Genomic DNA, 72,089 nt, shown 5'->3' on the forward strand with positions numbered 1-72,089 from the left:
ACAAGATAAAGCAGTTCACTCACTAGGAAATGGATCCCTGTTTCTAATGATCCATTTGGAAATAAGTGCACAAATCCTGGTTTCCAGTACAGCAAACCTGGGAGACAGGAACAGCAGCAGCAGGTCCTGCTTCCAACAACAGGAAGAGAGTGACACAGTAACATGACAGAAGCCCAGCCCATGCCAGGGATGCCGTGATTCACAATGTCTTTAAGGATGAGATACTTGGAGTTTTATTCAACTCTACCACATTCTCCCTGTCAACCAAATAATCTAATCAGGTTGGACACCAAGACGCAGCCAAAGATAATCCAAGAAGAATCCCCATCAGAGCCTTGGGCACCCTTAGTAAGGATAAGTGGCCCATGAGGGACCACCACCCTAAGGGGAAGGCCAGGAGATGGGGCAGCTGGTGCGACTAGTTTGTGTTTTAAAAAGAAAAATTAAGGCAATGAAAGTCTCTCATGCCAGAGTTACTGAATCAGAGTCAGTCTTTTAACAAGATCCCAGGTGATTCATCTGCAAATTAAATTTTGAGAAGCATGGATCTATGATTCATTGGCAATTACCAGTTGTACTCTCGGAAGAACAAAGTAAAGAGAATAATACTCTTGGCTTTGTAATGGAGAAATGTATTTCTAGTCACTGGAGAGAATCCTCTGAAAAATAAATACAGATATATGCCAAGGGTGTGGGAAGCCGACCGATATATTTTTAATAAAATCAACGCTGGACTGAGGATCCTGCTGTATGGAAGAGTCATGTCAAGATTATCAGCCTGACATCTTATAGTTTAATAGCCTTGAAATGTGTCCTGTGAGGGAGGAACAGATTATGCTATGAGGCAATTCAGATATAGTTTAATTAAGTAACATGCAAGGTCATGGAGCGTGACTGGCAGAGTGATTTAGAACGGAGTTAACTACTCCTTTCATTGTGGCCATTTCTGTTTGTCATCTGACACTGCAGCCTATAAACTCAAAGAAAGGTTCTGGCACTGCAGACTTATCCCTGCAGGCAGGGGAACTGAATTCTCTCTCTTTCTCATAGAAACCCATCCTATTTCTCTGTTTTTAATCCTCTGCTGATTCCAGAGGCTTTCTACCAAGTAATTTGTTGCCAAACAGTTGCTCCCCTTGCAGCTGCCAAGCAGACTGGCATTTGCAGCCTCGGGTTGTATCCCACGTTGGATCTCTCCCAAATGTCATTTCCTCAGAGGCTTTCTTTCAGCTGATGCATTAGGGTCTTGAATGACTACATGAAATTAAATGGAAACTGACATGCATGAGAAAAGATGGTCCTTTCCAATGCTGAGACTCTCCACCCATCTATCACTGCTTCCTTCTCTGTCAGCCTCCTGGTTTTCCACAAATTCCAAGCAGCTTGATACAAATGTGATCATCAGAGGGTTTTTGTACATTAATGTAAAATATGCTCTGCAACACTTAGGATATTCGGCCCAGACGAGACTAGTTGATGTCTTCCCTGATACAGAAGACTGTATCAAGCGAGTGTGAAACCAAGCCACGTTTCTTTGAATTAGCTCACCACTAAAATTATTATAAAACATTTCCAATAAAATTATCTGAAAAATGCAAGATCCTTTAATTTTGATTACTTTTGTCAATTATAAAGTTAAATTACAGCAAAAATGTATCACCTGCTAATATGAGAAAACGAGACAAGAATAAATGATTGATAGATGGATAATGTATAAATAGATGCAATAAACACTGAGATCCCAAAAGAGAGCCAAGAGGCATTAACAGTGCTAGGCCCAACAGGAAACCCAGAAAAAGCAGCAATGCTATTTTCAAGGAAAATTAAATTAGTTTTAGGAATAAACATTTAAGCTCCATAAAAAATAAGTTTATATACAGTAGAAAATATGTGGTAAGAATTGGAGATAAGGATTCACACAGGTATGAATTGTTAAGACATAGTTAAAGATTAAGGAGGAATATTTGCTTTGCAGTGGAAAGAAGCAAGATGAATATTTAAAGCAAGCCACACAAAAGAAACCAAGGTGGTGAAGCAGAAAATAAGACCAGTGTTTTTAGTCATTCATTACTTCAGTCAGTAACGATCATTAATCCCCTTCTCCTGGAAGAAAGACCAAGACAGATCCAGGTCACCCCACCCCAGCTCTGTAGCCACTTACATTATTTCTGCTGGGAGAAATAAACTCATGAACTGATGAATGAAATGAAGGCACAATTCCACTGACTACCCTCTCAGGCTATTTTAAGTAGGAGGCCATAGATAAAATGCTGGCAAGTTAGTTTAAAGCTGGATCCAACAAGCTCTTTAAAAGTTAGGACGATTATTCATTTTGTCATTGAACTTTTCCTTTTACCAAATGATGTACCTTAAATTTACATTAAATATCTAGTTTCAGCAGTGGACTCAAAGTACATGATTAAAAATATGGCCTGTGCAGCTAAATATTTTCAAATTTTAATTTATTTAAATGGACAAAGGCAAACATTATTTATAAAAAGAGCTTATCAAATAGGCCAGAAGTATTGTGGGAGGCTGAATAACAATCCCCTTCCCCCACCACAAAGATATTTATGCCCTAATCTCAGAAACTGAATCTGTTACTTTATGTGATAAAGGGACTCTGTAGATATTCTCTAACATAAAAGAGAATAAATTTTTAAAAATATTTTCAATATGACATAGTTGCAAAGTCTGATAATAGGTACTAGACCAAAAGTCTAAATAGGATGAATTTTACTTCACTCTCTATGTAGTAAACAGTTTTTAAAACATTTTTCTACTCTGGTAGAATTCTATACAATCAAGTTTTAGTATTAGAGAAATATCTACATGATGTTTGTAATTCATAAGGTCTTGCAAGATATGGAGAAAAGCCTGGCAAGAAACAAAATTTACCCATATACCAAAATCTGGGGATTCTACCATGAACTAAATGACATCATATTCAGCAATCTTGTTCTCTCTCAGCATCTAAAAAATGCTGCCTCAAAAAAAAAAGAATTACAGGGTGCCACTATGCTGCTGCTGCTAAGTCGTGTCAGTCGTGTCCAACTCTGTGCAACCCCATAGACGGCAGCCCACCGGGCTCCTCCGTCCCTGGAATTCTGCAGGCAAGAACACTGGAGTGGGTTGCCGTTTCCTTTTTCAATGCATGAAAGTGAAAAGTGAAGTCGCTCAGTCTAATCTTCTGTAATTTGACATAAAAATTTTATGTTCTCACTCATCCTGTACCAAGTTTCAATGTAACTGTTAGCCAGGGAACATAACCCCATGTCTTTCTGTGTGAAAAACTGGCCATGTCTCCGTATAATGCATTCCAGAGCGTGCCCATCTAAGCATTATCTCTTTATTATTAATTCTGAGTCTCTGGGTACAGGTGAGGCAGTGAGAATGGGATAATAAGCCCGTGTGTCCTCTTGCCCTGAATACCTTTTAAGTGGCTCACTGTATTCTTCCTTGCACTCTTTTCCACCCCGCCCCACTCTGGAGGATGCCACATCATAAAACAGAAAATATCTATTGCTTGCGTTATACCTCCTCTAGTTTCCAGGCTCCTCTACTAGCTCCCAAAAGTTTTTGAGGCAGCTCAGAAAACAAGAAAAGTGAGAGGAAAAGCCAGTGGAAAAGAGACAATATGACTCAGCTCCTGTCATATTGGGTGCTAAGCTAGACTACCCTGTAATGTGTTTTCTTTAGCTCATGTTCTCTAGTTTTAAGAGGATTATTATTTTATTGCCACTTTATAGCTGAGTCGATTGTGACTCCGAATTTAAGTAATTTCTGCAGTTCACAGAGCTAGCAAACGGCAAAGCTAGGATGGACATCCTAGACCACTGGCTCCCAGGCGTCAGCCTTGCCCGCCGCCCCATGGGTCTCACTCTCCTCAGTCTGCCTCTTCCCTGTTGTCCCCCAGGGGCACCAGTGAAGGGAGCCAATGTCCTTGTCCAGTTTGCCATTTATTATTACTGTTACTGAAGATGAACTGAAATCCATTTGATGCACAGTTTTGAACAACCATCTCCAAGCTCTGTGTCTCAGAAACTCAGTATATCTAACTGTGATCAGAAAGAAAACTTTATACCTTAGGAAAAAATCAAAACATGATTATTTTGAATTTGCTGATTTCATTTCCCTAGAGGGCTTTTAGATAAATAATTACAAAGCCATAACCAGGTGATATTTATTAGTTTATAAATGCAGGGCTCTCGGAACCACACAAAACAATGACAGTATTCACTGCCATTCATCTTCTCCTGCTTTCATGTAACAATAAAGATGGAATGTTCTGGATTACATTTCATTTTCCTCTTCCTCCTTTCTGCTCTGCCCTATGCCCTGCAAGACTGAAATCTATAGATGGGCTCCCTACCTTCAGTCCCCCATTGGATTAAGTCAGAGAGAGGCACAGACTATGAACTGCAGGAGGCGGTGGACGTCAAGATGCTTCTCTCCTCCTGCCCCCTGCCCACCCCCGCCCCCAGCAGCCGTGCTTTCTCTGCAGCCTCAGCCCGTCATGTGGTCTGTGAACAGCTCCCATTTCATTTCATCCCAGCTTTCTCTCCAAGGCCCTTCAGGCTGGACAGAAGCGACAGCTTTGAGCTGTGAGCACTCCCTTGTTGATTCAACAGCACGTCATTAAACTCTTCTCTGTTGACTCTGGTCGTGACAACGATCTTCTGCAGGAGCCCCTGACTGTGAGAGTCACGACCACCAGATATACTCTCCGAGCATACCTTTGAAACAGGAGAACGGGATAGGATTGCTCGTGAATTCCTTGAAGGCAGAGAACGCCTCCCTGACGGGGAAACAGACCTTGGAGCTCTGCAGCCTGCACTGGCATCACTGTCACTCAAACACTCCTGGCAGCTCGGGGCAAAGGTCAGGGGGAGGGTTAGACTGGCACTTAGTTACCAAAGCAACAATACTGTTTATCAAGATGTGAGGAGGGACAGCTATTCCTGACTGCCTTGGGGAATGTAACCAAGGAGAATGTAATATTTAAAGTGTTCATTCAATTCAAAGGACTGGGGATTGCAACCGTGTCTGCTCTACAGAGTTAATCACACATGCAACTTGCAGGTCTCCCAGACTAAAGTACAACCTTGGTTGAGAAGCAGTGGGACCCTATGGACTGTAGCTTGCCAGGCTCAACTGTCCATGGGATTCTCCAAGCAAGAATACTAGAGTGGGTTGCTGTGCCCTCCTCCAGGGGATCTTCCCGACCCAGGGATGGAACACGCGTCTCTTATGTCTCCTGCATTGGCAGGCGGTTCTTTACCACTAGCCAGGAAGCCCTGGCTGATGTACACATACATCAGACTGAAAAATCAGACTCTCCAAAGTCCTCTGTCACCACTGGGAGAATACAAATGAAGAAAAAAATAATATTAAATCTGGGCTAAATTCATTTATATGCATCCATTCTTTTGGGAATTGAGGTTTAATACATTTAAGTACCTAGAAATGGTATTAGCACTCTGCATGATGGATCAATTCTTCAATTCTTTCATCAATAGGCATTTATAGTTAAAGGGGAAAAAAAGTTTAAAATGATAACTCCTTAAGGTAAATCATGAGTGAGTGAGGTCACTGACTTAGAGAATGAACCTAATCTGTGCAAACTGCTCAGCTACCCCTACCCAGACCCTGGGGTGGGGGTGAGGGCACAGGATACTACATTCACAAAACATTCGATGTGTCGTGGGGTTGATGCCACTCTCAAGAGCTTTTCAGAGGATGCCCTCAATAGCTGTCTAGAGGACCCACTCCTGTGGATCCAAGGCACCCCATTTTACCAGCTACCCTGGTGCTTGTTCCATGGCTCCACCTACAAAGCAGCCACGGGAGCAAGAAAGGAGGCTGTGTGTGCGCTCTGGGCAGGAACTCTCCACGTCTGACCTGCCTGCTGCCAGAGCTAGTCCAATCTGCCAGCAGCAGAAGCCAACATCAAGGCCTGATACGGCATCATCCCCATTGTGGCTGGGCGAGGGAAAAACAAAGATAAAGGCCTGCTACCTGCAGAGGACACGGCCACCAGCTGCTAAACAGCCCCAGGCTAAAGTGTGCACACACTGTCAGTCAGTGGTGTCCCCCAGCTTTTCAGTATCTTCACATTACATAAGGTCTCATCTTTATGCTATATATGTATTTTTGTAAGCTGTCTTAAATAATATTGCGAGAGTATAAACAAGTACAGAAAGAGATCCCCCAAACTCCAAAACTATCCCAGGTTCAAATAATGTGTCTACTTTTTTCCACCAGGTTTTACAGAACTGGAATCCCAATTCTGAAGTGGAAAAGAACCACTATAATCATTATTCATGCTGGACACCAATTCCAATGTTTGAGTCTGATCTGACTCACTGAGACACAGTCCAATGGTTATCAGCCATAGTTTATTCTGATAATTTAATTTAGACCACTGCAAAAGATAAATGAATTCAGAAGCATCAGCTGTGCTTTCTGTTTTGACCATCTTGAATGTGCTCCTCTGTAATTTTTCTATTATTTATTTTTACAGAGTCCATGGGGTTGGCAGAGTCTATGGAGAAAGCCTTCCAGACAGTCATTAAATGTTCTTTAACATAATCCCTTCCTTAACTGTGGACATAATCTCCCTAATAACTATTAGGCTTCAAAACTTGTGGCTGCCTTTTTGTGGTTGGTGACAGTCAAACATGTAGGGTTTTTAATAGTAAAAAAAAGAAACAAGCAGCAAGTTCTTTGAACTCTAGTCTTGGGAGCTTGAAAAACCTCCCTGATTTGGTTCAAGATCACCTTTTCAAAAATATCAAAAAAAAAAGTATAATCTGCAATAGGAAGTTTCACCATAATTGATTCTGAAGCAACACCCATAGTCTTAAGAGCGTGACTTCAATTATTTTGTGGTTCTGTTTCTCCTTTCTTTACTTTTCTCCTTGTTTTTGTACCTGACTAACTCCAGGAAGGGTATTTTGTTATTAGTCTGCAGTGACTCAAGCCTTCTCAAGTTTATTATAAATCCAATATGGTTGTGCAACTGCATTGTGGGTATCTGATTTATGGATTTCAGCTAAAGAAATATACAAAATAAGTATTTTCACCTGTATAGTACAGTAAAAATTGGATAAGGCACAGTTTAAATCAGGTTTGGTAGAAAAAGAGCTATGAACACATTAGAACGGTTTTAAACAAACTATTCCAAAATATATGAAAGCCCTATAAATGCTAAGTTATAGCACTGCTCAACATATTTTGCAGTTAAGAGCCTGTGGGTCTTGTCATTAAAAATCCTATTTTCAGTGCTGTTTAGCACCCGTATAAATATTCCATCTGAACCAAGATTAAGGATATAATGGCTCAGTGAAAGAACAAGATACTTGGCTTCTTAAAAGCTTTGGGGTTTTTTAAAATTGTCATTCAGTTAATATAAACCAACAACCTGCAAATTATATTCACTTTGATTTTGTCCTTTTATTTGTGAAAATACAAAAAACATGTTTTGTTGATGCAAACTGACAAGATTCTAAATTATATAAAAAGTGACTTTTTCAACTGCTATTATTTCTTAGTCCAAATAACTAGCTGTGAATTGGTTTGTCGCTAATTAAAAGAAGACACTACTTTTCGGGACTTCCCTGGGGCCCAGTGGTTAAAGAACTTGCTTCCCAGTGCAACTAAGCCCATGTGCCACAACTACGGATGCCCTCGTGCCCTTGAGCCCACGCTCTGCAACAAGAGTAGCCCCTGCTCATCGCCAACCAGAGAAAGCCCACGTCAGCAACGAAGACCCAGAACAGCCAATAAATAAACAAATAGATTAACGTATACATGGCTCCCAACAGTATCATCCCCAGCGTTCAAAATATTTACAACACATCCATTTAAGTAAACAGATAATGGGTAATTCACACAATAAATGCATGCTCCTACTTTTCATTTTCCTAGGCAAATAATAAATATCTCTGATCATTCATGTTCTGCTGCCAAATGGCAAAGCTCTTAAAAGCCTACTGGGTAAGAGCATGTGCATGCTTAGATTGTTAATTTGTCCATATAATCCATAACATTTTTCTCTGACTCACTAAGTGGTAATGGTGGTGAATGGAAAGACTTTGCCTGAGGCCCCTATAGAGAGGTTACACTGGCCAGTCCCCTATTATCTGTGAGCAGCCACGTCAGACCACACTAGGCTTCCAGTAGTTGATGTCCTGTAACAATTGGTGTCCTTCAATTTGTTGATAATGGCATTTCTCCTCTCTTATGGATTTTAATCAATTATTCTCTTAGTGTTTGCATTATTATATATTTAAATCATGTATAATATTCTAACATTTAAAAACTGTAGAAGAGTAGTAAGGAAGTCACTATGAGACATACCAAGCAGGTGAGAGGCTTCTAGATTACTCAAGAATCCTCTAGAATGTCTCTTTGGACCAGAGCCGGAAAGAAGGACAGTGCAGTCAGTGCAGGAGCCCTGGTAGAGACCGAGGGGCAGCACCAGATGGTATTCAGTCCAGGGAGAAATGTTCTGGGCATTCAGGAAAAACCCGATGACCCTGGAGACCCCTAGGGTATGGACCATAAATGCTCACTCTCTTCCCGTGTCTGACCAGAGACTCACTTCGTACACTAAGCTAGCCCAAGATCAAGACTTGCAAACTCTTCCTCCTCCCAAGTGAGCAAGATGGTGTTTGCTCCTGCCAAACCAAATATCAACGCTTTGTCTCAACCAAGAACTGGACTTGCCCTGCCCTCACCCACTCCCACCCATGCATGACTTTTAATTCCTTCACAGAATGACCAGCACCAGCACAAAAGACTGGAAGAAGACCCTCCTGACAAGGCATGGGCAGGACAGTTTCCATTCTTGAGGAATGTGTCGACCTTTAAGAGGTAGGTCATATTTGGTCCTCATAGAATTGCCTGAGCCTCTGATTCTCTTTCCAAAAGTCTAGATGCTGCTGCCAAACTTCTTGAGCAAACCAAAAGAGTGATGGAGTGGACACAGAATGAACCAAGAGACAGAGGAGCAGCCCCACTGAGTCATCTAGTTCTTTAAGAGGAGCCTCAGGGGACTGCGTGAGGCTTGGAGAGACCATGAGAGCAAAGACAGGTTCTGTCACTGCCCTCGAAGACAGAGACATCAACACTGCACAGTGAAGTCTGCACTAGGGCATTGCAAAATGCTATGGAAGATCAAATCAAGGACACCTAATGGAAACTCATGGAGGTGGGCAGATGGGAGGGAAAGGAATGCTTGTAGGTGAAGCCAGGAAGTCAGTCTAGAGACAGACAGGTACTGAGGTGAAGACTAGGACCGTCATCTGCTTTGAAGCCTCCCCACCAAAAATAATTAGAAATACATTTTTGAGGGTGGAATGATTTGAGAGAAGAGCATTGAAACATATACATTACCACATGTAAAACAGAGAGCCAGTGGGAATTTGCTATATGATGTGGGGAACCCAAAGTCAATGCTTTGTGACAATCTAGAGGGGTGGGATGGAGCAGGAGATTTAAGAGGAAGGGACACTTATGTACCTATGGCCAATTCATGTTGACGTTTGGCAGAAACCATCACAACACTGTAAAGTAATTATTCTCTAATTAAAAATAAAAATTAAAAAAGAGAACACTTTCAGATCAGGAAAAAAAAATATTCAATGGGGAAAAGACAGTCTTTTCAAGAAATGATGTTGGAAAAAAAATACATTTTCACTTCTAGCCAAATCCCATCACTTGACTTGACTGACTTCCCTGGTTACTATGAAAAGTTGACTATAATTAATTAGTGCCCTAAACTGTTCTCAACCTTTTTTCTGGGTAAAAACACTGTCTCCATGATTAATTGCTATCTCCTTGAGGGCAATCACTGTCCTGGACATTGTTTGCAGTCCCGTGTTTACCAATGCCGAAAACAGTGAATTTAATTAATAAACTCTTGTTACATGAGTGACTGGTTCACATATTTTAAAAAATCATGTTGGCCAGTATTTTATAAGTGTCAACTGGTGTACCCTGTCATCTTGAGATGAGGGGATCTCTTGAAATGAGTTTAACTTGTATACTGCTTTTTAGGTCTATTTATCACTTTTATCTTTTCTTTAAAAGTATTTGAATTATTGATATAATATCAGACACATAATTCTACATTATGACCTTAACCTACCAGAAATATTCTTTTTCATTATGGAGATTTTCAGAGAACTGGATTTTCCACACAGCTACTATTAACGAGGAATCATCATGATTAATGTTAAAACGATAACGCGCGCAAAAGATGTCCCTGGTGGTCCAGTGACTAGGACTCTGGCCCCTCAACGCAGGGCCCAGGTGTGACCCCCAGTCAGGGAACTGGATCCAGCACGCAGCATCTAAGCGTTTGCATGCCGCGACTAAAACTGAATTCTGCAACGAAGACCGAAGACCCTGCATGCTGGAACTGAAACACAGTGCAGCCAAATAAATAAATAAATATTTTTTAAAGATAAAATACACAAACCCTAGCTTGCATTACCAATGTACCTGAAGAACCATCTTCTCAAGTTCTTGGACAAACTGCCACTGAACATTATTCTCTTTTAATATCCCTCATTTCCAAACTAGCAAATATTTTTCAACAGAAGATGTTAGTCAACGGCATAGTCTAAAAAGAGTCCTAAAAATGGCCAAAGAGATATAAACAAAATTTATCTAGTAGCAGAAAATTGCTTCTGTGCAATTATCTCGTACACTCTATTTCAACTTAAAGGAGATATTTTACAATGATAAGCACCTGGTGACAGATTCATGGCTCTGTCAGTGACAACACATCTCTGGCTCCTAAATTACTGTCCTCTTTTGAGTTCAATACTTTTCTTAAGCAAAGTAATTATAACTGTCTTAAAATGTGGTTCTAAAATAAAATACAGATTCCTATGAATAAGCATAATTCTGAAAATACAAAATGAAATATAAAATAAAAAGCATGTAAAATTATTTTATAAGCAGAATTATTTGATTTGTTATTTCTTCCAAGAAAATTACTTTTCTGACTCAGTGTGGGCAAGAGGTAAAAAAAAATCTTTCAAAACATATAAGGAAAAATATTTTTCTTAGCTTTACAAAGATGCCTGAAAATGCTTCCTATAGTTAATGTGTATATCTATAATACACAATATTATGATAAAACAAATGTAATACTAATAACATCTTCATGCTCACCCCCATAATATGACTTACTGGGAAATGGCAGTGATTTGGCCTCTTACCCTCCTGCCCTCACACCTGTGTGAGCCTGGAAAACAAGGAACATGGGAAAGCCGCTTCATTTCTCACTGCCCTAGCTTAAATCTTACCTGTCAAACAAGCCATGACACTTCACTGGGCTGGGCCTGGGCCCTGTGAACCTTTTCCTTCAGCCCGCTCCTCTCTGCTGGGCTTTACCAACAGGAGGCTGCAGGTGGAGGAGAAAAGGGAGACATACTCTTCCTGCTTGCCTCCTGTCACTCCCTCTGGCCAGCCTGTGTCCTGCCTGCTTCCTCCCCCACCACCCTGCAGTAGCAGTTTATTCCTTTAAAGCATATAAGCACAGCTTGAACTTGTTCCAGGGCCACAGGACAGGCATCATCACATCTCTCCCCATCGCAGGTACCTGCACAGAAGTGACACTGACCTCAAAGCCCAGAATCCCAGTCTCCTGCAGCTCCTCCTCTGACCTCAGACATACCAGCATCAGCCAAGCGCTGCCTCCTCGTCAAGGGGCTGAGGATCAGCCTCATGAGGCTGCCCTCCAAGCTCCTAGCTGTCATTATTCCAAGCTCAGTCTGAGTGCTGACTGCTTTCTGAAATTGCTACCTATGACAGCTCAGTTTTTCTCTGTTGGCTTTTTCAGTTGCCTAACAAACAACTTGTTAGACCAAATTAACAAGTCTTTAAACCAACTTTCTTTCTCCATTAAAATAACTTATGTGACTCCTGGCTCCATACTAGACCAGGCCTGACCTAACACCTCTCTCTGTACCACCTCCCTGGCATGAAGATCACATTCACTCCTTCACTCTTTGGCATTATTTAGCACCTTTAGAACAGAAACCTGTCTGGTACTGCCCTAGGAAGTGGATGCAGAATGTTGATCAACACATACAACATTCAGTTCAGTTCAGTCACTCAGTCATGTCCGACTCTTTACGACCCCATGGACTGCACCACACCAGGCTTCCCTGTCCATCATGAATTCCCGGACCTTGCTCAGACTTATGTCCATCGAGTTGGTGAGGCCATCCAGCCATCTCATCCTTTGTCATCTCCTTCTCCAGGAGCCTTCAGTCTTTCCCAGCATCAGAGTCTCTTCTAATGAGTCGATTCTTCATATCAGGTAGCCAAAGGATTGGAGCTTCAGCTTCAGCATCAGTCCTTCCAATGAATATTCAGGACTGATTTCCTTTAGGATTGCCTGGTTGAATCTCCTTGCAGTCCAAGGGACTCTCAAGAGTCTTCTCCAACACTGAAGTTCAAAAGCATCAATTCTTTGGCATTCAGCTTTCTTTATGGTCCAAATCTCACATCCATGCATGACTACTGGAAAAACCATAGCTTTAACAGTGTTGGACACCACAGAGAGCCCAGAAACTTAGAGAAACTTCTGGTTCTAACTCCAGTTAGACATTCCAGTGGTTGGGACTTTGCCTTACAATGCAGAGGAGTGTGGGTTCAATCCCTGGTCAGGAGACTGGGATCCCACATGCCTTGTGACCAAAAAAACCAAAACATAAAATAGAAGTGATACTGTGGCAAATATAATAGACACTTTGGGACTACATCCAAAAAATCTTTTAAGAAAAAAAAACAACTCCAGTTAGAACACTTATAGTCAAGCCTACTGAAAATAAAGCATGGTGGTATAGCCAGATTTAAAGAAATACAGTATAAGTGAAGAATTTTTCTAACAAATACGCGCCATCAAGAAGTGCTGCTGTGAACCAGCCCTTTTTTTCAAGGCAAGGAAGTTTTGCCTTTATTTGCACAGGCTGACCCTGGTTTTTAGTTTAGCTCTCTGAAATGACACAGAGGAGAAGACAAATTGAAAGGAGTTCCAAGAAGTTCACACACACACTAAAAAATGATTCAGAGCAGTGGAAGGGCAGAGTAATGAGGCAAGATTGCAACGACTAAATGTATTTTTATCTAGTATTCAACTAAGTGCAATTGTGACATCTAAAAATAAGTGAGGCAGAAAAAGAAAAAAATAATTATAGGGAAGATAATATATAATAATTAACTACTGAAAAAGAGTATGCTTTAAATAATGGAATACAAGTAAAGCAGGAATAACTTGAGCTGATTATACAGACTCAATTTCTCACATTGAGGTGAGAGGAGTGTTATCGTTTGAAATTCACAGCCCTTAAAAAAAGAACAGACAAAACATGTAATTATTATCTGCCAACGGCACAGTCCAAATGAGGCAGTGGTGTTTGTCCGTTTCTAATTTATAAAGTTCTACATGCTTCTCAAGTCATCCAACCCATTCATTTCTCTTTAATTAAAGGACTCAGGAAATTCTTGTAAACCTGAGAAATGCCTGTAATGTTCTCTTTCTAAAAGGCACTGCTAAGGGCCACAAAAAATAATGCAGTCACAAAAAATTAAGGTCAGAGATCTCTGCAGATAAGGCTTTCACTGTGTATCATGTAACAAAACAAATCTCAAGAGATATAAAGGTATTTTATGTATGAAGTGTAATCTCTTCTTTTCAAAACTAAACTTTATGGTGTTACGAAAATTAATATGGGTCTGCTTACCACTGGGTAGCAAAAGTGAACAGGTTATTTTGTGGTAATGATCAACATTAGAAGTGAGCAGAAAAGATATTTTACCCAGATAATCTCATCAACAAATCAGCTCTAAAATATTCTCCAATGCTCCTCTTTAGCCAACTCTTCTCTCATGTTTAAGGGTCTATATTAAGTTACTCATCCTTATTGGCCCTCACGATAGACATTGATAGTCTTTATCTGTGAAATAACCTTTGAGAAATATGTCTTCAGAGCTCCCTGTCACGTTCAACACACACTGTTCTCTTGGTTACCAAGAGAAAGGAGTTGAGGGCTGGTTTGAATTAAATATCAGGTTACTGATATTTAAATATGAAAGTTAAATATCAGGTAACTGACTGACAATATAACTTTTTAGAGGCTTGGGAGAATTTTGTTGTTGTTGTTCGTGGAACCTCTGCTGTATTTTATCCATTCTTTGAAAGGTCTCAAAGCTGACACGGTTTGTATCTTCCTTCATTACTGGAAACTGAAAAAGAAACTTTTCTAGAGACATAATAAAATACAAATATGATGTCATTTTGATGTTCAAGTTTTATACTTGATATTTTTTTAAAAATTCTCTGCATAATTTATAAATTGGTTGAGAAAATGCATTTTAAATACAGAACTACCATGTAGAGCAAAAGCTAATCAAAGCTGACTCTAGATTTACAGTCTCATCAGAATGACTCATCTAAACATATCTCAGAGATTTTGAGGGTAATTTATTTTTGTCCGGTTAGCCAGATGGCCCTCTGGCCCTGCTCAGACCATAAATCCTTAATCTCATAAAGAAGAAAAGCCTACTGTCTGAGGGCTGACTCGTTTGCTCTAAGGGCGACTCTGGATGCTGTGGTTGAGTCAGCTCTCTTCTTGCATGAGCTGAGGTCACTTTTCTCTCTGCTTGCTCCATACCAACCTCAGGAAGCTCATTACAGCACTGGGGACCTCGTGTGGACTCAAGGGATCTGAAGGTTACAGAAGTATTGGGTTGGCCCAAAATTTCATTTGGGTTTTTCCATAAGCTGTTATCCAAAAACCCGAATGAACCTTTTGGCCAACCCAAATATAAGGGAACTTTTACTAAGCTAACTCATCCACTATGTCAGAGAGGAAATGAGCCTGGTGTCCTTCAAGTAATGATTAAAACCCTACCACATGTTACAAATGGCGTGTAATAAAAACAAAAGCATGCACTGCAGATTTTATATAGTTTGGTCCCTGGTTAAGGGTTGTGTGCATGCTGCTGCTGCTGTGTGCACGCTAAGGTGCTTCATTTGCGTCCAACTCTGTGCGACCCTATGGACTGCAGCCCGCCAGGCTCCTCTGTCCATGGGATTCTCCAGGCAAGAATACTGGAGTGGGTTGCCATGCCCTCCTCAGGGGATCTTCCTGACCCAGGGATCAAATCTGTCTCTCTTGTGTCTCCTGCGTTGGCAGGTGGCTTCTTTACCACAGCGTCACCTGGTGGCTCACACGGTAAAGAATCTGCCTGCAATGCAGGAGACCTCAGTTTGATCCCTGGGTTGGGAAGATCCCCTGGAGAAGGGAAAGGCTACCCACTCCGGTATTCTGGCCTGGAGAACTCCATGGTAAAGTCGATGGGGTCGCAAAGAGTTGTACACAACTGAGTAACTTTCACTTTCACTTTTCAGCACCACCTGGGAAGGGCTACCATATATTATGAGAAATTGAATCTTTAACAGAGAAATATTATCATTAGACACTTCCCAGGTGCCTCAGTGGTACCTGGGTAAAGGTAAAGGATCTCAGTGGTAAAGAATCTGCCTGCCAAGCAGGAGGAACGGGTTTGATCCCTGGGTTGGGAAGATCCCCTGGAGAAGGGAACAGCTACCCATTCCAGTATCCTGGCCTGGAGAATTCCATGGATGTATAGTCCACGGAGTAGCAAAGAGTTGGACATGACTGAGCAACTTTCACTTTCAACATAAAATCACAGTGGGTTTTTTAAACCATCTGGTTAAAATAATTGTTCCACATATCATAAACTCTGATTTAAGTTACCTTCATTTTAAGCTCAGCACTGTCTTGATGTTTAGGTCGTGGCAGGGACGAAGACAGCATTGCTGAAAACAATGCAAAATCAATTAGATATAACCATTTTCACAACAGGATTCCCAACCCCAGGTTGGGAAACCAGAAACAGGTTATTAATCATTCTGAAAAGATCCTTCTTCTCTCTTAGGGCAGGTATAGTGATTTGAGGGGAAAACTCTCCTTTTTAGTCTATTAAAACGTGAATACACTGGTTGATTTTTTTAACGGTAAGTCAAATTTGCATTCTGGAGATAAATTCTACTTTTCATCATGCATTATCCTTTTGATATATTCCTAGAACCAAACTGTTAATATTTCATCAAGAATGTTTCCAGCTATGTTTATAAGAGATAATAGTCTGTAATTTTCTTTTCTTGTAATATCTTTGCTATCAGAGTACCGCTGGCCCTGTGAATCAAGTTGGGAACTCTTCCCTCCTCCACTAATTTATGGAGGAGAATTTATACAATTGGTATTTCTTGCTTCAGTATTCCAACAGAATTTAACCAGTGAAACAATCTCTGTTTGGAGTGTGTATATATGTACTTCAAGGTATTTTAGGATCAAATTCAATTGTGTGTGTGTGTTCAGTTTTCTATTTCATTTTCTGCCAACTGTATAAATTCTGGCTTTTATGATGAATGTGTCTATTTAAACTAGGTTTTCAGATTTATTGACATTAAAATGTAATATTCACTTATCTTTTTAATATCTATAGACTCTATAGAAATAGCTCTTCTTTTATCCCCAATATTGATAGTTTATGGTCTTCCTTTTGTGTGCAATCTTTCTCAAATGAGTTTCCATGAGACAATTATGCTCAAAATATCCAATGAATGTAATGAACTATCTTATCTATTGAGCTAGAATGTCAGCAACTATGAACCATTTGGGGAGCAATTGGGAAAATAGCCCGTACATTCATTTTCTGTATTTCTATATTTTCCCATGTGTTTACAATTTCTGGTACTTTCTATTCTTTCCTGAGCTTTTACCTTTCATTGTCTGTTGTTTTCCCTTACCCAGAAGAAACTGAATACTGCTTGGTGTGCTAATTTAACTGCAACAAATGCTCTCAGTTTTATTTACCTGAAAAATGTCTTTATTTCACCTTGATTTTTTAAGTAGATTGTTGATACATGTAAAATTTAAACTATTACTTTCTCCAAGCACTTGAAAATTTTCACATTGCCTTCTGCCTTGTTTTGGTGAGAAATCAGTTATCACTTGTAGTCTTCTTCCCTTCATCTAATGTGTAACTTTCTTTTGCCTCTTTTAACATTTCCTCTACATCTCTGGTTTTTAACAATTTGAGTACATTTGCTCTTCTCTGCATTCACCCTATTTGGTATTTGCTAAGGTTGATAGATCTACCCGTTTGTCTTTTTTGCCAAATTTTGGAAATTAAGTCATTATTTCCTCAATTTTTTGTTGCCTTCTCTAGGGCTCAAATGACAGATTATATGTCCTATGAGTCACTTAGGTGCTGTCCATTTCTTTGATGTTACTTCTCTGAGTTCCTTAGAAAAGAGAATTTCCTTGTAAGATCTACAAATTCACTAACCCATTCTTCAGCTATCTTCAGGATGCTGTCAAATCTCTCCAGTTAGCTTCCCATTCCACATAGTTACTTCTAAGTTCTAAAATTATTTGATTCTATTTTATAGTTTGCAATTCTCTGCTTAAGTTTTTCTAGTCCCTCATTATGGCCATTATTCCCTTTCCATTCTTGAAAATATATTTATGACACATATTTTAAAGTTCTTCTATGTTGGAACTTCCTTGGTAGTTCAGAGGTTAAGAATCCATCTGCCAATGGGTTTGACCCCTGGTCCAGGTAGATCCCACATGCCATGGGGCAGCTAAGACTGTGCACCAAAGAGCACCTGAGCTGCGACTGCTGAGAGCACGAGCCACACCTGCTGAACCCCGTGCACCCTAGAGCCCACGCTCCGCAATGAGAGGACACTGCAGTAAGTCCATGCACCACAAACAGAGAGTAGCCCTGCTTGCTGCAACCAAAGCCCAAGTGCAGCCACGAAGACCCACCACAGTCAAACACAGATAAGTAATACAAAAACAAACAGAAATGTAAAAAAGAAACAAGCATTCTTTAAAAAATTAAAAGTAAATAAAAATTTAAATTTAAAACGTAAGGTTCTTGTATGTTGATCACAATATCTGAGTTATCCTGAGTTGAGTCTTTATGCACAATAGGTTCCTCCCACTACCCAAAAGTAGACCATTCCTATGAAACATTTCACAAACTTAAAAGGCACAAAGCAAAAAAGCAATTACCTTAGAATACATCTTACTAATGGGTGCACAGAAAAAATTGAGATAAAGCACAGATACAGACACAGTTCAAAGCTACAGCAGTTATGTGCTTTGTCATCACTCTTAACAATTTTTTTTTTTTTTTGGACACATCTCTTCAGACAAGGGAAATAAAAGCAAAAATTAACAAATGGGACTACATTTGCACAGAGAAGGACACTACCAACCAAATGAAAAGGCAGACGACTGAATGGAAGAAAACATTTGCAAACGATACATCCTACAAAGGGTTAATATACAAATACACAAATAACACAGCACCAACAAAAATGGGCAGAGAACATGAAACAGACATTATTCCAAAGATGACATACAGATGGCCAACAGGTACACGGAAAGATGCTCACTCAACCTGACCAGCTGCCAGGGAAACACAAATCACAGCCACTATGAGAAGTCACTTCACACGTGTCAGAATGGCTATTATCAAAAAGACAACAGAAAAATTATTGACAAGAACATGGGGAAAAGGAACCTTCTTGCACTGTTGTTGGGAATGCAAACAGGTGCAACCACCATTGAAAACACTATGGAGATTCCTCAAAAACTTAAAAATGGAACTACCATACGATCTGGCAATTCTACTTCTCAGTATTTTTCCAAAGAAAATGAAAACACTAATCAGAAAACAATATATGCTCTATGTTTATTGCAGCATCATTTATAATAGCCAAGATATGGAAGCAAAATAAGTGTCCCTAAGTATATGAATGGATGAATAAAATGTGGTTTACCCACACACTGGACTACTACTCATCCAATAAAAAGAATGAAATCTTGCCATTTTGACAACATGGATAGACTTAAAAGGCATTATGTCAAGTGAAATAAGTCACACAGAAAGATAAACACCATATGATTTCACTTACACGTGAAATCTAAAAACACATGAATAAACATAACGACACAGAAACAGACACAGAGAACAAACAGGCGATTGCCAGAGAGGAGGGGCTTTGGAGGAGGAAATAGGTGAGGCAGATCAAAACGTACAAAATAAATGAGTCTTGGGCATAAAACGCACAGTGTGGGGAATATAGTCAGTAACTATGTAATGTCTCTGTAAGATGACACACTGTAGCTGAACTTATCCTGGTACTCACTTTGAAATGTACAGAAATACTGAATCACCATGTTGTACTACAGGAACTAAAACCATGCTGTAGGTCAATTATACTTCAGTAGCAAACAACCTCATAGAAAAGGAGATCAGGTTGGAGGTTACTAAGGACAGAGGGCGGAGGGAGGGATGGCTGGATGAAGGTGGTCGAAGGGTACGAACTTCCAGTTATAAGATAACAAAGTACTAAGGATGTAATGTGCAACATGATGAATATAATTAACGCTGCTTCATGCTACGTACGGAAGTTGTTAAGACAGTAAATTCTAAGAGCTCTCAAGAAAAAATATTATATTTCTTTAATTTTATATTTATATAAGATGACAGAGGTTCACAAAATTTATTCCAGTAATCATTTCATGACATATGTAGGTCAAATCATAACACTGGACACCTTAAACTTAAACTGTGCTATATGTCGAGTGAATCTGAATAAAACGGAAAGAGAAAAACCCTAAATCCCACTGTGTGAAGTTCCTGGGGGAGGAATCGGTGGCGCCACTCTTCCTGCTTAGGGAGGGCTGCCTCTAAAACAGCTCACTGCAAAACCAACAAATCAACGCTGAACGCTATTTTCCTAGTTTCGCTTTTGTTCTTTTTTCTTAAAAATAGAAATCCTTCCCGGATTTCCTCCTGTGAGTGAATACGGGTGTTAACGTAGGTCTTTGATAAAAGTCAAGTGGCATAAAGCGAACTTTCAAAAACCGAGGGATGCTGTGTTTTTCCTTTTGATTTTGGGTCACATTATCAAAGGAGAAAAGGAAAGATATATCCATCTGACTACAGAGTTCCAAAGAATAGTAAAGAGAAATAAGAAAGCCTTCCTCAGAGATCAATGCAAAGAAATAGAGGAAAATAATAGAAAGGGAAAAACTAGAGATCTCTTCCAGAAAATTAGAGATAACAAGGGAACATTTCATGCAAAGATGGGCACAATAAAGGGCAGAAATAGTATGGACCTAACAGAAGCAGAAGATATTAAGAAGAGGTGTCAAGAATACACAGAAGAACTATACAAGAAAGATCTTCATGACCCAGATAACTACGATGCTATAATCACTCACCCAGAGCCTGACATCCTGGAGTGAGAAGTTAAGCGGCACTTAGGGAGCATCACTACGAACAAAGCTAGTGGAGGTGATGGAATTCCAGCTGAGCTATTTCAAATCCTAAAAGATGTTGCTGTGAAAGTGCTGCTCTCAATATGCGAGCAAATTTGGAAAACTCAGCAGTGGCCACAGGACTGGAAAAGGTCAGTTTTTATTCGAATCCCAAAGAAAGGCAATGCCAAACGATGCTCAGACTACTGCACAGTTGCAGTCATCTCACACACTAGTAAAGTAATGCTCAAAATTCTTCAAGTCAGGCTTCAACAATACATGAACCGTGAACTTCAGATGTTCAAGCTGGTTTTAGAAAAGGCACAGGAACCAGAGATCAAACTGCCAACATTTGTTGGATCATCGAAAAAGCAAGAGACTTCCAGAAAAACATCTACTTCATTCACTATGCTAAAGCCTTTTACTGCACCCATCACAACAGACTGTGGAAAATTCTTAGAGATGTGAATACCAGACCACTTTACCTACCTCCTGAGAAATCTGTATGCAGGTCAACAAGCAACAGTTAAAACTGGACATGGAACAATGAACTGGTTCCAAATTGAGAAAGGAGTACATCAAGGCTGTATGTTTTCACCCTACTTATTTAACCCATTTGCAAAGTACATCATGAAAAATGCTGGGCTGGATCAAGCACAAGCTGGAATCAAGACTGCTAGGAGAAATATCAATAACCTCAGATATGCAGATGACACCAACCTTACGGCAGAAAGCAAAGAAGAAATAAAAAGTCTCTTAATGAGGGAGAAAGAGGTGAGTGAAAAAATTGGCTTAAAACTCAACGTTCAGGATGGGGAGCACATGTATACCTGTGATGGATTCATTTTGATATTTGGCAAAACTAATACAATTTTGTAAAGTTTAAAAATAAAATAAAATTAAAAAAAAAAAACTCAACATTCAAAAAACGAAGATCATGGCATCTGATCCCATCACTTAATGGCAAACAGATGGGGAAACAATAGAAACAGTGACAGAGCTTAAGTTTTTGAGCTTCAAAATTACTGCAGACTTCATGCAGCTATGAAATTAAAAGACACTTGCTCCTTGGAGGAAAAGCTATGACCAACCTAGACAGCATATTAAAAAGCAGAGACATTACTTTGCCAACAAAGGTCCATCTAGTCAAAGCTATAGTTTTTCTAGTAGTCATGTATGCATGTGAGAGTTGGACCATAAATAAAGCTGAGCACCAAAGAATTAATGCTTTTGAACTGCAGTATTGAAGACTCTTGAGAGTCTCCTGGACTGCAAGGAGATCCAACCAGTCCATCCTAAAGAAAATCAATCCTTAATATTCACGGGAAGGACTGATGCTGAAGCTGAAGCTCCAATACCTTGGCCATATACCCTCCACCTTCTGACTATCTTTGGTCCTTCTCCAGTGCACGCATGTATGACTTCCTCATGTTGTCCAGAGTTGTAACTGCAATTTGACAGCGTGTTAGGTTAATGGAGGCTGCTCCATCATTATTGGAATTCATTCTATACTTTTTAATCCCCATGTGGAAAAGTTAAACACATAAGTCTCATTTTTAAGGCTAATAACATTAAGCCTTGCACATAGTAAGAATCTGGACAATATTCTGTTGAGTGGACCTAAGACTTTGTTCAGTTCAGCTCAGTCTCTCAGTCGTGTACGACTCTGTGACCCCATGGACTGCAGCACGCCAGGCCTCGCTGTCCGTCACCAACTCCCGGAGTTTACTCAAACTCATGTCCATTGAGTCGGTGATGCTATGCAACCATCTCAACCTCTGTCATTCCCTTCTCCTCCTGCCTTCAATCTTTCCCAATATCAGGGTCTTTTCAAATGAGTCAGTTCTTCACATCAGATGGCCAAAGTATTGGAGTTTCAGTTTCAGCATCAGTCCCTCCAATGAATATTCAGGACTGATTTCCTTTAGGATGGACTGGCTGGATCTCCTTCCAGTTCAGGAGACTCTCAAGCGTCTTCTCCAACACCACAGTTGAAAAGCATCAATTCTTCAGCGCTCAGCTTTCTTTCTAGTCCAACTATCACATCCTTACATGACCACTGGAAAAACCATGCTTTGCCTAGTTGGACATTTGTTTGCAAAGTAATGTGTCTACTTTTTAATATGCTGTCTAGGTTTGTCATAACTTTTCTTCCATGGTGCAAGCATCTTTTAATTTCATGGCTGCAGTCACCATCTGTAGTGATTTTGGAGACCCAAAAAATAAAGCCTGCCACTGTTTCCCCATCTATTTGCCATCAAGTGATGGGACTGGATGCCATGATCTTAGTTTTCTGAACGTTGAGTTTTAAGCCAACTTTTTCACTATCCTCTTTCACTTTCATCAAGAGGCTCTTTAGTCTTCTTCACTTTCTGCCATAAAGGTGGTGTCATTTGCATGTCATTTGCATGTCATTGATATTTCCTCCAGCAATCTTGATTTCAGTTTGTGCTTTATCCAGCCCAGCATTTCTCATGATGTACTCTGCAGAGAAGTTAAATAAGCAGGGTGACCATATACAGTCTTGACATACTCCTTTCCCTATTTGGAACCAGTCTGTTGTTTCATGTCCAGTTTTAACTGTTGCTTCCTGACCTGCATACAGATTTCTCAAGAGGCAGGTCAGGTGGTCTGGTATTCCAATCTCTTTCAGAATTTTCCAGTTTCTTGTGGTTCACACAGTTAAAGGCTTTGGCATAGTCAATAAAGCAGAAGTAGACATTTTTCTGGAACTTTCTTGCTTTTTCGATGATCCAACAAACGTTGGCAATTTGATCTCTGGTTCCTATGCATTTTCTAAAACCAGCTTGAACATCTGAAGTTCACGGTTCACATACTGTTGAAGCCTGACTTGGAGAATTTTGAGCATTACTTTACTAGTGTGTGAGATGACTGCAACTGTGCAGTAGTCTGAGCATCGTTTGGCATTGCCTTTCTTTGGGATTCGAATAAAAACTGACCTTTTCCAGTCCTGTGGCCACTGCTGAGTTTTCCAAATTTGCTCGCATATTGAGAGCAGCACTTTCACAGCAACATCTTTTAGGATTTGAAATAGCTCAGCTGGAATTCCATCACCTCCACTAGCTTTGTTCGTAGTGATGCTCCCTAAGTGCCACTTACTTCTCACTCCAGGATGTCAGGCTCTGGGTGAGTGATTATAGCATCGTAGTTATCTGGGTCATGAAGATCTTTCTTGTATGGTTCTTCTGTGTATTCTTGCCACCTCTTCTTAGTATCTTCTGCTTCTGTTAGGTCCATACCATTTATTCCCTTTATTGTGCTCATCTTTGCATGAAATGTTCCCTTGGTATCTCAAATTTTCTGGAAGAGATCTCTAGACTTTCCCATTCTATTGTTTTCCTCTATTTCTTTGCATTGGTCACTGAGGAAGTCTTTCTTATCTCTCCTTGCTATTCTTTGGAACTCTGCATTCAAATGGGTATATCTTTCCTTTTCTCCTTTGCTTTTCATTTCTCTTCTTTTCTCAGCTATTTGTAAGGCCTCCTCAACCATTTTGCCTTTTTCGCATTTTTTTTCCCCTTGGGGATGGTCCTGAACCCTGCCTCCTGTACAATGTCAAGAACCTCTGTCCATAGTTCTTCAGGCACTCTATCAAATCTAATCCCTTAAATCTATTTGTCACTTCTACTATATAATCATAAGGGATTTGATTTAGGTCATATCTGAATGGTGTAGTGGTTTTCCTTACTTTCTTCAATTTAAGTCTGAGTTTGGCAATAAGGAGTTCATGATCTGAGCCACGGTCAGCTCCCAGTCTTGTTTATGCTGATTGTATAGAGGTCTCCATCTTTGGCTGCAAAGACTATAATCAATCTGACTTTGGTGTTGACCGTCTGGTGATGTCCATGTGTAGAGTCTTCTCTGGCGTTGTTGGAAGAGGGTGTTTGCTGTGACAGTGCGTTCTCTTGGCAGAACTCTATTAGCCTTTGCCCTGCTTCATTCTGTACTCCAAGGCCAAATTTTCCTGTTACTCCAAGGTATTTTTTGACTTCTTACGTTTGCATTCCAGTCCCCTATAATGAAAAGGACATCTTTTCTGGGTACTAATTCTAGAAGGTCTTGTCGGTCTTCATAGAACCGTTCAACTTCAACTTCTTCAGCATTACTGGTCGGGGCATAGACTTGGATCACTGTGGTACTGAATGGCTTGCCTTGGAAACGAACAGAGATCATTGTTGTTTTTGAGACTGCTTCCATGTAGTGCATTTTGGACTCTTTTGTTCACTATGTCTTTTTATTTTCAATTTTATGATTTATAATATGAGGTTTCTACCTGAAACTCCAGTTATATTCCTCACCCTCGTCTGTCCTGTTTCTCTTGCCTGTATTATTTTTAACAATCTCCACCTGTCATTCTTCCTCTAAACTCTCAGCTCTTCCACTGTGTTTTTTTCACTATGACTAATTTAGGTTTCTGAAATCCACACTGATCATGATTTCTAACTTCATCTCAAATAATAAAATTTTTGATAACTATCAATGCCAGAAGAAAAACCTGACTTTTAAAGTTAGCAAGTCATTTGTTATCTCCCAAATTCTGATTCCAAATTATCTTTTCTTTTTATTCCCCCTGAATTCAAGCTACAGCATTGTACTTCATTTAATAGATCTTGTGTCCTCCCCAGCCACACCTTCCCTCATATTTTCTACTTGCCAAATATGCTAATTGTCTCCAGTTAAAAATAACATTTCCCCTGTAAAGCCTCCGAATTAATCACACTAGGGACTGAATAAGCACTATTGAGCCATTATAATGCTCCTTTATCATATTCGTCTTCTGTCTTGTAGTTCAGCAAAATTATCCTCCCACATTTATTAAGTATTTTGTAGGAAGAAAGTACAGTTTATTAACTTGTGTCAAATACAAAGCTAAATGTGGGATACTGATCATTCTCTGATGCAACTTCAAAGCAACACCACTCCCACAGCTGGACTCTATCTACAGAACATCTACAGGACTCCATCTGTAGGTAGAATCATCTATAGGACAAAATATAAATTCCCCTTTCCATTCTAGGGTGAGAACTCATCTGGCTTTTCACACTATATGCTCAGCAAACGCCTGCAGGATACAATGAAATTGTAGGTTTAACCTATTTAGGTTCTACTTTAATAAAGCTGAAAGGACATATAACCTTTCTCCATGTCCCTCATCTGTCATATCCTCGATCCTACATACCTAATAGATATCCTATGAATTATCACTGTGCTCTTTCCCATATCCTAGTTATCAAATTCATGGTTTGAAATATGAAAGATCAAACAGCCAAGTGTCACTGCTGGTTTGTCTCACTTTCTTGCCAAACATCAGCCTGGTTAGAGGGGGGGGCTATGTTTCCCCTCTGGATCTTATCCTACCTATACACATAATTTCTCATATTTTCTCAGCTGAAAATCACTTCACATTAGAAGAAATTTTGTTTAACTTAAAATGTGGCCTTGCTGTGTGGCATGTGGGATCTTAGGTCCCTGACCAGGGGTTGAACCCACGCCCTCTGCAGTGCAAGCATGGACTGTCAATCACTGGACCACCAGGGAAGCCCCAGAAGGAATTTTAAAAGAAGAAAAGGTGTGACTGTGGAAGAAACTGATGCTATGCTGACCAAAAAAAAAAAAAAGACATCACCAATCCCTTTCATCCTTCTGCCTAAACAATAGAGAGTGGAAAAATATAAAGCATCAGAATGCATTTTCTCCCTAGCAGCAAGCAGCAGACAGGGACATAGTTCTTTCACGTGGGATAAAGACCAATGGCCCATTTTCCTGATAAGAGGGAAAGATGAAGTTGGTGGCCTTCTCCCCTATTCTTTCATCTCTGAAGGCAGATCTAATAGCTGCAGTAGCAGCACCTACTTCGCAAATGTAATAACAAACAAATCACACAAAAGTCAGCTTCTACATGACTGAACCATGATTGCTTTTCTCTGAACCTTTTGTTTAATAAGACAAGTAAAGCTCTACTTAGGGGGGCTTCCCCAGTGGCTCAGCAGTAAAGAACTGACTTTCAATGGAGGAGATGAGGGTTTGATCCCCGGGTCGGGAAGATTCCCTGGAGAAGGAAATGACAACCCACTCCACTATTCTTGCCTAGGAAATCCCATGGTCAAAGGAGCCTGGCAGGCTGCAGTCCATGGGGTTGCAAAAGAGTCAGACATGACTTAGTGACTATAAACAACAGCAACAAAACTTCCATTTGCTAAATGGGATCACATTCATGTTTCCTGTCACTTAGAGAAATATCCATTTTTATGGCCATCATCAAAAAGACAAAGAGATACAGATGCTGGTGTGGATGTGGAGAAAAGAAAACACTTGTGCACTGGGAGTGTGACTATAAACTGGTCCAGCCAATATCGAAAACTGTGTAAAGGATGCTCAAAAAATTAAGAATAGAACTACCATACAATCCAGCAATTCCATTTCTGGGAATATAATTGACCCTTGATCAATGTGGGGTTAGGGGTGCCAACCTGCATGCAGTTGCTTATCTGCATTTGTTTTAACTCCCCCTACACTGAGTGACCAATAGACTACTATTGACTAGAGGCCTTTACCGATAAACAGTCTACTGACACATACTTGTCTTGTTATATGTGTTACTTACTACAGTTTTACACTCAAGTAAGCTAGAGAAAATATTATTGAGAAAATCAGAAAGAAAAGACATTTACAGTCATGCACTATTATTTACCAATATGAATTTATATCATCTGTTTATAAAATAAATCATTTGTCAGTACCTACATCAGTATTTTCTTATGATACAAAACACTGTAGTATATGTATTATTAATACTAACACTAGACATCATACATGAAAACAACTAATGTGAAAAAGAAATTCATATTTGGAAATTCTCTGTTGTTCCTGTGGTTGGGATCTGTGCTTTCACTGCTAAGGGTGTGGGGTCAGTCTCTGGTGAGGAACCAGGATCCCACAAAACATGCAGTGTGACCAGATTTTTTTTAAAAAAGAAAGAAACTCATTTCACAATATATGTATTGTAAATCTAACCATCATGCTGTACCCCTTTTACAGTGATGAATGTCAATTATTTTTCAATGAAACTATGAAAACACCTCACAGAACTGTGCACTAAAAAGTTGAACTTAATGTAATTTTTTAAAAAAATCCCAATTTCCAAATGAAACATGACCTAGTAGTCCATAAGCTATCATATGTCTCAAAGCTGTGGTCAGCTCTTTAGTTTTTTGATAACTTTTCAGTTATTCCTTATGTTAATGCAACACACCTCTGTTTTTTGGTTGGGTAAACTGAGACTTGGGGTTTCCCTTGTAGCTCAGTCAGAACAGAATGTGCCTGCAAAGCAGGAGACCTGGGTTCAATTCCTGGGTCGAGAGGATCCCTTGGAGGAGGGCATGGCAACCCATTCCAGTGTTCTTGTCTGGAGAATCCCATGACAGAGGAGCCTGGCGGGCTACAGTCCAAGGGGTTGCAAGAATTGGACATGACATAGCAACTAAACCACCAAACTGAGACTTAGGAAACACAGAGTGAGTGGTTCAGAGTATGGATTAGGATATCAAACACATCCAGGCTCAATCCCTGCCCCTGGTCACTCCATGTTTAAATGATACTAAACCTGCTGCCTCTTTAAATTTAGCTTCCAAATCTGGAAAGCAAAACTAGAAGTCCCTGTTTATAAAGTGGTTTAGGGATTAAGTGAGGTAAGATATGCAAATTGCTAAAGAAGGATCCAACAGACACTAAGTGCTGAGGAAATATGGTCCATTGTCATTATTTTCGCTATTATTATTTTATGTATTTCATTACTAATACATGCCACAGAGATATGGAAGTAACGGAGAGTTAATAATCAAAAAATTACAATATCAATCAATAAATTATGAAAGACACAAGATTCAAACCCGGGCTTCCCTGGTGGTTCAGGTATCGAACCAGGGCCCCTGCACTGGGATCAAGGAGTCTTAGCGAGTGGGCCACCAGGGTAGTGCAAAGAATATTTAGATAGCTACAATTTCTCCAAGAAGTCACAGGAAGCCACTTTATGCTCTGTTGTGACATTTTATATTTTTGTAATCACAATTTTTTTGTGAGCTCAGAAAGAGAATAACACCTTAACTATATAAGTATGTATTTCTTTTTCTTCAAAGAATTTTCTCTAAAAATTGGAGCAAGCCTTAAACAGACTAGGGATTCCTCTTTGTATGCCTAATTGCACTAACAGTGCGCCTGTACGCACATCCACACAGACCACGAGCGAACACCCAGCACACCGCAGTCAGGCACTGGGTAGATGGTGGGAACTGCCACAGATGCTCAGGTGCTGAGTGCAGTGTGTTCAGGGAAAGCACGATCCATCAGGTTCCTGCGTCCATGATGACGGCAGGCGGCAGACAGGATGATGCTGACGACATGGCTTACTTCTCGTTTACCAGGGAGAATGTGAGACAAATGGAGCTCCCGGCAAGTTGGCTATTAAGCATCTGAGGAGCATGTATTATGATATCCCATTCCACTCAGTGTGGAAATAGCAGCCTGGAATTAACTAGAATTTTAAATAACATCAGAAATCTTGTCAGTAGTACCACAGCCAGTGTACGTTAACAAGTGTTTTCAGTGGGCAGGCTTCCTGTGTGGTGCTTGTTAAACCAAGTGGAGCCTGAGAAGAGGCACCAGTTCTCAGGTAGAACATTCTGGAGTCCTCTGAGTTAGAATATCGGGCTTCTCTCTCCCCTTGGATGTCTGAAAAGATGATTCGTGGAGGAATAAATTAATCAGTAAGTAGTGATGCTTCTCTGACCAGTTAAAGTTGCCATCTGCTTAGCTTGGAGAAGTCCCCCTAAGAAGTCATCTTACAACTGATTTAAGCCATCATGGGAGCTTTACACCAAACAGAAGCTGCAGGTTTATTTTCTGCCAATTTCAGGAGGATTCTCAGTGTGAAAAGCAAGTGTCCTGAAGGTGGGCTTGATGATGTGGCACCTTTTAGAAACTCTGATTTCTAAAAGATCTCTGAGATCTAGTCCTGAGAGAAAAGGCTTAACTTTTGAACTATCCATTGAAAAGAAATGAAATAAAAATCTAAATAGCAGGTCATAAGACAGACCTAACTTGTGTAAAGAAGAAGTACTGCATGACAGAAGCTTGTAAGAAGAGTTAGAAACCTAAGACTGGGACCTGACTGTGAATTTCAGTCAAAGGTTGACTCTTACCTTCAGCACAATGTCAGGGCTGACTTTCAGAAGTTGTGTGTGAGTGTCAGTCACTCAGTCATGTATAAATCTTTGTGACTCCATCGACTGTAGCCCACCAGGCTCCTCTGTTTATGAAATTCTCCAGGCAAGAATACTGGAGTGGGTTGCCATTTCCTCCTCCAGGGGATCTTCCTGACCCAGGGATCAAACCATGGTCTCCTGCACTATGGGCAGATTCTTTATCATCTGAGCCATTAATTGCCACCTAAGCCATATGACCAGGGACAAGTCCCTCAGCTGCCAGGGACTTCATGGACAACAGAGACACTTGCCTGCTCCCTGAGATCATGGGAAAGCTGAGACCCATGGGAAAGCAGAGGCCTGGCCCAAAGCACTGCCTCAAAAATGCTAACTCTCAGTATGCATGCATGTTAAATCGCTTAGACTGTAGCCCGCCAGGCTCCTCTGTCCATGGGATCCTTCAGGCAAGAATACTGGACTGGGTTGCCATGCCTTCCTTCAGGGGATCTTCCCAACCCTGGGGTCTAACCTTCATCTCTTCTGTCTCCTGCATTGGCAGGTGAGTTCTTTACCACTAGCACCACCTGGGAAACCCAACTCTTAGCATGAGAGTTCAATAAAAGCCAATGGAAAACTATTAATTTATTCATACAAATCCTTTAGTAAGTATATACTGCAAAAAAAAAAATGATGAGGAAATAAGGTGTAACCCTCTATAAAGACTGCCTATCTGTATAAATGAATAAATATAAATTAAGTTTACTATGTGCATGAATTGTGTTCCCTTCTCCAGAGTGTCTCACATGACAGGGAATGGACTGGCCCTTATTTTTGTCCACAGATGACAGTTTTAGTAAGTTTATGCCATCCTTCTATGAACATAAACAAATACTGCAAAAACAATTTCACAGGGAAGTGCTGTTCTTTTTCTTACTTCACAACTACCATGTCACAGAAAGGAACTTAATTCTGAAAAAAAAACCTGGAAAAGAACTTAATTGTAACTATAACTATCATTTAGTGTTTATTGAGCAAATAGTCTATTACTTAATAATCAAGAGTCCCCTGAGTACTCATTGTAAATGTGCTCTGTACATGAAGGGAACCAGAGGAATCCATGAGCTAAATGTTTTCCCGAAGTCATATGATTTCTTGTTTGGAAAAGTCAGAATTCAGTTGGTTTCCTGGTGCCACTCAGAAGACAGTTTTGCTCAAACAAACATGGTGGTGGGCATTCATCCCTATTCCTCATGCTCTTCCTTCAAATCCAGGGAGCTAGACACCCATTCCAGTCAGTGACAAGACAACACCCTCACCTTTTCAGGGCTGTATGTTAGGAGATCCAAACTCATCCTGCGGCTTGTGCCAGGCTGGGTCATTCGGCCAAACTCTGAGGGAAGCACAAGGAAGCCCACCTACAACAGAGTCCGAGCAATCTGAAGTGGGAAGTTTTATCTGTAGGAAAAGATATATTTTGGCCTCTGTCTCATCTTACTCCTGTTTCTATCCTTCAACTATTTCCAAACTCAGATGTGAAGAAAAGAGGTGCAATTTAACATTTCAGAATTCTACCAGGTGTCAGGAGGTAGCTGGGTGAGAGACCCCTTAGTTTAAATGAGATTCTGGAACATCTAACTGTCTTCTCCAAAGTCAAAGCCATCTGCTCTCAGAACTACATAGCCTTGATCCAGTGGTTAAGAGTCCGCCTTGCAGTTCAGGGGATACCGGTTAGAACCCTAGTCCAGGAGGACCCCACTGCTCAGTGCCACGGAGTAGTTGAGTGCATGTACCATGGCTACTAAGCCCACATGCAGCAACTACCAAAGCCAGGACACCCCAGAGCCCGCGCTCCACCACAGGAGGGGCCACCGCAATGAGAAGCCCATGCGCCACCAACTGGAGAGTAGCCCCCGCTCGCCACAAGAGACAGCCTGCGTGCAGCAAGGAAGACCCAGCACAGCCAAAAGATAAGTGAAAGTGAAAAAAAGTGAAGTTGCTCAGTCGTGTCCAACTCTGCGATCCAATGGACTGTAGCCTACTAGGCTCCTCTGTCTATGGGATTTTCCAGGCCAGAATACTGGAGTGGGTGGCTATGCCCTGCTGCTAAGTCTCTTCAGTCATGTCCAACTCTGTGTGACCCCATAGAAGGCAGCCCATCAGGCTCCGCTGTCCCTGGGATTCTCCAGGCAAGAACACTGGAGTGGGTTGCCATTTTCTTCTCCAATGCATGAAAGTGAAAAGTGAAAGTGAAGTCGCTCAGTCGTGCCAGACTCTTAGCGACCTCATGGACTTCAGCCTACCAGGCTCCTCCGTCCATGGGATTTTCCAGGCAAGAGTACTGGAGTGGGGTGCGATTGCCTTCTCCAACTGGAGTAGCTAATTAATCTCAAATGAGAGAGAGGAGGTACTGCACGCTCAGGTAGTGTGACTTGCTGGGTGTTGGAATATGGGCCCAGGAGGACCCCATGTCTTCATGGAGCTTACAATCTAGTATAGGAAGCAGGTGGTTTGGTTTCTGTGGCCACAGACCAGCAAACACATCAGATAGATGACTTGTGCACACAATGATAAATCAGGATATAACCTCAAAAGCTGAGACATCAATTAGATGCTTTGCCCACTGGACTCCAGAACAATGGACACTTGAACCATGGTATTCTTACTATGAAGTTCAGTCATGGACTGTTGCCTGCCAGGCTCCTCTGTCCATGGAATTCTCCAGGCATGAATCCTAGAGTGGGTAGCTACTCCCTTTTCCAGAGGATCTTTCCGATCCAGGGATCAAACCAGGGTCTCCTACATTTCAGGCAGATTCTTTACCATCTGAGCCACCAGGGAAGCCTCATAATTATACAAACCACTCCTAATAACTAAATATCAAGATGGTTAAGAGGGTCTTTAATCTTCGACCCAGAAAAGCATTTGAGAACACAAAGGTTGCAATAGTGTGAGACATTTGATAACTTATTAGAGATCCTCAGGCTGTTAGTTCTACCAGTGCAGAATAACATGAGCTTTAACGATGAAGGAAAAGAAAACAAAGCTGACTTATTTAGATGTCATTGCTAGTTTTTCTGTGATAAATATGTATAAAAAAATCCCCACCAAAACTACAAAACCTAAAGCCATTAATTTTGCCTTATGAATGTACAAAATGCCAGCAGAACTGGATTTTACTTTACCTATTAGATTTGTTTCTTCAATAGATGCAAAGATAATTTCATACATTGATTCATTCTGCCACTGATCTTCACTCTGATTTAGAAATACGGTCTCTATAATAAGTCCAATCTGAATAAATGAACAAAGTTCACCCTTCAAAACTCTGAGATTCATTTATTATTGCATGAATAGTGAATCTATTCATTTTCCCATAAGAGAGACAAAAACAAGGCTAAAACTCAAATGCACACAATAATTAAATCCTCACCATAACACAAATAATCTACTTAAAGCTTCATGTTGCCCACATATGTTATTGATCCAGATGTTTTTAAGAAAATGTCAAGTGACAGGAGGTTCAAATCAAACTCAGAAGTTAAAATGTGTCAGTCACCCACCGTGTTTTAAGTGTTTGCTGACTGATCAAATGTTTAATGAGAAATGGGTTATTCAGAACTTGGTACCTCATTAAATAACCATTTGTGTGGATAATTTACTGAGAAAAATTATCAAAAAGATCATCAAAGATTATCAGTTATTAAAGATTATTAATTATTAAAGTTTCTTTTTGCCATTTAATGTATCTAATTCATTTAGGAAGATACCCTAGGAGAATTTTTCAGGCTTCAGCAGATTAAGAATAACTTCTATTTTTTCTCTTTATATTTTATGCTATAACTGATTGTAGAGTAACTTTAGCACATTTGAAATGTCAACTTTAGAAACCTGAATTCCTCAAAGTGTGGGCACTCACTTGGAACTCCAGAGTTGGTATAAGAATTATTTTAAGCTGAAGACATTTGAAATTCAACATATGGAGAGTGAAGCCTTTTCAGAGTTCTCTTATCTGACTAAAAACAGAAACTTTTTAGAAACGAGGACTGCCTTCCTTAAATTCCCTCTTCAGGGCAGCTTCTACTCGAAGGAGAGAAACCAAGAGTAAACCTACCATAAATCCCCTAAGGAGAATTTTATGACCCTGCAGAAAACAGGAAGGTCCTGAAGAAGACAAAAAAGAAAAACAGAAAAAACTGTAGTTTTTTCTATTATATAATAATATTAGAGTATATAATATATACTATGTAACAGTCAAATATTACCATCAACTTATTTCCCATTTTGTCTCCTAAAAACCCATTTATCTTTCCTAAACAACCCTATCTGTCCTTCACATGGAAGCCATTTCTCCCCCTTCCATTCCCCTACAAAGTTTGCCCTTTAACCATTTAACCAGCTAGCTATTTCTCTTGTTGGCTCATGTGTGCATACAAACTTTTTATCAGTTCATCAGGTGTCAATTTAACTCACAGGTTTCAATAACTGAACCTAAGAGGAAAGAGGAAAACATTTATCTTCCCCCTAAAAATATGTATTGGGGTAAAGCATGGAATTGCTGATATGCTGATCTGGAGATGAGAAAGGGACACAGAATTGGAAGGACATCAGAGGGGTACTATCACAATAGATCCCAACTCATCAATAAAATTTGGAGGGAAGCTGAATTCTCAGAAACAAGTTTGAAATGAGCCCAGGATGCTGTTCTCACATTAGTACAGCTGTTCACCCCTCATGTTAAAATTCCTTTTATTTTTCCTTAGTAGATGATAGTGATACAAAAGTTTGACACTAAAACGTTCAAAATTTGAACTACGAGAGCGTTTTCCCCTTAGGTACTTATTCTCCAGATGTGTATTCTGAAGAACGAACGCCCCTATGTTCAATTTTAAAATAAAAGTAATTTCACCCTTTTCCTTTCCCCTTCCCACACAGAGATTTTCTGGTATTTAAAGTGCAGCTAACAACTTTTCACTCTCTTGGAATTTTCTGTGGCATCTGCATGAAAATTAAGAAATACTTTGGGAAAGTAATTCAATTTTGCAAATGCAAAGCTAATCTCCGCTCATCATCAAGGCAATAAAACATAAAAGATTTCTATATGAGGAATCTCAATTTAAAAAACTTTACAGAAGTGAATTACAATGAAGTAAACAATCTTAGAAGCAGTACCATGGCAGAGGAGCATCCCAGTTATACAGCTACCCAGGCAGGAATTTAGAGCCTCAGACGCACCTGTCCGGCTAACCAGATTGTTGGCAGTGATGACTGCAACTTCTTTTTTTGCCTTCCAAGATTTCTGGTTCCTGGCAGAAGACAAAAAGCTTCAAGTTGAGAAAAATCAAACCGGAAAAAAGGGAGAACATTTAGCTTTTGAAGAAATACGTGTGGCACTTGCTTACTTTCATCCTTTGGAAGGTGGTTATGTTCCCACCCTTTTAAAAGAACTCTGTACCATCTGGATTTTACAAACAGCAGCTCTTCTGCCTCCACTTTATTCAATCCTGCTCTCCCAGGATATAGCACACAAACTGATGTTAGCATTAAGACAGAGTCAAAGCAGCCTTTCTGTGTCATTTGGCAACTTTTCCTTTGTAAAATTAATTTCACAAACAACTATAACTACTTGGGACTACAAGTATTTGGGAAAGCTTTTTTTTCTATTTGGACTATAAGTACCTGGGAAGGTTTTTTCCCCTCTTTTCCATACTATTATTAATCCTAGCATTAAAAATGGGTTAAGATTAAACAGTCAAACAAGAAAAGTGATTAGCATTCGTGGAGCTTATCAGCCCCATGTGTAGACTTCATCTATTGGAATCACTTCAGTGATAAGCTCACTATTGCAACAGCTTATTAACTATTTGTATTCAATAACCAAATGATGCAAGAGATTTTTCCCCAAGAGTGGCTTTGCAGCCTAGAAATGGAAAGCATCTTCTTATACCACTAGGACTACTTTTTAATTCACTATCAATTAAAATAGTACTTGGAAAAGACTCTCGTCTCCTCTTCAGAGGGTCTGTGATGATTCAGAGCCATACTCAACATTCTTAACCTTCCAATCGTACTTTTTTAACCCTGCTCTGAGACCTTAGGACTTCTTTCACTCTCCTTCTTCTATTCAACACTGTTGTTGTCATTCAGTAGCTCAGTCATGTACGACTCTTTGTGACCCTGTGGATTGCAGCACACCAGGCCTCCCTGTCCATCACCAACTCCCACAGCTTGCTCAAACTCATGTCCATTGAGTTGGTGATGCCATCCAACCATCTCATCCTTTGTTGTCCCCTTCTTCTGCCTTCAATCTTTCCCAGCATCAGGGTCTTTTCCAAGGAGTTGGTTCTTCGCATCAGGTGGCCAAAGTATTGGAGCTTCAGCATCAGTCCTTCCAATGAATATTCAGGACTGATTTCCTTTAGGATTGACTGGTTTGATCTCCTTGCAGTCCATGGGACTCTCAAGAGTCTTCTTCAACACCACAGTTCAATTCTTCGTTGCTCAACTTTCTTTATGGTCTAACTCACATCTATACATAGCTACTAGAAAAACCATAGCTTTGACTAGACAGACTTTTGTTGACAAACTGAATTTCTGCTTTTTAATATGCTTTTGAATATGAATATGATTCATATGAATACAATTTTGAAATGGATTTCAGGATTAATGCTGTACAGAATATTAACTGTTTCTGAAGGTAGGCTAATTCTATTACATCTTTTATAAACAATATTGCCTGATATACATTCATATACTAAAACAATGATGACGCTGTCATATTTTCCCCATCACCCAACCCTTTTTATGACCACACATTAGCCTTTTCCCTCTCCCATGTTATGCAATGAGACATCATTTTAAGTGTCATGTACATAAAAGCCATGTTATAGCTTTGAAATAGAGCAAAAATTAAAAGGATACAGAAAAAACCTATAATTTTGAGATATTAATACTTTCAGAAACTTTTGAGATATGCAGATAAAAATATGCAACAATAACATTTGAATAATATGATTTTAAAAGTGGAATTTTGTACTGCAATAGAAAACGCACTTGAACTCTGCTCAGTATTTTGTGGCAGCCTGGATGGGAGGGGAGTTTGGGGGAGAATGGATACATATACATGTATGGCTGAGTTCCTTCACTGTTCACCTGAAACTATTAGGTTAGTGAAAAAGTAATTGTGGTTTCAGACCATGACTTTTAAATCATTATAACTAGGCTCAAACACATCTTTATGAATCAAAATAGGAACCATTCACCATTAAAATCAACACATTTTTGCCCATGAGAAAAAATGTGGGAATTTATTTCTGTAGCATAAAAATCCATGCTTCAGATTCAATGAACTCTTTGAAAGCATTTTCTGCCTCCTGCTGGCTGTGGAAGCATTTTCCCCTGTAAAACGTTGTCCAGATGCATGGAGGAGGGGTAATCGGCTGGTGAGAAATCAGGTGAGGATGCAAACAGGCCCTTTCTGTTGACCAAGGCCGGCTGCAGGTGCTGCAGTTTTCTGTTCTCATTGATTTGCTGAGCACACTTTTCAGATGCAATGGTTTCGTTGGAATTCAGAAAGCTGTAATGGATCAGATGGGCAGCAGATCATCAAACAATGACCATGACCTTTATTGGTGTAAGTTTGGCTTTGGGAAGTGCTTTGGAGCTTCTCAGTCCAACCACTGAGCTGGTTGCCGCCAGTTGTCATATAAAGTCCACTTATCTTCACACATCACGGTCTGATTGAGAAATAGTTCTTCATTGTTGCACAGAGTAAGTTAAGACAACACTTCAAAGCAATGATTTTTTTTTTCATTCTCGCCAGCTCATATGGCACCCACTTATCAAGCTTTCTCACCTTTCCAATTTGGCTGAAATGCCACATGACCATAGAATGGCCAACACTGAGTTCTTCAACAACTTCTCATGTGGTTAGTTGTAAGATGATCAGCCTTGATGATGGCTTTCAGTTGGTCGTTGTCAACTTCTGATGGCTGACCACTATACTCCCCATCTTCAAGGCTCATCTCCCTTGCAAAACTTCTTGACCCATCACTGCACCATATGTTCATTAGCAGTTCCTGGGCCAAATGTGTTGTTGATGTTGCGAGTTATCTCTGCTGTTTTATGACTCATTTTGAACTCGAATTAAAAAAACACTCAAATCTGCTAACATCATTTCTGTCTAAAATAAATGTAAAATAAATAGCAAGAAGTCAATAGCAAAAGTACAAAGTGAGAAATGTGCATTAAAATTATGTATAACATAACCACACTTAAGAATGTATTCTAATATCAACTGGCAAAGTTCAACAATGCAAAACTGCAATTACTTTTGCACCATCCTATTACAACATTGTTAATCAGCTATATCCCAATACAAAAGTTAAAAAAAGAGAGAGAGAAAATGTACTTGCATCAAACATACATTAAAAACATGACTATGCAGAGATCATAAAAGAATTCTCAACTATTTTAAAGAACTGATATTATAAAAACTGTATTATTGGATCAGACCACGATAAAATTTGAAATCAATGATAATACATAGCTTAAAAAACCCATGTGTTCCAGAAAATAAAAGAGCACTTCTTTTTCATCTGACAGTAAATTTGAAAATACAGGTTAAATGCCAGTCCAGGTTCGATGCACGATACTGGATGCTTGGGGCTGGTGCACTGGGACGACCCAGAGGGATGGTATGGGGAGGGAGGAGGGAGGAGGGTTCAGGACAGGGAACACATGTATACCTGTGTCGGATTCATTTCGATATTTGACAAAACTAATACAATATTGTAAAGTTTAAAAATAAAATAAAATTAAAAAAAATTAAAAAATGAACATTCAAAACTGACCCAAGAAGTGGAAATTTAACGAGGATCATGAAAAATCAAAACAATGATAAGCATTCTTTCACAAAAGTCACCTTACTGAACTAAGGAGTCCTATGGAAGAGTTTTATCAAACTTTCCCCAAATCCACATAAGAACAGGATATCTCTCCCAATCATTTTTTAATGGTAGTGACTCCTGCAGAGTCAGCAATTTACTTACAGCCTAGAGTGAGAAGAGATGGAGATAAGATTCTACTTCAATAGAAAAAGAATACTCAGTTTATATATTTTCAGGAGTGATACACACCAATTTGAATATAGTTATCCAGGATGGCCAATCAACATGTAAGTCTTTTCAAAAGGAAATATTCTATTTCTTTGGAGACAGCATCATCCCATTGAGGTCTGGGTCTTTTCCTACTAGGGAATCAAGACACTGTAACAGAATAGTTCATCCTGAACACCACCACCAAAAGTAAATGAGGAAATGTAATGAAAAAAATAACAATAGAATTTATTTTAAAATACTGAGAAAATAACTAGCATTGTGTAAAATATTTATGAAGTACATTCTGAAACTTTATTAAAAGACATAAAAGACATGTTAATAAATGTAAGGATATTCCATGTTTATGTGGCAAAGACTCCACACTATAAAGATAATGTGTGGGTTAATTTAGAGAATCTAGTTAATCTAAAATTGAATGCAATTGCAAACAAAATCCAATTGCATTTTGTGGGACACTTGACATACTGCTAGTGTACATTACACTGAGAAATGCTTATACCAGTGAAGGTCTGAAAATAGCTCAAAAATATCAAAATCAAACAAAGGAAACTTGAAATGTCATAGTAATTAAAAGAGAACAGAAAACAAAAGATTGATAGAAACAAAAGGGCTTAGTTCACTACAACTTACTCTATGAAAAATAGTATAGAAGGATTTCATCATTTGGGGAGAAAATTAAATCCCTGCTATTACAATATGTAAAAAATATTTCAGATAGATGAAACCTATTAGTGTGAAAAGTGAAACTTGGAAAGATTAGAAGAAACTACAGAGTAAAAATTTTATGATGTTAATAGGGTAAGAGCAGATTTCTTAGACAAATATAAAGGAAAAAATGAAGTACAATAGAAAAACTCATAGATTTAATTATGTTAAAGTCAGCAGTATTTTATAATGAAGAACGTCACAGACACAACCAAACTAAAATTACCAGGCCTTGAGAAGACATTATAATGTGTCCAACTAAGAAGGATTAAACTACATAAAAACATCCTAAAAATCAACAACAACAACAAAACGCAATACTGGAGGATGGGCTGAGAACGTGAACACACATTTCACAGGAAAACACACACACACACACACACACACACACAAGTGACAGTATAGCAAGACGTGGTCAAAACCTCAGTGATAATCAATGAAATGAAAATACTGAAATCTCACTTCCTGCAACATAGTTTAAGCAACACTTAATACTACGGAGGCTTTGGAAATAAACATCCTTGCACACTGTTTGCTGGGAAGTAAGTGGATAAGATTCTGTGAAAGACAGTGGCAGCATCTGACAAAACTGAAAATGCCTGTATGTATACAACTCCATGCTTTCCACACTTGTTTCTAATAACTAGAAGTTGGAGACAAACTAAATGTCCATCAAAGTAGGATGGGAAATGAAATTTGCCAAAATCATAAAGCAAAATACCATAGAGCAGTAAAAGCAATAAAATAAACCTACATTTGTTAAGACAGATCGCAGATATACAATTTGAGTCAAGCAAGCAAGATACAGGATGAGACCTAAACTATGATACAATTTACATATATTTTTAAAGCTACACAACACAATATATACATATTAGAAGGACCACAGACCATGAACTGGGGGCATGAGGCAGAGGAAGAAGAATGGAACTGGTGGTTCAGGGCTAACACGCCAAACTCCCAGTTTCAAGGGGTCTGGGTTCCATCCCTGGTGAGGGAACTAAGTGCCACAACTAAGAGTCCATGTGCCAAGAACTAAGACCCAATGAAGCCAAATAAATAAATAAACTTTTTAAATAAAGAATAACAATGCCAAAAAAAGGAATGGGGGAAAAAAGGCCAATAATGATACTGTTCATCTGAGGCACTCAGTGAATTCAATCAACCCGATTGTGTGATATCCTGCACAAAGAAAATAAAGTAATTCTGGAACCAAACCAAAGGTAATGCTTGAATAGAAAATATAAGGACAGGAGATGGCAGAGGAGAAACCTACTGTACAGATTAAGTGGAAAGCAGAATATATATGGCAAGTGGACATAAAGAAACCAAGTCCCTGCATTCCAGAAGGAACTAAAAATAGTAGTATCTCTGTAGTCTTGTTTGGCTGAGTGGAAAGCAGAAAGGTACGTATCAATTGTTGAGCTAAATCTTTAGCTTCTTGAGTTTTCTATTGCTGCTCTAACAGATCACCAAAAACTTACTGAATGAAAACAACACAAATTTATTATCTTACAAGCTTTGGAGGTTAGAATTTCAACATGAGTTTCACTGGGCTAGAATCAATGTGCAGGGAGAGCTGGGTTTCTTTTTGGAGGTTCCAGAGGAGAATCCATTTGCCTTTCATAGCTTCCAGAGGCTGAGCACAGCACCTGTGTGGTTCCTGACTCCCCTGTGTGCCATCTTCAAAGACAAAAACCTTGCACCTTTCTGACCATGTTTCTGCAGTCACATTGCCCTCTTACTCACCTCTTTTGCCTCTCTCTTACGTTTAAAAAAAAAAAAAGTTTTTTTTTTTTTAAATAAGGTCAGAATCTCAGTTTTAGGCTATGAAATAGGTAGGCTCCACTCTCAGTAAAGGAGACGAAGTATCAAACTTCCTTCCATGTTCAAGACTTCATTTTGGTCATGATCTTTTTCTTTATAAATCCATACAAACACTGATATCATTTCAAACTGCTACTGAAATATAGAAGATGAAAACCATGAAAAGACAAGAGTTTCCGCTAACAAACTCTTGGGCGCTCTTCTCTTCCCAAACTTCTTAAAAGGACTTCATGGCCCAAATCAACTGGTATTCTTCCAGGAGGAGGAAATATTTTTGAACTCTTTCTTTCGAGTTGGTTGATGACAAATAGGCTATTTCAGCAAATTTCTACTTGCTTCCATGTTTCTCTTTGGTGTATAAAGAGTTGATTTACCACTGAAGCAAGATCTTTTGAGGGTTTTATCTTTCATATGGTCGTGAAAACACTGTAATCAGTTCTGCATTCCTGATTAGAGTTAAGGACCTTTCATGGAGTCCGTTTATTATAAATGTGGACATTATCAAAGGAAGCCAATTTTAATAAAAGTCTCCCTCCAGAAAAGATATTACAGGCTTGCTCCTTCTGCTGTGATAAATACTTCCAGGTGGTATTTGATGGACAGTAAGAATCCTGTGCATCTGGCATTTGTAGCACAGTTTAGAATTAGAATTTTAGATCATGCTGGCAAGCCTGAGTAATTCTTTAATTCTTCAAATGGAACACAACTTGCTCAATCTTACACAGCATTCTGATTTTAATTAAAATCTACTGTATGATATAGAAATATTACATCAACTTGCAAATCCCTAAGTTAGGGAGGGGGTGCAGCAGACACTGCTATTTAATTATTCATATTATACTTCATCAAAAGAATCTTAACATTACCAGAGGAACCAGAACAGTTTCACGCAGAGTTTATGGGTGCTAAGCATTCCAAAAGGATGTTGTGGTGCTATAAAGCAGATGCAAGCAGTCTTCATTTCTGCAGAAGAGTTTTAAAAATAAACACAGAGATCTGCTTCTTGAGTGACTAGGTTCCCCCCTAAATTTCGTCTTGCCACATGCTGTAAATGGCATTTTAGGAATGGCAACTCAGGAAGAGCAACCCCTAATTTAAGACCAGAAAGATACTCATTGTTCTAAGTCGATGGTTGAGTTTCACTATCCAGTATCAAACAAGGGATGGGGCGAGATGAGAGGCTAATCCCAAGATTTTGAAATGCTGCCCTTATGTCAGTAAATGCTTCCTTATACTAAGGTTTGGGTGAACTCCGGGAGTTGGTGATCGATAGGGAGGACTGGCATGCTGCAGTTCATGGGGTCGCAAAGACTCGGACATGACTGACTGAACTGAACTGAACTAAAGAGAAGAGTTGTGGGTAACAAATGGAGCTCTGCCCAGACCCTCCTACATCCTTGGGAAAGCAAAAGGGATTGAGAATTTGTCCTTAATGCCTGGACCACAGAAATCTGAAAACTCTTGAAAAGCGAGAACAATGCTTAGTACTGCTAGATAAATTTCACTATTGGAGTTTTAAATGCTCCAGAGCAGTTTTTTTTCAGGCTTAGAATGGAGAATAGCCTTGTGGGCTTCTAGCTCAGAGAAGGTATGTATTTTGTGCTCTTGGGCAAGTATGAGAAATGCTTCTTGGTTGAGTCTATGAAAATGTATTAAAGATGCTCACATCTCTATTAGAAGAATTTTACCAAGTGACAGAAAAATTCCCAAACTGAATCTATCATAGGCTTCATACTTTTCTGATTCATGAACAAATTGCAGCCTGTATAACTAGCCAGACTGTATAAAACTTCAAGACAATTGTCTCTGGAACTGGGCCAAGAACTATGACAACAAATTTCCTTAGGTTTTACCTGATGCAAAGAACTGACTCATTTGAAAGGACCCTGATGCTGGGAAAGATTGACGGTGGGAGGAGAAGGGGATGACAGAGGATGAGATGGTTGGATGGCATCACTGACTCAATGGACATCAGTTTGAGTAAACTCCGGGAGTTAGTGATGGACAGGGAGGCCTGGTGTGCTACATTCCATGGGGTTGCAAAGACTTGGACATGACTGAAAGAATGAAGGGATGGAGCCAGAGTAAAAAGAATACCCAGCTGTGGATGTGACTGGTGATAGAAGCAACGTCCGATGCTGTAAAGAGGAATATTGCATAGGAACCTGGAATGTCAGGTCCATGAATCAAGGCAAATTGGAAGTGGTCAAACAAGAGATGGCAAGAGTGAATGTTGACATTCTAGGAATCAGCGAACTGAAATGGACTGGAATGGGTGAATTTAACTCGATGACCATTATATCTACTACTGTGGGCAGGAATCCCTCAGAGGAAATGGAGTAGCCATCATGGTCAACAAAAGAGTCCGAAATGCAGTACTTGGATGCAATCTCAAAAATGACAAAATGATCTCTGTTCATTTCCAAGGCAAACCATTCAATATCACAGTAATCCAAGTCTATGCCCCAACCAGTAATGCTGAAGAAGCTGAAGTTGAATGGTTCTATGAAGACCTACAAGACCTTTTAGAACTGACACCCAAAAAAGATGTCCTTTTCATTATAGGGGACTGGAATGCAAAAGTAGGAAGTCAAGAAACACCTGGAGGAACAGGCAAATTTGGCCTTGGAATACAGAATGAAGCAGGGCAAAGACTAATAGAGTTTTGCCAAGAAAATGCACTGGCCTTAACAAATGCCCTCTTCCAATAACACAAGAGAAGACTCTATACATGGACATCACCAGATGGTCAACACAGAAATCAGATTGATTATATTCTTTGCAGCCAAAGATGGAGAAGCTCTATACAGTCAACAAAAACAGGACCAGGAGCTGACTATGGCTCAGACCATGAACTCCTTATTGCCAAATTCAGACTGAAATTGAAGAAAGTAGGGAAAACCACTAGACCATTCAGGTATGACCTAAATCAAATCCCTTATGATTAAACAGTGGAAGTGAGAAATAGACTTAAATAGATCTGATAGATAGAGTGCCTGATGAACTATGGAATGAGGTTCGTGACATTGTACAGGAGACAGGGATTTAGACCATCCCCATGGAAAAGAAAAGCAAAAAAGCAAAATGGCTGTCTGAGGAGGCCTTACAAAAAGCTGTGAAAAGAAGAGAAGCAAAAAGCAAAGGACAAAAGCAAAGATATAAGCATCTGAATGCAGAATTCCGAAGAATAGCAAGAAGAGATAAGAAAGCCTTCTTCAGCGATCAATGCAAAGAAATAGAGGAAAACAACAGAATGGGAAAGACTAGAGATCTCTTCGAGAAAATCAGAGATACCAAAGGAACATTTCATGCAAAGATGGGCTCGATAAAGGACAGAAATGGTATGGACCTAACAGAAGCAGAAGATATTAAGAAGAGGTGGCAAGAATACACAGAAGAACTGTACAAAAAAGATCTTCATGACCCAGATAATCACGATGGTGTGATCACTGACCTAGAGCCAGACGTCCTAGAATGTGAAGTCAAGTGGGCCTTAGAAAGCATCACTACGAACAAAGCTAGTGGAGGTGATGGAATTCCAGTTGAGCTCTTCCAAATCCTGAAAGATGATGCTGTGAAAGCCTGTACTCAGTATGCCAGCAAATTTGGAAAACTCAGCAGTGGCCACAGGACTGGAATAGGTCAGTTTTCATTTCAATCCCAAAGAAAGGCAATGCCAAAGAATGCTCAAACTACCACACAATTGCACTCATCTCACACACTAGTAAAGTAATGCTCAAAATTCTCCAAGCCAGGCTTCAGCAATATGTGAACCGTGAACTTCCTGATGTTCAAGCTGGTTTTAGAAAAGGCAGAGGAACCAGAGGTCAAATTGCCAACATCTGCTGGATCATGGAAAAAGCAAGAGAATTCCAGAAAAACATCTATATCTGCTTTATTGACTATGCCAAAGCCTTTGACTGTGTGGATCACAAGAAACTGGAAAATTCCAAAAGAGACGGAAATACCAGACCACCTGATCTGCCTCTTGGGAAATTTGTATGCAGGTCAGGAAGCAACAGTTAGAACGGGACATGGAACAACAGACTGGTTCCAAATAGGAAAAGGAGTACGTCAAGGCTGTATATTGTCACCCTGCTTATTTAACTTATATGCAGTGTACATCATGAGAAACACTGGACTGGAAGAAACACAAGCTGGAATCAAGATTGCCGAGAGAAATATCAATAACCTCAGATATGCAGATGACACCACCTTTATGGCAGAAAGTGAAGAGGAACTAAAAAGCCTCTTGATGAAAGTGAAAGAGGAGAGTGAAAAAGTTGGCTTAAAGCTCAACATTCAGAAAACGAAGATCATGGCATCCAGTCCTATCATTTCATGGGAAATAGATGGGGAAACAGTGGAAACAGTGTCAGACTTTATTTTTCTGGGCTCCAAAATCACTGCAGATGGTGACTTCAGCCATGAAATTAAAAGATGCTTACTCCTTGGAAGGAAAGTTATGACCAACCTAGATAGCATATTCAAAAGCAGAGGCATTACTTTGCCAACAAAGGTTCGTCTAGTCAAGGCTGTGGTTTTTCCTGTGGTCATGTATGGATGTGAGAGTTGGACTGTGAAGAAGGCTGAGTGCCGAAGAATTGATGCTTTTGAACTGTGGTGTTGGAGAAGACTCTTGAGAGTCCCGTGGACTGCAAGGGGTCCATTCTGAAGGAGATCAGCCCTGGGATTTCTTTGGAAGGAATGATGCTACAGCTGAAACTCCAGTACTTTGACCACCTCATGCAAAGAGTTGACTCATTGGAAAAGACTCTGATGCTGGTAGGGATTGGGGGCAGGAGGAGAAGACGACGACAGAGGATGAGATGGCTGGATGGCATCACTGACTCGATGGACGTGAGTCAGTGAACTCTGGGAGTTGGTGATGGACAGGGAGGCCTGGCGTGCTGCGATTCATGGGGTCGCAAAGAGTCGGACACGACTGAACAACTGATCTGATCTGAGCGACTGAACTGAACTGATACAAAATTCTAGGAGTTTGCTTCTAAATTAGACTTCAGTAAAGCAACTCTGCCCACCCAATATTCCATATACCCCAAAACTCAACCTACACTGGGGCAAAACAGGAGAATAATTGCAACTGATAGTATTACTGTTCTCAATTAGTTACTTGCCCACATGCCTAAGCCATGCCATGTGACTTACAGTGCCTCCCTTGTTCCATAATTGACAGGCTTGGTCATGTGACCCATATTAGCCAACAGAACGTAATGAAGTCATGTATACCACATCCAATAAGAAGGCTTTAGAGTCCTTGATCTTTTGTCCACTGACACTTTGCTGCTATGCTCTGTGCATACCATGCCCCTTTTACCCTGGATCCTGACTAGAAAAAGATAAATACAGCAAAGGCACAACTAAGCTGCAGGCATTGCAGCTAGAATGCAATAAGAACAAAAAATATAAATCTATGTTGGTTCTAAATTACTGACATTTTATTATCAAACCAAAACCTTGGCAAAGGCTGACTAATACTGCTTTAAAACTTGCAGTATCAATTGATAGTTATTGAGTTGCTAGTATATTCTCACATTGAGCTGAATGCTTTCACAAATGTAATTTTATTGTCATGGCTTATATAATTTAGAATTAAGAAATCTGAGCTTGCAAACTCAGTAACGTGCAATCTACAGTCTCAGTTTTTTACATAAAAAATAACATTGTGCTGCAGTCTGGAAAGCTAACATGGTTAATTCTCCGGCCACCATGTCCCCCTTACAATTTTCTGGAGGTACCTCAGACTTTCATACTTTGCAAGTGTTGTTTTGACATTCAGAATACAGTCAATAATACTATAATAACTCTGTATGGTGACAGATGGCAACTAGATTTATCGTGGTGATCACTTTATGGTGTACAAAATCATCTCATCACTATGTTGCACACCTGAAACTAATGTAATATTGTACATCAAGTGACACTCAATAAAAAAAGAGAAGGTCTCTCCTCTCCTGCAACTCCTTTTTTCTACCTGTGAAAGTTACATGTGTCACAGCTTTGGGCTCCAACGCCACATTTTGCTTAAAATCTCCGATCCTTCCAGTGGTGTCATGTTCACCACCTCCTCTGTTTTCATGCTACTTATCTTTTTACTCCAGAAGATACTAGAATATAAGCTCCTTGAGGTCAGGGACATTTGCCATCTTGTTCATTTCTTTTTCCCTGAAGCCTAGAACACCACAGGCCTGATACCCCACTTTCGTATAGGCTACCATGAAGCACTTGCCACAGGCTGCTCTGCATTTCTATCACTCACCAGAGTAAATTCTGAGCAGGAAAAAAATCTATACCTTGATCAACATTTTAGCTTCAGGGCACCACACATGGTGATTTGAACACAAAGAATGTTTACTACCAAATGTGAATTTAACAAACAAAAAAAATCTATAATATGATCAGTTTATTTGTATCCAAATACTTTTCTTAATGACTAGTTTTCATGACTATCCTATCAGTTCAATTGCCTGAGACCCAAATGGCCTAGGAAATGTTAGAACAATATTTTTTTTTTTAAATTACAGCTCATTTATGAGGTTAGTGGTTGTAGGTAGATACATCTAATAAATATAAGACACAAGTTGGTGCTAACTTTTTTTAGCTTCTCTATGATGGTCAGTCCCAGCATTCTTTACATTCTAGATGTTTGACTACGTCTGAAATTATCACAGTATACCCACAGTTGCTCTTCAGTATCTCTCACTCTTTGGGTTGGATTTTTCTGCCCTGACTTACAAGGAAAACTTCTGTAACACAGCACTATCACAACTGGGTCCGATAACTAAAACGACTAAGACCTGAGCTGAAGACAAAGTGATGCATTTTGCATGACAACTCTCTCCTCTATCTGTGACAGTCGAGGATTGAGAGGACCTAATCCCAGCAAGCACCATCACAACCTACACAGGGGGCTGTGAACAGCTGACCCTCCTATCTGGTCACTCTTAACTTGATTCCTTTACTCTCCAAGTAGTTGCTGCCCATGTACTGTAGAGACTGGCTGCAGACCAAATCCAGGATGAAGTGTTTTGTTTTCCCTTTGCTAGTGATTTTGGTTCAAATACTTCATCAGCTGGCACAGTCTGAAAAGTCAAAATGTTGTACAAAGAAGACAAATTTCTGATATCGCTTCAGAAGCAGATGTGACCACACTGGCTGGAATGAAGAGGTGGCTGTTTCTCCTCTGTCAATTCCTCTGTAACTCTCTGCAGTCCGGAAGCCCTGCTTGTGTCTGATACCAGATACACAGGTAATTTATGTAACCATGGAAACATATGTGTTTGTAGTACCCCTCTTACTATGTCCCCAACACTGTGAAAGTACCGCAATCCACAGTGAGGAGAGGTGTTTGTGATCACACAGAGCCACCCTTATATTCTCAACTGTTGTCTGTGGGGTCCCCATGATGAGGGGTCCTTGCATTTAGAGGTCAAAGTCTTTTTCATAATAACGATGTCCACTGACTTTTCACTATGTTGCTATTTGCATCTATCCGTGCAGAAACAATGGTGGTAAAACTGCAGGAGTTGTAGCACCAGTCAAGCCAGTGGCAGCCAGGAATAGTAACAATGACTGTATTTTTCAAGGCCACACACTTCAGGTAAAATAAAAGAAATTCTGCTTCACTTAAGAATGTCATTAATGATGCAATAAAATTTATTTAGTAAAGTCAGGCTGTTTTCAATCTTGATCCTTGACTACTTCTACTACTAATTTTAATAATGCTATGACAAAGGGGAATTGCATACCAAAGCACTTGTGTTACCTGCTCAAGTACAATGGTTGTTTTGAGAGCAGCACTTGTGTGATTGCACTGCAAGCTGAAGTAGCTTCATTCTTCATGAAGCACACCCCACTTCCCTGCTTTTTTAAAGAACACCCAACAAACTAAATATTTAGCAGAAATTCTCTTGAAAATGAGTGACGCGAGCTGTCACTTCAAGGAAAACACTAACAGTAGCTACTACCAATTTGAGCTCTCTAGCAAAAAAAAACAAAAACTTAGAAAACTTGTATCTGCTGCCAGAAGCTTGACATCTTTCTGAAATAGTAAAGACTTTCTGAAGAGAATGCCCATAACATTAATAAATGTGATTTTTTTGCTATTGCATGTATTGGGCCAAAACTTGGGAGTAAGTCAATATTTCCCAAATGTCTAATATGTTGTGGTACAAAATTATCCATGAGTAAAAGATACTTCACAGGACAGAGCAGTGAGTTCTAACAGAACTGTTAGGGGAAGCACACTGACTGAAATGGCCCACCCTGGCCAGGCACCATAGTAACCATTTGCATGAGTTGTTTTACAACAGGAGGTCCTGCTAAGGAACACGGAACTAATAAGCCACCACCAACCAGAAGAGTTCCGGAAAGGTCAAAAGGAGACACCACATGTCCCACCACCTCCCAGAATCCTTCTCACTGCATCCATCTTGGCTGAACAAGGCGTGCACCACCAGGAAGGACTCTGAGTCAGAATGACTGGCTAAAGACAACCCGGAAACTAATCCCATCACCATAAAACCAAGACTGCGAGCCACGCGGCAGAACAGTTCTCCTGGGTTCCCTTACCCTGCTGCTCTCCACCCCGGTGCCCTTTCCCAATAAAATCTCTTGCTTTGTCAGCACATGTGTCTCCTTGGATAATTCATTTCCTAGTGTTAGACAAGAGTGCAGTTTCGGGCCCTGGAAGGGGTCCCCCTTCCTGTAACAGAACCAGGTACAAAACATTAGCAAATATGTTTTCAGATTCCACACTACAACCAGCCCTCAAGAAATTACCAGCTGTCAAGTCTGGGTACAGTGTTGAAGAAGAATGAGCACAATTATCTGAAAAGGCTGTTAAAATTCTCCATTCCAACTATGTACCTGTCCAAGACCAGTTTTTCTTCACATACTTCAACCAAAACAGGTTGCAACTGAATGAAAGTAGAAATAGATATACAGAAATCAAGCTATTTTCTATTAACCCAGTCTTTAAAGAAATCTTCAAAAATTAAAACAATGCCATTCTTCCATTTTTTAAACATTTTTGAAATATAATTATTTTTACAAAATATATATTTATGTTATCACATTATAGGTTCATTTTATTATTTTTAATAAATCAGTGAACTATATTTTAAAGATTCATCAGTTTGAATTTCTAATACAGGGGGGACTTTGCTGGTGGTCCAGTGGTTAGGGGGGCACAGGTTTAAGTAAATGTTTTGCTTTATTTTAGATATAAATACTGTCTCGTTGAGTACATGAAGCCCTCACACATTTATAATTGAATTTTGAACTTCAATATAATTTTTTGTGGTTTTTTTGCAAGGTGTTTTTTTAAATTAAAGTATAATTGCTTTACAAAGTTTGTGCTGATTTCTGCTGCACAATGAAGTGAAAATCAGTTACATATATAGATACATCCCGTTCTTTTGAGCCTCCCTCCCACCCTTCCCCATCCCACTTTCAGCGCAGGGAGAGTGGATTTGATCCCAGGTTGGGGAACTAAGTTCCCATACGCTGTGAGGTGCATCCAAAAAATTTTTTAAGAAAAATTTAAATTAATTAAAATAAAATAAATAAATTTCTAGCATAACAAACAACTCTGTATGTAACTGACATTAACAAAGACTCTTAGGAGGCCTCAATAATTTTTAAGATTATAAAGCTGTCCAAAGCCAAAAGTTTGAGATTTGTTGCTTTAGCATATTATTAATAATCTCATCTATCTTAATGAAATACACATTGTAACAATAGCTTATTTTACTGTCATTTCTAAAAGAAGAAAAATCCCTATTTTATGAATCAGGATCAACAGCATGCAAATATTTCAATCTTTCAAAAAAGTATTAGTTCCTCAGTCATGTCTGACTCTTTGTGACCCCATGGACTGTAGCCCACCAGGCTCCTCTGTCTATAGAATTCTCCAGGCAAGAACACTAGAGTGGGTAGCCATTCCTTTCTCCAGAGGATCTTCCTGATCCAGGAATGGAACCTGGGTTTCCCGCATGGCAGGCAGATTCTTTACCATCTGAGTCACCAGGGAAGCCCCTATAAGGCACTAATAATAACCAGGTGGGTGTAATCAATAACTAATAAGATACTGATAAATAGTCAAAAACATAATTTTTTCCAGGATTTGCTATTATGAGGGAGCTAACCCAATTTTACTCCTTTTACATATTATTTAATATACAAATGTCCTCTACAGAGACAGCAACTCAGCAGAAATTTTAGCAATTAGAAATTACATAATACCCAAATATATACACATATATGTATGCCTGTATGTAGAGATGTGTGTTTGCACATATGTGTGTGTTTATATATGTGTATCCCTGGCCTCTAATAATAATTAATGATGGTTTTGTGGCTCCATTTCCCACACCTGAGGTACACAGTCTGTATCAGTTTCCTAGTGCTGCTGTAACAAATTAAAACAATAGAGACATACTATCCTCAAGTTCTGTAGGTCGCAAGGCCAAGAGATCTCATTGACTAAAATCCACGCATTGATAGGGCTGTATTTCCTTTTAGGACAGACTCTAGTGGAGAATCTATTTCCTTGCTTTTTCCAACTCCTCAAGATCTCCTTCTTCATTTTCAGAGCCAACCATGTTGCTGAACGTCTCCATGTCTGTCTCCTGTGGCCAGGCAGCCTCTGATCTCAGCTAGGGAAGCTACACAGATCCCTTGTGATCACACGGAGGAAACCAGGATAATCTCCCTGTCTCTCTCAAGAACTCTAACTTATTCGTACCTCCTAAATTCGTATCTCCTAAATACACAGGCATACATACATGTGTATATGTTTATGTATTATGTAATTTCTAACAGCTAAAATTTCTGCTGAGTTGCTGTCTCGGTAGAGGGAATTTGTATAGTAAACGACATGTGAAAGGAGTAAAAGTGGGATCCTTCCCTCATCATAGCAAATCCTGGAAAAAAAATGGTATTTCTAAATATTTATTTTGCCTTGTAAGGTAACACATACAACTCTCCAAGGACTAGTACACAGTCTTCTTTGGGTGGCCATTGTTATGCCTACCACTCAGCCAACTGAAGTAAATTAATTGCTTCTTCATAAATTCTGCCTGTGCCATCAACACATATACCACAGTAGTTGCTGAATGGCAAAAGAGTGGTGGGTAGTGAATGATCATTCCCTCTGTTACACTAAATCATCTGAGGCTTTCCTCAAAGAAAAGTATTATGACTCTGAAAATCAGCTGTCTATTAGGAAAAAGCCAAACCATCTGATTATTAAAATAACTAGTCATCTATATAAGGACAATCATTTCATGAAGTCTCATTCCTGTTGACCTCCCCTGCTGTACTTCTTGTCTTTGTGTGCATGTCTGATTCTTCGACCCTATGGACCGTAGCCCACCAGGCTCCTCTGTCCATGGGATTCTCCAGGCAAGAATATTGGAGTAGGTTGCCATACCGTCCTCCAGGGGATCTTTCTGACCCAGGGATCGAACCTTGTCTTTTGCATCTCCCGCATTGGCAGGCAGTTTCTTTACCACTAGCGCTACCTGAGAAGCCCATCTTTGACTTTCAGTAACCACTGAAAGAATTAATCTTCCATAGGCATAAAGAAATACTCCATTCTTGTGCTAAACTAGCCAAGAAAGAAAATGATAGAAAAAAATTAAAAAGCAAAAACATGCATCAAACACACACATCACCCCCACCCCCTCCCACCCCCTCACATACACATTTGTTTTCAGCCACCTGGAATTTTTCCTGTTTTTTGAACAAAATTTGACTCTATAAAAATGTCAATATTTTCCATTGCAGCTGAAGATGTATTTAACATTTGTTGCATGTTTTTAATCAAGTTGGTTAATTATGACAAACTACATTCCAAGACATTTATGGCCAGTAATGCCTACCCTGGACAGAGCTGTGATGTGAGGGGGCCATGCAGTGACGGGCCAATCATTTGAATGCAGTCATTTCCAGGCCTCGGCATCTTCCAGATTCACTCAATTCAGGGCAAGTCAGTCGTAACTGAGCCACAGGAAAATAACACTCAGGGCAGTGATGATGAAAAGAGAAGCAGCTTTGGTACCCATTCCAAAGCTGGGCATGTCTCCCCTGCACACTGCTATCTCTGCAGCACCATCTGAGGACAACTATAAGGCAAGCTATACACACAGCCCCTCCTAGTCCTGGTGGATGGCAGGGTCCTGGCTAGGGACAGACAATCAGAGCCAAGAGTTCTGATTATCAAAACGAGGTGACTTTCATTATCTAATGCAAAGGTACAAATGAAGTTATTTTCACAAAATGTGCTACTTTCTTTTCCTTCTGCCTGGCAAATATGAGAATGCAAAAGCCTCAAGGGGACTCCTAAAGAATCCCACAGGCGTCTTTGTTCTTCTGACTGTGAGACTCACAAATTCAGAACGGGCTCTCATGGGAGGGTATATTAAGACAAAACTGAAACATCATTTTTCTGGACATTGTTACAAAGTTTTTTATGTAAGAAAAGACTTTTCTATACAATTTCATTTTAATGAAAATTGCTCTCTATGCACTTGTGCATGCTAAGTCGCTTCAGCCATGTCCAACTCTTTGCAATCCCATGGACTGTAGCCCGCCGGTCCATGGGATTCTCCAGGCAAGTATACTGGAGTGGGCTGCCATGCCCTCCTCCAGGGGATCTTCCTGACTCAGAGATCCAACCCACGCCTCCTGCAGCTCCAGCACTGCAGGCAGATTCTTTACTGCTAAGCCACCAGGGAAGCCCATTTCTCTCTATAAGACAGTTTTAACAACCACAACAATAACTGTAACTGCTATACAGTGGGGAAAGAAAAGTCTAATCTAAGAAAGTGATTTCAAATCAAGCTGACAAACAAATATGATTGTGAATCATATTTGAAATGAATCACAGACCCAAATGTAAAAGTAAACATTACAACATTTAAAGAAGAAACTATAGAGATTATTGTGACCTTGAAATAGGCAAAGATTTCTTGAAATGGGCAATAGGACATAACAAAAAAATAAATTAAAAGATCAAAAGAGAAAAAAAATGACAAATCAGATTTCAACAAAATTAAAAGCCTTCACTGTTCATAAGACACTGTTCAGAAAATAAAGATAAGACATGGAATGGAAGAAATTACTGGCAGTACACCTACCTAGCAAGTTACTGGGTAGAGATCACAGAAAGAACTCATAACTGAATAGGACAAAAAGTAAACTTAAATGGTCACAAAACGGAATAGATACTTTACCGAAGAAGAAATGAGAATGGCCAATAAGCACTGGGCAATGGCCAATGGTCAACTTCATCAGTCTTTAGGGAAACATAAAACCACAATGAGACACCACTATCAGCTTTTAAAAACAGCTTAAATTAAAAGCCTGACAATACACGTATCGGTGAGAATGTGGGGGGAAAGGTCAAGTGTGGGGTTAGACCAGTAATTAAGTCCATAAGAAAAAAAAATTAATCTAACATTTAGGGAGAGAAATGTAGACAACATGCCCTAAATATTACAAATCAGATGATCATTCTTGGATCAGGAATAAAAACTGGAGAACCTTAACACAGCATTCTTATCCAAACACTTTTTTTTTCTTTTAAATCCAATAAAAGTTACATATTCTTTTCTCTAAAAAGTATACAAACACATAGAATGTTCTACCCTTCTTTCCTTTGGCTCAAATTATATTACTTATTTAAATTATGAATTTTTACAAGATGTTCATAGTCTGCAAAAAGAGAATGTTTTTCAGAATGAAGTAGGCTCAAGTAAATATATAAGTGTATTTCAATATACTGCCAGGTAGCATCATGATCAGTCGCTCAGTCCTGTCCAATTCTTTGAGACCCCAAGGACTATAGTCCACCAGGGTCCTCTGTTCATGGGATTTTCCAGGCAAGAATATTGGAGCAGGTTGCCATTTCCTTGTCCAGGGGATCTTCCCCACTCAGAGATGGAACTCGCATCTCCTGTGTCCTCCACATTGGCAGGCAAGTTCTTTACTACCGAACCATCTGGGAATACCATCAAGAATTTTCACAGATTTGAATTTAACTAGGTCCAGGAGTTTTAAAACAACGTACTAAAATACTGTGTCCATTAAAATGAGTGTACTATAATGTTCATGTCATCTTTATACACAGATGTCAAACTGGAAACAACCCAATCTCAAATGTCTATCAAAAGGTTAACTGATAAACTAACATGCTGTGTCCATCCAGTAGAACACTGCTCAGCAGTAAAGTGGAGACTACTGACAGAACCCACATCAGAAAGGGAGAATCTCAAAGACACCAGCTGAGTGAGAGAGTGAGACACAAACAGTACATGAAATAGGATTCCGTTTATGTGAAGCTCCAGAACAAGTAAAATTAACATACAGTAACTGAAAGAATGGGGCTTTCATTCTTTCTCTGGTGGCTCAACAACAAAGAATCCGCCTGCCAATGCAGGAGACACGGGTTCAATCCCGTGTCTAGGTTGGGAATATCCCCTGGAGAAAGAAATGGCAACCCAATCCAGTATTTTTTCCTGGGAAATCCCATACACAGAGGAGCCTGGAGGGCTCGCAGGGACCAAACCACCACCACCACCCGAAAGCAGATCAGTGGTTGTCTGCAGCTGGAGTTTGCAAGAGGCAAAAAGGAACACTTTTGGGGCAACAGAAATGTTCTACATCTTGATTATGGTGGTGGCTGCATTAGTATATCATTTGTCCAAGTTCATTGAATAATTTTTAGTATATATAAAGTAAGTCCTAATGAATTTGATTTAAAAAATCTACTTTAGAGTGACAACTCCCACATGTTTGAAATGTGTTGGCATCAAGACATGTCTTCTTCAACACACAGCATATACACTGGGGCTTATTTTGGAATATAATGAAATCCAGTCCGTGATCCACTTTCCTAGGTACATTAGCAATCATAATATCTATCACACAGGTACACTTTGCTCCTACCAACACACATCTACAAGTTGTTTCTGAATTGTGGTGGCACTAGTGGTAAAGAACCCACCTGCCAATGCAGAGCTGTGGGTTCATCCCCAGGTTGGTAAGATCCCCTGGAGGAGGGCATGGCAACCTACTCCAGTATTCTTCCCTGGAGAATCCCACGGACTAAGGAGCCTGGCAGGCTTTGGTCCATAGGATTGCAAAGAGTCAGAACTATTGAAGCAAAATAATACCACTTTGTATTTAAGGAAAAAATGGCATCCTTAATCTTCTCAACAAAATCAAAAGAGAATAAACTAGCTGGTAATTTTTAAGCTCTAGCTTGCATCTGGAGAAATTGAATATAACATATTAATTTAGTAGGTGCCCTTAGGTCACTAATGAGTCAGAAATAAAGTCAGAAACTTAATTTCCATTCTGCTGATTTTCATTCCATTATGTCTAATTCCCAAAGACTTAATAAAATATCAACAAAGTCACTTGTAGGTAATAACATTTCTCCAATACTTCTAAGTAGTTTTCTCTAGGGATAAACAAGCATGTCTATACCTATTTAATAATAATTTTAAATTGTGCAAAAGAAATAGCCTTTATATCACTATTTCTAAGCTCAAAATCATATTGACATTTACTTCACATTTAACATTTGTGTGTGGGTCGATCCTATTAAGTATGGGTCCCAAACCAGGATTTAAATTAATATTTTATATGAATACCTTATATTAATATCTAGACAACCATGAAGCTTCAGTGTCCTCATTAGAGGCATCTTGAGAGTTCCTTGGACAGCAAGGAGCTCAAACCAGTCAATCCTAAAGGAAATTAATCCTGAATATTCATTGGAAGGACTGATGCTGAAGCTGAAACTCCAGTACTTTGGCCACGTGATGGGAAGAACTGATTCACTGGAAAATACCCTAATTCTTGGAAAGACTGAAGGCAAGAGGAGAAGGGGACAACAGAGGATGAGATGGTTAGATGGCATCACCGACTCAATGGACATGAATTTGACCAAACTCCGGGACATAGTGAAGAAGAGGGAAGCCTGGGGTGCTGCAGTTCATGGGGTCGCAAAGAGTCAGACATGATTCAGTGACTGAACAACAGTCTGTGTGTGGTGGTGGTTTAGGCGCTAAGTCACGTCTGACTCTTAGCGATCTAACAGACTGTAGCCCGCCAGGCTCCTCCGATCGTGGGATTTCCCAGGCAAGAATACTGGAGTGGGTTGCCATTTCCTTCTCCAATATATATATTTATGTGTGTATTTCCTCCTCCAATATATATGTATTCCTTTTCCAATCATATATTTAGGCAATTTGAAAGAAAAAACCCTTACAAAACACTAACATCAAATTACTTGAACTGTCCTTATTTTAGTCTTCTGGGGCTGCCATGTTTGTGAGGAGGCATCACTCACCTCACATGGCACTTTTCCTGTTTGTCTGTGCCCCAATTTCCCCTTTGTTATAAGGACAACAATCACAAGAGAATAAGTGCTAAAAAACAGTAAGTGCTCACCTTATTCCAGCATCACCACATCACCTTCAGCAATCACACTCACAATGACCCATTCTGAGGTTCTAGAAGTTAGAACTGCAATATATTCATTAGTGTGGGGGACACAAGTCAACCCAAAATGGCCCCAAATTATCTCTCTGGCTACCCCTTAGGATATCCTCTTCTACACAAAACTCAGGCATCTTTCCAGCACTCTTTCTAAAAACTGAACAAGATATCAGGCTCCATGCTTCTGGGAAATTGCTTGCCCCCTTGCCCCCAGCCCTGGGCTCATGTCTGGTGGTCATAACTGGGTAGAACCCACACTGGGAACTCTAGGGGGCTGCCAGCCTGGAGGCTTCTGGTGAAGTCCATAGGGAGTACCAGGTGACTGGACTCCGCCCCTTCAAACCTGTCTGGCACTAGCTACTCACGTTCGCTCCAAACCTCTTCAGGGAGAAAGGAAACCCCCTTCTCCCACATAGGGGAGCAAGAATGAGGCTACAGAGGCACAGGAGCCAGACGCAGGCACAGGCTTGCAGCCCTCAACTCCACACGCCTGCCCCTCCCACCCCTGCCTACCATTCCTGTGGCTGAAGGACAAATACTCATGTCTTCCAAGATTGGCCTGTGTTCACCCTCTGCACTAACTTGCCACCATTTCACTATTTCCAGCTAAACCATGTTTCAACGTCTGGCCCTCAAACCTAGTGTCTCTCCTCTCTGGACCTCCACACACAATTCCCTCTGTCTCTGACCTCACCTGGGCAACACCTACCCTCACTCTCACTCAGATATCTCTCCCTGACTCCGACAGCACCTTGGATACACGTTCTCATAATAAGCCTCACTGCAGCCGCATGACCTCACCTGCGAGGAGCTCTGTGCCACCGACACGCAGCCAGCTCTGGCACCTAGCGCTGCTCTGGGCTGCACACCGTCTATCAGCCGGCCCTTGGTCAAGAACTGAAGGGGTGTTTTTTTTGGGGGGGTGGTCATTTAACGTCCTATCCTCCTGTGAATCTGTTTGAACATCTTGTTTGACAGAGCCCTTTCTCACAGGTAAGTGTCCACTCATAACCAGCTCTAGAAGGTCAGAACTGGAAGCCGTCTTACAGACCACGTTCTAATGACCCTTCTAAAGAGAAGTGACCTGCCCACATCCAGCCAGCTCAGGGGTGACAGAGTGGTGCCAGATCTCAGAGCCTCCCCTCGGGTCTGTGCTCGCCAGCGTTCAACAGTTTCCCTCTGTCTCGACTCTGGGGACCACATGCAGACACCTGAGTCCACACTGTGCTCTGTGAGGTCGCAGCTGGGACCACATCACCAGCTCCTGCTGATTTTATCTCATACCCCACAGGCCACACTGCCTTAAAACAAACTGCTCAAAAGGGCATCCCGGACACAGGCTTCTAATAACATTCAAATAATGCAATTCAGGCTGTTTCCCCAATCCTCAATCCTCTTGCTTCCACTGCCTCAGGCTCTCTTTAAATGCATCTATTTTTCTGTGATTCCAACAGGAATTTTTCCATCTCTAGGCTGCAGAACTAGCCCCATGTGCATGTTTATATCAATGTGCAATCAATCACAGTCTGCTCTTTTTAAGAGTTTTCTTTTTAAAGACTCACAGCCATTTTGCACATTTTTTCCTAAGACTTGAGATTTGAATGGCTGGTTCAAATCAATTGGTCACTTAGGAAGGAAATTAACAATCTTTTTGATTGCAGATCAAGATTTTCTTTTTTTCATTATAATTGCTATTATTCTATCCTGAATACACAAAAGCATTCTAGGGCTATAGAATTATAAAACAAAAACAGTTCAGTAATGGTTTTTGTATGAATTGCTAATATATAGCATAAAGAAGGGACATCTGAAAAAACAGCTTTTCTGAAAAAGCAAATGTTGAATGGACCCTACCATAAAACACAATCATGACCAGAAATACATTATGCTTGTGCAATAGTTTAAGCAAAATATGACATTAGGCATCACCAACTCAATGGACATGGGTTTGGGTGGACTCCGGGAGTTGGTGATGGACAGGGAGGCCTGGCGTGCTGCAGTTCTCGGGGTAGCAAAGAGTCAGACACGACTGAGCAACTGAACTGAACTGATACCTCAAAAAATACTCTGCATCTCAATGCAGATATAAAAGAAGATCTAGCAAGAGCAGTCGTAGCTCAGCTGGTAAAGAATCTGCCTGCAGTGCAGGAGACCCGGGTTTAATTCCTGGGTTGGGAAGATCCCCTGGAGAAGGAAATGGCAATCCACTCCAGTATTTTTGCCTGGAGAATCCCATGAACAGAGGAGCCTGGTGGGCTACAGTCCATGGGGTTGCAAGAGTTAGACATGACTTAGCGACTAAACTACTGCTAGCAAGAGCAATAGAAATCAATAAAAAATAATACTCATGATACTCAGCTGGGGTTCCTGTGAAATAGCTTCTAAAATTTTAATTCTGGGAATTTTTGGTGTTTGCAGTTGCACTTCTATGGCTTATCACCTTGACTTCAAGCTAATTTTTTAAAAGTGTTATCTGCCCACTTTTTGATTGGGTTGTTTTTCTGTTACTGAGCTGCATGAGCTGCTTGTATATTTTGGAGATTAATCCTTTGTCAGTTGTTTCATTTGCTATATTTTCTCCCATTCTGCGGCTTTTATTTTCACCTTGGTTATAGTTTCCTTTGCGGTGCAAAAGTCATTAAGTTTAATTAGGTCCTACTTGTTTATTTTTGTTTTTATTTCCATTACTCTAGTAGATGGGTCATAGAGGATCTTGCTGTGATTTATGGCAAAGAGGGGGAATTTGCTGTAAGCTGCAGGGAGCTCAAACTCAGTGCTCTGTGACAACCTAGAGGGGTGGGATGGGGTGGGAGGCAGGAAGGAGGTTCAAAAGGGAAGGGACATGGATATACTGATTCATGTTGAAACCAACACAATATTTCAAAGCAATTATCCTCCAATTAAAAATAAACTAATTAATAAAAAAGGAAAAACAAGACAAGACTTCAGCAGACCCTTTGTGTACCTACAACACACAAACTATAGATTTTCACCTTCCCAGCATAATAATAGGGCTTCCCAGGTGGTGCCAGTGGTAAGGAATCTGCCTGCCAATACAGGAGAGGAAAATTCAGTCTTTGAGTCAGGAAGAGCCCCTGGAGGGGGAAATGGCAACCCACTCCTATATTCTTGCCTGGAGAATCCCATGGACAGAGAAGCCTGGGGGGCTACAGTCCTTGGGGTAGCTGCAAAAGAGTCGGACACGACTAAGCACAAGCACATGAGGATTGTGAGGAGAGTAATAAACTTGTTATCAAAAGCAAAAGAAAGTGTATCATTAAGCATTTGTCTAAACCACTGAAGCATGAAAAATGACCTGTCACCAAATAAACCAGCCAAGAGACCCCATGAGGATAGGAGGAGACAAAGAAGAACAGGGTCAAAGGACACTGCTTCCAGCAGGAGACCACTATCAGAAATTCGATTTGCGGTGAACGTATTGGAATCACTGAATTATCAAATGTAAATGGTCAGGTATGCATTCAAGAAGTTCATGTATTTTGGCTTTCACTCTGAGTCCACAAATTCTAATTTTAATTTTTAACTTCATTTTCCTATCAGCAAATTTAAAATGTTCTTTAAATATACCCAAACACCTAAAATATAATATAGTCTCCTTTCATTTTTGTATATTAAAATGAACATATATTTAACTTACCTTTCCAATTCCTCATATATTCTTTATCTTCATTAAAAGGCAACAACTTTTACTAAAAAAAATAGCATATATAATTAAGGTCAGTTGTTTCATTCTGCCTAATGAAGTTAACTATAAATCCAGCAAATTATTGGTTCCTTTATATTTTGTATAACAAAAAGACATTATTTAAGGCATTTCTAAGACAAATCACCTATCATCATGGTAAATGAAAATTCAAAGCTTTTCATCTACGGTCTGTGAAGCTTGGAGGCCAGGAGACCAAATCTACTAATATATGGTTTACCCTCAGCCACAAAAAAGTGTTTTGAAAATTAAATTTGGAGATGTAAACTATAAATTATCTTCTCATGTCTAGTCATACTTATCTACTTACTGATTATTCTCTACCTGCAACACAAACCCAGATCACTCCTTAGAGGTTCCAAACACACTTTTCAACCCACTTGAATAAACAGGCACCCAGTATATCTAACACCACACTCATGCAACTCCAAAGCCCTCCCGTCCCTTCCTGTATTCTGTCATGGTATGTGATGACTCCACCCACCTGAATGACTAGTCTCTTCCTTCTGCCCCACAGCAAGCAATCCATAACTACAGCCCCACAATTTTGCTAGAAACATCTTGCGATCTGTCCAGTGGCATGCTGGCAAAATGGCACTCTGTGCAGAAAACAAACAATATTCTGAAGCCTTAGAAGAAACTCTTGACAAATCTAAATTTTGGAAAGCAATAAATCTGCTGGGCTCACAGTCAGGAACAAGAAAGTACAGAATTTGAGAGACTGAGGGTATCTTGCTTCAAATCCAGATGTTTTTCTTAGGTCACCAGTTCAATAATTTTTGGGAAAACTGTAAGCAAATATATCATTAAACACCTCTTTCTGTTTCCTCTTTCTCATTAAAAAAAAAGTCTTAATTAGCTTTTCAAAAATAAAAACATGCCAGCTGACATATTCTTCCTATTATGTCAATGTAGCTTTCAAAATGTTAGAATTTTTGTTTTTGAGATATCTTTCCCCCCTTATAACTTTTTAGAATCCACAATTTCATACCCCCTTGGACTCTTCTAGTCACTACTCAACCAAGAGTATTCACTATCTTGACTTATCACATAATGGATCAGGTCTGCCTAATTTTGGACTTCATATAAATGGAATTGTACAATTACGTATTCCTTTATGTCTGACTTCTCTCACTCGCTGCAATGTATATGAAAGTAAACCATGTTGTAACACAGAAGTTTGGTCTTTTTCATTGCTGCATGATACCCCACTGAATAACAATATATTGCAATTACCCACTATAGTACTGAGAGACGTTTAGGTCATTTTCAGTTTGGAGCTATCCTAAACAGTGCTTCAACAAACATTCTTACGTGTCTTTGAGTGAAGATGTGTATACGTTTCTGGAGTAGAAATATTGAGCATTATGTAAATATTAATCTCTAATTGTTTTTGTTGTTTAGCTGCTAACTCATGTCCGACTCTTTTGTGACCCCACAGACTATAGCCTGCCATGCTCCTCTATCCATGGGATTTCTCAAGCAACAATACTGGAGTGTGTTGCTATTTCCTTCTTCAGGGGATCTTCCTTACCCAGGGATCACACCTGGGTCCTGCACTGGCATGCACAGTCACTAACACTGAGTCACCAGTGTAGCCCACTTATCTCTAATCAATTCAGTTCAGTTCAGTCGCTCAGTTGTGTCCGACTCTTTGCGACCCCATGGACTGCAGCACACCAGGCTTCCCTCTCCATTACCAACTCTCGGAGCTTACTCAACTCATGTCCATTAAGTCAGTGATGCCATCTAACCATCTCATCCTCTGTTGTCCCCTTCTCCTCCTGCCTTCAATCTTTCTAAGAATTAGGGTCTTTTCCAGTGAATCAGTTTTTCCCATCACGTGGCCAAAGTACTGGAGTTTCAGCTTCAGCATAAGTCCTCCCAATGAATGTTCAGGACTGATTTCCTTTAGGGTTGACTGGTTGGATCTCCTTGCAGTCCAAGGGACTCTCAAGAGTCTTCGCCAACTCTACAGTTCAAAAGCATCAATTCTTTGGCACACAGCCTTCTTTATAGTCCAACTTTCACATCCATACATGACTCCTGGAATAACCATAGCCTTGACTAGACAGACCTTTGGTGGCAAAGTAATGTCTCTGCTTTCTAATAAGCTGTCTAGGTTGGTCATAGCTTTCCTGCCAAGGAGCAAGTGTTTTTTAATTTCATGGCTGCAGTCACCACCTGCAGTGATTTCAGAGCCCCCCAAAATAAAATCTGTCACTATTTCCACTGTTTCACCATCCATTTGCCATGAAGGGATGGGACAGGATGCCATGATCACAGTTTTCTGAATGTTGAGTTTTAAGGCTGCTTTTTCACTCTCCACTTTCACTTTCATCAAGCAGCTCTTTAGTTCTTCTTTGCTTTGTGCCATAAGGGTGGTATCATCTGCATATCTGAGGTTATTGTTATTTCTCATGCCAATCTTGATTCCAGCTTGTGCTTCATCCAGCCCACAATTTCTCATGATGTATTCTGCATAGAAGTTAAATAAGCAGGGTGACAATATATAGCCTTGACCTACTCCTTTCCCAATTTGGAACCAGTCTGTTGTGTCATGTCCAATTCTAACTGTTGCTTCTTGACCTGCATACAGAGTTCTCAGGAGGCAAGTAAGATCTGGTATTCCCATCTCTTGAATAATTTTCCACAGTTTGTTGTGATCCACACAGTCAAAGGCTTTGGCGTAGTCAATAAAGCAGAAATAGATGTTTTCTGGAACTCTCTTGCCTTTTCAATGATCCAACGCCCCCAGCAAATCTATCACCCCTGGCAAATTCAGACATCTCCATAGGTTCCTATCCAAAACCGCTTAAAGATGGTGGAGTAGAAGGACACGTGCTCATCTTCTCCTTATCTCTAACAGATATCATTAAATGATTTTCCAGAGAGACTGTACCCTTCCCCAAGAAGTGTTAAGAGAATTTTCTCTGCTCCATTTCCTTAGCAACACCTGAAAATGTTCAGTCTTTTTCATTTTAGTCATCCTTGTGAGCACGTAATTCTATCATGTTATGCTTTTACTGATTGACTATTTTATTTCCTCACTGAATGAAAAATATTGAACCCATTCTCATGTTTAAATAGACTATTTTATAAACTGCACACTTAAGTTTCTTGCACACTTTTAAGGGCTCTTTTTTTTTCTTACTGTTTTGTAGGAATCTTTTTTATAGTTTGAAAAGAGGCCCTTTAGCAGATAAAGGTATTGCAAAAGACTTCTATGCTGTAGTTTGCCTTTTCACTTTCTCACAGATGTTTTCTGATGAACAAAAGTTCTTAATGTACTTCAACTGATCAACTTTTTTCTTTAAAGCTACTGCTTTTTGTGTCCTGTTGAAGAAGATTTTTACCTACCCCAAGGTCATGAAAATATTCTCCTGTGCTTTCTTCTGTAAGTTATATTGTTGTAGTTTTCAAAAGGACCTCATTTTATCTGTAGGCTTAGTTGTGGAGCAGACATTATAATAATAATAAGCACTAATAAATGCTAAAACTTTAGTCGTTGTAGGAAAAGTCATGAAGCAGAGACAAAGAAAAATATTCTTTCCCTTGCTCTTCTTTATGCAAAAATAAGAAAAGTAGCCTAAGGAAAAAAAAAAAGAAAGAGAGGCTTCACCTTGAATATATTCAAGTGGTGTGATTCCAAAGTCCTTGCCAAGGTTTCTTCCCCATAGAAACTTCTAGAGTTGTCCATGCACTGACTCCCCGGAGGCTCACTCTGCTTCTTCCCTAGGATGCTCATCCATGTGTATGGGAAGCTTCTATCAGGAGCCAAAGGTGAGAAAAGATAAGACCGAGTGACCTGAATGACTGTTACATTCAAAGCTTTGCTGGAGAGAAAAAAAAAAAAATAACTGTCTAACTGAGCAATGCAATTTCCTACAAACTACTGAGACACTCTCCTACTTCTTTAAAGAAAGAGGATAAAGACTTTTAAAGGTAAACCAGTTACATTATAACCAGAAACATCCCACTGCCCTGCCTGCTTTTTCGCAGCAGATAGTTTAAACGAATTCAGGTAAAAATGCATGACACTGGAGATTACTTGAAATATTAAAATACAGTCCCCAAAATAAACTATGAAGGATGTTTTTAAATGAGACCAGAAAACAAAAAAGAAAACAAATAAACAAAAAAGAATAACAGAAGAGTCCTTGGGCATGCCTTATTATTCATCCAACTGGTTCAGGCAAATACTGGATTTTTTTCCTACATGTGGCTGGCCATGATTTTGCAGTTGGTTCCTTTCAGATAAGGGCGCTCCTTAGAACTTTCTTTCTTGCCATCACATTTCAAAAAATGTTTATTTCCATGTTCCAGTAATGAGCCAGTAATGTGGCTGAATTAGTCATCTGTTTGTATTTGTAAGAAATGACGTGAGACTATTTTGAAGTGTGGAAGGGAGATTATTTGCCAGGTAACAAAACGAATAAAATCAGTTCCTACTTGATTGGTGACAGGGTCCTGCCTATAGAGAAGAGTCATAGAAACGCACATAGCTGGAGCTGGCATGTATGGTGGCGACGCTGCCTCATCACAGAGCTGAGGGGAAATAATGGTTGTCAGACCATCCTAATAAAGACACTAAATCAAATGTACTTTACTGTCTTGGTGATGATGATGAAAGGGAAAAAGAGTGCTCTGAACAGGGGGAAAGTAATCAGTTATATAATAAAGGTGAAACACTGCCTGGCAAACCACCCAACATAAGATCTCTAAAAACAGCAGCAGTAACAGGAGGGGAAAAGAGACTGTGTAAATCACCAAAACATAAACAGATCTTCATTTTATGGTCCTTTGTTCTGCATGGTCCCAACTTCTCTGTTGAAACACTTGGCTCATCTGGAAAAAGAACTCAGCAGTGAGATCTGCCTTGGTCTTGATCCATGCCCAGAGGTGGTGTCTCAAGAACCTTGGGCCGCAATCCCACAGCAGCCTGGCCAGCCCAGTGGACTATCTGAAAACAGCCACTGCAGAGGGCACTCCTCAATGCCAGGACCATGGGGCCAGCCCCACCTGCCTTCTCTGTCCACCACTGGGCCTTTTTACTTTACAATTCACAGGATAAGGGATGGTGGGACCTATTCTGTTATTATCTGAGTACAAGACAGGCTGCCTGGTCTTGAGTATCTGTAATAAAAACGCTCACCTAGCTACTAATTTGTGGTATTTATTTGAAGCAAAGAGGAAAAAGACAGAAATAAAGGCAAGACTGTCTCTATGATTTTTAAGTCATTATCCTCATACCAATTTTAAGTATGCTCTTTAGAAGTCCTCTTTAATAAAGCATGCCTCTAAGGAAATAACGCCAATGTCCAAAGACAGATTTAAAATGGCCTTTAATTTCCTGATTTTCAGAATTCAAAACACAGATTGTGATTACAAAACAGCTGTAATTTTACAGTCATACATTACATTACATGGTTATATTTTTCCTTCTGCCCCGCCACACTGTAAACTCCATGATAGGCAAGGATTGTGTGTGCTTCTCTTCAGAATTAGACCCCCAGGACCTGATGTGATACTAGCAATTCAGGATTAAAAAAAAAAAAAAAAACTAGACTCTGATTGGTTAACTTCAAGTAGCTGACCATGGCAAAACTTGGACCTGAACATAGGCATTTTGATTCCAAATGAAAGCTCACTCTCTGAGGCTTTACTGCTTCCCCATTTTTATATGTGATCTGGCAGCTAACACTTTCAAAAACACACCTACTATTATCCCTCACTATTAATTATGCCTATCGATCATCTTCATCAATTAAAGGTGCATATCAAATCCTACCATTCATAGAAATACACCAACTCAATTTTTTCCAAGTAGCAAAAACAGCATTTCTCCGTAACTATCTCATATTGTAATTAAAGTTCGTATTTCAATGAAAGTGTTTTCTAATACTATTCTTTGTAGAGAAGCTGCTAAACACAGTTACTGATATTTAGACATTTGGGGTTTTTTAACTAATTGGTTTACTATTCATCAGCTTCAATCCCAAATAAAAAGATAAAGATTTAAAACTCTAAACAGATACCCTAATTTGCTTCTGTGCCCTCAGTCTGTGTGATCACAAGTGAACAGAATGCTGCCTTTGTAAAGAAAGCAGACAAGCTCGAGAAAGCAGGGCAGTTCAGAAAGAAGCCGGGTTCTCGGTCTCAGCCGCAAGTTACCCCGAGACGGCCTGCATGGCACCAGATGGAGCGGGACTGCCTGCTCACCCCACAGGCCCGCAGCGGAGTGACTGGAGAAGGATTAATTACTGCACTTTCTGTTGTTGCTGCACATTTAGAACAATCCTTTCGGTGGGTTTCCCGGAACTAGAACAACACGACGTCCTCATTCGTAAGACTCGAGCCGTTAATCAACACGCGCAACAGGCTTTTGCACCTGGGCCCTCGTCCCGGGCCGGCCCCGTGCCAGCTCCCTGGCCGGGCATCCATCACTGCAAGCTCTCTCTCCACACATCCAACAGCCTCTTTGTGTAGACTCTTTTTCATGTGCCTGCTCACCCATGTTCTGCTGTGTCTCTCCCTACCACAGCCTTTGTCTTTCAGCATTTTTCTATGCCCTACAGAAGGTTCCTTGTCACTTCCAAACCTTGTGACTGAGAAGAGGTGAAATAACATTCTACATTTACTTAAGTGACTCAGCTATAGCAGTACCTGATACCTGTTAGAAATAATTCTTGAATAAGCACAACGTGTTGAAGCTTCACACATTAAACTGGGCCGACATATTGTCAGCCAAGTCATGAACCATGCGACTGAGGGGTCATCAGAGCACAGGGCACTTCCAGCTTCAAACCTTCAGCCTCCATCTACCTGTCAGAGATTCGGAGACTCACCAGGCAAATTAAAATGAGCACATTCGAGTTTTAAAGTGTACTCTAGGGGCTTCCCAGGCAGTCCAGTGGCTAAGACTCTGAGCTTCCAATGCAGGGGGCCTAGATTCGATCCCTGATCAGGGAACTAGATCCCACATGGCACAACTAAAGATTCCGAGTGCCACAATTAAAGACCTGGTGCAGCCAAACACATAAATAAATGTTTTTAAAGGGGTGCTCCAGCAACCATTACTTGATAACACAAGGTGTGTCTTCCTCCACACCTCTGAGAGGCAAACCAGGCCCTGTCTCCTGGACTACAGGCCAGGCAAGGGCGGGCTCCCTAATTGAGGCCCACATACTTCACAAGGAGGGTCAGATTAAGTGAGCCCAGGGCTTGGCAGTTCTGAACGGGAGGTTACTGTGCAACAACAGGGACCAATCACTGACCTCCAAGTCTATTTTTGATTTTCAGAAACTGCAATGACCCATCAGGTTTGTCAAATTGCATCCAAGTAGTATTACTGCATCTAGACCAGTGACGGTCACCAACAACTTACTTCTGTGGATTCTGTTCAGCTTTCCAAAGAGGCAGTAGCTCTGTTTCCTCCTTCTGGGGCCCAGCTGCTTGTCACCTCAGAGCCTCTCACAACCCTCAAGCTCAGGGTCGTGTAAGGGTCACGTCTGTGTGCACAGGCTCCAGGCTCAGCAAAATCAGCCCTTTATTACACCACGTCTGCTTTCTGGATTAATGAAGGCGGGCTGTGTGCACCAAGGGAGTTTCATGGAGAGGTTAATAAGCTTTGCCATCAGGCTTTGCCATCAGAACTGGAGGGAAACCTTGGTTCTTGTTATTGTTCATTCAGTCATGTCCGACTCTGCAACCCCATGGACTGCTGCATGCCAGGCTTCCCCATCTTTCACCATCTCCTGGAGTTTGCGCAAACTCAAGTTCATTGAGCCAGTGATGCCATCTAACCATCTCATTCTCTGTCGTCCCCTTCTCCTCCTGTGCTCAGTCTTTCCCAGCTTCAGGGTCGTCTTCTTCATGAGCTGGCTTTTCACATCAGGTGGCCAAGGTATTGAAGCTTCAGCTTCAGCATCAGTCCTTCCAATGAATATTCATCCCTCAACATGTAGGGAATTTTAGGGAAATAATGAGAGCTTCCCAGGTGGCACTAGTGGTAAAGAATCTGCCTGCCAGTGCAGCAGATGCCCAGTGCAGCAGATGCACGAGACGTGGGTTTGATCCCTGGGTTGGGAAGATCCCCTGGAGATGGGCATGGCAACCCACTCCAGTATTCTTGCCTGGAGAGCTACAGTCCATGGGGTTGCAAAGAACTGGACATGATTGAAGCTACTTAGCGCGCGCACGCGTGCGCACACACACACACACACACACTAATGAATCTCCCTAAGCCTCAGTGAAATATAGCAATCACACCTGCCTTATGAGATAAATGCAGATTCCTGAGCATGTTCCAGACAGAGTCAAAATCACTGGTGTTGAAACCAGGCTGCCTGTATGTTCACTAAACCCATACTCGATTCCCATACACAGAAATGACTGAAATACACTGCACATACACCCCATAACAGGACTTGGGGGGTGTAGCTGAAAATCAGACTATCTCCGGGAGTTTCCTCTGACCCTCCTTCGAAATACAAATGACCTCTCCTGCTTCCTGGACCAGGGGGATTCCTACAGTCTGTTCTGATTTCTGTTTGAAACTCAAGGTTCTGGATTTTTCCCTTAAAAAAAAGGATAACCCAGGGGCAAACACAAAGTAGCCATTGATGAGTGGACATTAAGGTGAATGGTAACATTTTTGTTCATCACTGAGTTTCAGGACGCATACAACATGCTTACAACTACATGCTTCGGGATTACTCCCCACCCTCTCTGGTATTCTGGGAACTGCTCCTGAGGAAAGTGGAGGCTGGTCCTAGCCAGAGTGTCCTCAGTGGCTCTGGGTAGTGGGGAGGCCTGGCCTTGTGGTCAGAGGCTCTGTGTAGTGGGGAGGCCTTGACCGTGGTCTTGCGCTCAGATCTGGTACCTGCCCTATGAGACCATCATCAGGGACTGAGAGCCACCTGATGATGAATGGAGAAGCTCCCAGAACGGGGGTGAGGGAGGAAGCAGGACAAGCATCTCAGCACCATGAGGGATGCCTGGCTCAATGAGACATCTTTCCCCCTACAGATACTGAAGCTGAACCCTCATAAAAAGAATGGGATGGGATCATCATTAGAGCATCCCAATGCCTGCTCTGGCTGCAGGAGACCTCAGAGCTGGCACTGAGCACCTCTTCTTTAAAAGTGTGGCAGTGGCAATGTAAGAAGCGGCTGGATGAGGCTTTGGGGCAAAAGAAAAGCAGGACGGATGGGGAGAGAAGGCAGGCAGGTGGCTGAGACATTTTCCATTGGGATCATGAGTTTCTCTGCACCTGAAGCCAAAATGAAACACCTCATAAATTGAGTTAAAATTAAAAATTACTTGCCAACTTGGTTTGAAAGAAAAGAAGCTCTACAAACATGGAGAAGTGGACTTGTATCAAATAGCTTAACTTGCTTTTTAAATCTGATTTAATCTCTCTACTCCCAAAAGAATATTTATTGTTTTACCTTACATTAATTAAAATTCAATGCAATTTGGTTTTATACACATCACGTATAACATTTTTAGAAATACAATCTTGATTTTCAAACAGTCATGGTTTTAAAAGATAAGATAAAATTTGCAATCGCTAAAAAAGCATTGTTAGTTTACTTTTACCAGATCAGATAGAAGAATCATGTCTTATTTAACTAAAAATGACCATCCTTCACGCTATAGCAGTACTGATCGATGGTCCTCTATTGAGAAAATTTCCACTGCATCTCTCGGAGCTGAGGAGACATCAGTTCTCCTGGCTGCTTTTGCCTCCCCGCCTTGTCCTTTCCTTTTAACTCCGGAAATAATCTTCTTTGACACACTGAGCATAAAAAGGCAATCAGATCTATTGAGATGTTTCTTTTTGGTGTTCACCTTTAATGACATGCTTGAAAATGCCTTTCCCACTCTTCAAATATATGGCCAACTCTGTTTAATTTCCGAACGTCTTCTAGTTCTGTGTTTTTCCTTTATTTCACGCTGCATGCCACAAAGGCTCCCTCTGAGACAATACCTCATTGCAATATGAATTTATAAGCACAGCTGCTTTTGGAAAACACTGGTAAGTCCACTTTCCCTCTGGCTTCAGCAGATCCTGTAAGGGTTGGAGTGTTATGGCCAAAAGTCACCTGGGTCAGTCAGCAGGCGTTTATTGAGCAGTTACTCTCTAGGAAACACAGATTTGGGGAGAGGGACACAGGGAAGGCATAATTGACTCAATCCCTATAGGGTGAATGGCAACTTTAAGTGGGAAAGTAAAACAAATACACGGGGAATACATTTAAGAATACATCTGTTGTGGGTTGAATTACGTCCTCTCCCCCGAAAAGATGCTTTCAATTCCTAATCCCTGGTACCTGTGAATGTGACCTTGTTTGGAAATAGGGTCTTACAGATATAACCAAATTAAGGCAAATACTGGATGAGAGCTTCCCTGTGGCTCAGTGGTAAAGAATACGCCTTCCTATGCAGGAGACCTGGGTTAGACCTCTTGGTCAGGAAGATCCCCTGGAGAAGGAAATGGCAACCTATTCCAGCACTCTTGCCTGGAGAATTCTGTAGACACAGGAGCATCATGGGCTACAGT

At 40.3% G+C, this 72,089-nt stretch overlaps 1 long non-coding RNA gene across 1 annotated transcript; it reads right to left on the bottom strand.

The window, feature by feature from the left end:
* Window positions 1-15,806: 15,806 nt before the first annotated feature.
* Window positions 15,807-57,863, bottom strand: LOC132342760 (uncharacterized). Its single transcript, XR_009491244.1, has 4 exons — window positions 57,751-57,863; window positions 34,850-34,920; window positions 33,729-33,778; window positions 15,807-15,868 (listed from the first exon to the last, which is right to left on the bottom strand). It is a non-coding gene; the product is annotated as an uncharacterized lncRNA (long non-coding RNA).
* Between the last annotated feature and the right edge of the window lie 14,226 nt (window positions 57,864-72,089).

This window comes from Bos taurus, chromosome 18 (assembly GCF_002263795.3).
Source record: "Bos taurus isolate L1 Dominette 01449 registration number 42190680 breed Hereford chromosome 18, ARS-UCD2.0, whole genome shotgun sequence".
NCBI classification, from domain to species: Eukaryota; Metazoa; Chordata; class Mammalia; order Artiodactyla; family Bovidae; genus Bos; species Bos taurus.